Source organism: Vigna angularis, chromosome 7 (genome assembly GCF_016808095.1).
Source record: "Vigna angularis cultivar LongXiaoDou No.4 chromosome 7, ASM1680809v1, whole genome shotgun sequence".
Lineage (NCBI taxonomy): Eukaryota > Viridiplantae > Streptophyta > Magnoliopsida > Fabales > Fabaceae > Vigna > Vigna angularis.
Window position 1 is genome coordinate 11,311,784 of NC_068976.1, and position 72,089 is coordinate 11,383,872.

General features: G+C 33.5%; 5 protein-coding genes and 1 pseudogene across 7 annotated transcripts; 5 read left to right on the plus strand and 1 right to left on the minus strand.

The window, feature by feature from the left end:
- Positions 1-1,182, plus strand: part of LOC108336967 (pentatricopeptide repeat-containing protein At1g52640, mitochondrial-like) — a 3,330-nt pseudogene extending 2,148 nt beyond the window's left edge.
- A 20,104-nt stretch (positions 1,183-21,286) lies between these two features.
- LOC108338164 (pentatricopeptide repeat-containing protein At1g52640, mitochondrial) lies at positions 21,287-25,999 on the plus strand. 3 transcript variants are annotated; one of them, XM_052880042.1, is made up of 4 exons: positions 21,287-21,646; positions 23,509-23,548; positions 23,616-23,683; positions 24,137-25,999. In XM_052880042.1, the coding sequence occupies exon 4, from the start codon at positions 24,218-24,220 to the stop codon at positions 25,799-25,801; it is 1,584 nt and encodes a 527-aa protein (XP_052736002.1). In that variant the 5' UTR covers positions 21,287-21,646; positions 23,509-23,548; positions 23,616-23,683; positions 24,137-24,217; the 3' UTR covers positions 25,802-25,999. The 3 variants fall into 3 exon arrangements, with proteins under 3 accessions (XP_052736002.1, XP_052736001.1, XP_017430390.2); XM_052880041.1 differs by having other exon boundaries at positions 23,509-23,679; XM_017574901.2 differs by lacking the exon at positions 23,509-23,548.
- On the plus strand, positions 24,880-27,944 carry LOC108338165 (GABA transporter 1-like). Its single transcript, XM_017574903.2, has 7 exons — positions 24,880-25,019; positions 25,123-25,170; positions 26,251-26,458; positions 26,692-26,814; positions 26,969-27,063; positions 27,180-27,366; positions 27,485-27,944. The coding sequence occupies exons 3-7, from the start codon at positions 26,293-26,295 to the stop codon at positions 27,721-27,723; spliced, it is 810 nt and encodes a 269-aa protein (XP_017430392.1). The 5' UTR covers positions 24,880-25,019; positions 25,123-25,170; positions 26,251-26,292; the 3' UTR covers positions 27,724-27,944.
- LOC108336969 (acetyl-CoA carboxylase 1-like) lies at positions 27,723-28,603 on the plus strand. Its single transcript, XM_017573410.2, has 2 exons — positions 27,723-28,439; positions 28,547-28,603. The coding sequence occupies exons 1-2, from the start codon at positions 27,723-27,725 to the stop codon at positions 28,601-28,603; spliced, it is 774 nt and encodes a 257-aa protein (XP_017428899.2).
- Positions 28,604-30,556: 1,953 nt separating this feature from the next.
- Positions 30,557-32,853, minus strand: LOC108337830 (uncharacterized). The gene is made up of 5 exons (XM_052880983.1): positions 32,810-32,853; positions 32,401-32,546; positions 31,941-32,059; positions 31,183-31,413; positions 30,557-30,778 (listed from the first exon to the last, which is right to left on the minus strand). The coding sequence occupies exons 1-5, from the start codon at positions 32,821-32,823 to the stop codon at positions 30,584-30,586; spliced, it is 705 nt and encodes a 234-aa protein (XP_052736943.1). The 5' UTR covers positions 32,824-32,853; the 3' UTR covers positions 30,557-30,583.
- Positions 32,854-40,292: 7,439 nt separating this feature from the next.
- LOC108336971 (low affinity sulfate transporter 3-like) lies at positions 40,293-43,912 on the plus strand. Its single transcript, XM_017573411.2, is given in 11 exon segments — positions 40,293-40,575; positions 40,659-40,717; positions 40,720-40,850; positions 41,025-41,090; positions 41,176-41,406; positions 41,506-41,632; positions 41,855-42,141; positions 42,800-42,993; positions 43,081-43,157; positions 43,249-43,325; positions 43,558-43,912. Coding segments are annotated over 11 exon segments (1,566 nt in total). The 5' UTR covers positions 40,293-40,402; the 3' UTR covers positions 43,702-43,912.
- Positions 43,913-72,089: the final 28,177 nt, after the last annotated feature.

Below are 72,089 nucleotides of genomic sequence, written 5' to 3' on the forward strand. Positions count from 1 at the left end.
ACGTTTTTACATACAATTGTATTATAAAACGACTATGTAAGAATGAACTTGTGGAAGAAGCTTATCAATTGTTGGATGAAATGATTTCAAGAGGAGTTAAACCAGATATTTGAAGCTATAATGCAATACAAGCTTACCATTGTGATCATTGTGAGGTCAATAGGGCCCTGAGGTTAATGTTTAGAATGGAAAAAGATAAATGTCTTCCTGATCGCCATACATATAACATGGTCCTCAAATTGTTGATCAGGATAGGGAGGTTTGATAGGGTAGCTGAAGTTTGGGAGAACATGGTGGACAAAAAAATTTTTCCATCTGTCTCAACATATTTTGTCTTGATTCATGGTTTTTGTAAGAAGAAAGGAAAACTAGAGGAGGCATGTAAGTATTTTGAAATGATGATTGATGAAGGAATACCACCTTATGTTACTACTGTTGAGCTACTGAGGAATCGACTCTTGGGTTTAGGGCTTTTAGATCACATTGGAATACTGGTTGATAAAATGAGGCAGAGCACTTCCCATGCAATTCAAGAATTGGCAAATGTTATGATTGGTAATAGAGCAGCTCATAATACTTTGAGATGTGATGAGACAGATATAGAAAGTGACTGAGGAAGTGGCTATTTGTTTCTCATACTACTTTCTCCTTATTCTATTTTGATGAATATGTCGAGGAAACCATTTCATTGCTGCAGAGCACATAATGGAGATGTTAAATCTGTGGGCTATGGTTAACTGACGCATTTTGAGGTTCTAATTGTTACTATAATCCTTCAATGTAGCTTGTATGATGCAAGTTAATCTAAATTTTAACCCTTGGAAATTTTACATGAAACACCTTAGTTTCTGTATCATGAAGAAATGATTGCCAGCTCAGTTCATTCATTACGGCAGAGATTATGAATTTTATACCTTTTGTCATTATGGGTGTGGCTGAGATTTAGCATTATGCAACTTCTTTTCGGGCATGTGAATTTTGTAAACTTTTCATTTCTCATAATGTTATGGATGAGAAGTTGCTCCCGCATTTGGATGCTACCAAACTGGTCCTGATATTTGTATAAAATAGGCATCAAAAGAATAAGAGGAAAGTTAAAAGCGTGTGTAGCTGATCAAATGGAAGGGGAACAAACATGCATTAAGAGTTACGATACTCTACTGCATGGGATATGATTGAAGAAAATTATTACTATAACTTGGGATATACCTCCTCTTCCTCCTAAGGTTTTTTATTTCTTTCTTCTCTGCATGATTTGTTTCCCTTGCATTTTAACACGGAATTCATGAATGATCCTTACCTTCTTTGCATAAGTGGACTTGTGTGTTCGTAATTCAATGCTATGTGAATTGATTAATATGTGGACGAATGATAAAGCTTGGTGGATTTCAACGGTAAGCCTTTTTTGTTCTAAAAAATGAATTAAATTAAATTGAGGTTAGTCATATTGAAACAGGTACACTGTCTAGATTTATAAATACAATGAGGTTAGGCAATGGAAACATTTTGCTTGAGTTTTGAAATGTTAATTTGTGAGGGGTTGCAGTTGCATCTTCTTCCTACTACCCAGGAGGTTGAAAATGACGAAATATAGTGGTTCCACATCATGCTTATCTATCTGTATTTTATAGGAGATAACTTGCAATGAATCACTACTGGAGGCCTGCTGATAAAGACAGTCCCTATACTTTTGCTATTGACGAAAATTTAACTCTTATATAATGATAATTCATCATCATTTGAAGTTTATCGGGTCCAGTGTACGCCCTCCCCTGTTTACTCGCGCTTAAAATGGTTGCATTGCATATGAATATAAATGGTTGTTTCCAACAATTGAATGTGTTAGTTTGGATTAGTTTGTCTGACATGTTTGCATAGCTGCATTAGTTACATGCTTATTTTATGAATGCAATTCTTCTTAAAATTGTTATCTGTCGCAACCGGGATCGCGACGAGACGACGATCCGTGGAAAAATAAACGGTTTTGAAAAAAAAGAGATTTTGGAGTCGCCACCATAATTTATTCTGGAAAACTACGGAAAAACCATAAATGATAAAGCATGGTCTGCGAAAATGAGATTCTTGGTTCGGGAGTCGGTTACGTGTAGGGAAGGTATTAGCACCCTACAACGCCTGCCCTAAAGCAGTACCTTTAATTAAATACGCGAATATGATGTGGTTTTCAAAATGTTTAATTATCCCCTAAAATAAAACTCTAAAGAAACAAAATGTACTTTTTTAGTTTTTTGGGCCCGACACGGATTGACCTTGCTCCTACGTATTCTCATTCAGAATGAGAAATCAGGGTTCCGTAGTTCTTTTTGGAAATTGTTTGAAAAGTTTGTTTAAGGAATTGTTTGAGAATTTGAGAATTTTGATTATGGATAAATTTGAATTTTTGGGAGAGTGAACCTGACAAGGACTGGCCTTGCTCCTACGTATCTCCACTTTTGATGGAGAATCAAGGATCACGTAGTTCTGGCTAGCAAGACTGTTTGTTGTTTGAAAATATGATGTTTTTGGTTTTTGAAGATTTTATATTTTTTGGTATTTTTATAAAACAAGCATAAAAGGTTTTTAGCACAAGGACGATGCGTGCGATCACACATGTGCCTAAACATATTTTTTTGTAATTTTATTTAAGAAAGAGGAAAGGTTTTTAGCACAAGGACGATGCGTGCGATCACACATGTGCCTAAACCTTTAAAACATATTTTTTTGTAATTTTTTAATTTAACTTTTAATTTTGTATTTTTCTTTTTGTCTTTTATTTTATTTTTATTTCTTTTTATTTTTTTATGAACAAATCTGACAAAACATAAGATACAATATACGAGAGTTATCATACATAGCCACTGAAAATAAAACAATCCAGAAAAAAGTATTAAAGAGCATAAAAAAAACAACCAATAAGCATAAAAGTGTAGAGATAAAAAATCAGAGGTGTGGAAAGAATTGAAGCTCTTTGGTTTGGGCTTAAAACCTCTCTTTTTTATCTTTGTACCTGTCAGGGGTGTTATGATGAAATTTGGAGGTGCATCCCGAGATGTGTTAGGTCCAATTCCTTTTTTCTTTCTTGTGTTTTTTTATTTAATTGTTTGCACAGTGGGCTTAAGCCCCAAATGGAAAGGGGGTGTGAATATGAGTTGCGCCAAGGAGGCATCCCACGCTAGGCCCAAAGCCTCTTTTCGTTTCCACATCAGAAACCACTAGGGTCTCCTTCCCATCCAGCAATAGAGGAAACTTGGGGCCCCTTCTTCATCATCTGCGGCAGCCATCTGCCCCCCCGACGAGACCATCCCGCCGCACATCCCCGTAGCTGACCGAGAAAGTCGCCGGCGACGTCACTTATGGTGGAAGCACCGCCGGACACCGTAGAGTCTCCTTTTCTCTCGCGCTCGTTCTCCTTTGAAAATGGTAACCCAGGGAGGGGTTGGCCCTGCACACGCGTCGCCACCTCCTCCGCGCAGTCCGCCGCGAGTTGCCTCCACCGTCGGAATCGAGCCCTGGCTTCTCCCCTTCGCTCTCGTGTCTCTGTGCCACGCCGACGCTGCTTCTCGGTAGGGCCAACCTCCGCAAACCGCGAACGAAGGTCGCGCCAGTGATGCCGCTCTCTGCCGGGGTCGTCCCCGGTCTTGGCGTCAAGTCTCCTTTCTCGCTGTTTTCCTCTTCTCCCTCTGATCCAATGAAGGATGAATCGATGATGAGTAAGGAATGAACGTTCTGAGAATGAAAAGGTATCAATTTTGTCTGTGGACGGTGATGAAACCTAGGGGTGGAGGAGAATGAATGATGATTGATGTTGGATGTTGGTCGTGGTATCAGGTGTTGGTAATGAATGAAGTATGTGGTTGCTATGGAGGTTCGAAGAGGAGGATGAGGATGGTAGAACTGGTGTTTGGTTGTGCTGTGTTCATTATTAAGATGGCTGTGGCACTGGGTGAATATGGATGAAGATGATGACTGGGTGAGGATAGGTGGTGGCCGTGAGGTGTTGGTAGTGGCCGAGTATAAGGTGCTGCAAGTGTATTCTAGATGATGGTGATCATGTTGGCTGTGTGAATGATGATGAACTTCCAGTAGCCGTGGGTGTATTTAGGTTGTTGGGAATGGATGAAGATTGAAAGATTAGGTGATGAAGAATGGCAGTTTGAGGTTAGGCTATGGTCAGGATAAAGATGATGGATGTTGTTGGAGGTGAGGAATTGGGAGTGAAAGGGAAGTGTAGTTGGTATGGTTACGGGTGAGGGGCTGTTGGAGATGAAGGCTCCTCCAGAGTTTGGAGTTCGGCCACGGTATCCTCATCTCAGGTGTCTTCCCCCCCTTTTGATGGAGGCTAGTGCACTCCTTAAATTGGCAGAAGACTCAAAATTGTCGGCAAGCCTCATTGGATGAAACTGTCGGTAGCTTTGATTGGAGGATGAGGAGTGTCGGTAGCTGTGATTGGAGGGCTGCAGAAATTATTGGGTTGGTGACAGATTCTGGGAATAATTGGTGGGGAATAATTAGAGGGTTGGTGAAGTGGGGGAAGGTAGAAGTGGACCGTTGGAAGATTGTGCGAATCATTACAGGGGCCCAGGAACGACGGGTGATCAAGACGAGCGGTAGAAAATGGGAATGATGGACGAGCGGTAGATGAGGGGAAATCATGGACGAGCGGTAGGGGGGAGTGAGAGGGACGAGCGGTAGAAGAGACGAAGTGATTAGGACGAGCGGCAGAAACGGTAGGAGTTGGACGAGCGGCATAAGACAGGAATGATTAGGACGAGCGGTAGAAGAATGGAAGGGAGGGTCAGGACGAGCGGTAGAAGACTGGAATTAGCTGGGCGAACGGTAGAAAGGGGAAGTGATGGACGAGCGGTAGGAAGGAAAATGATGGACGAGAGGTAGGGGGAATGATTAGGACGAACACCTCACCACACTCTTTGCCGAAAGCTATTTGTTTCCTGGCCGAACGCTTAAAACCGAACACTGGACGAAATTAAGCAAGAGTACGAACGCTAAAGACAACCGTCATTGAGACCGAGCGTTCAAATGAAGGACTGAGCGTTCGAGTGAAGACCGAACGCTCATTAAACAATATAAACCGAACGCTCACTAACACATTACATGACCGAACGTTGACATAAAATGACCGAACGTTGACATAAAATGACCGAACGTTCACTAACATAAAACATAATCGAACGTTCACTAACACATAACATGACCGAACGTTCACTAACACAACATGACCGAACGGTCGAGGCTGAGGGTTGCCGAACATCATTGAGATATGGAGAGATACACGCACGGTTAAGGACGAACGGTTTCTCAGTGTAGAGGACGGACGGTCCGGCAGGCTAGACGAACGTTTGCACTTGGAGTAGTCGTATGGCTCGGTTGCTAGTGGATGACCGAGCGGTTGAAGTTGAGAATTGACGAACGTCAACGAAAACGAACGGTCGAACGGTTGAGAACGAGCGGCAAAACGCAGAAACGCCTAAAGCTAAAGAAATGCCGAACGTCACGAGATATGGAGATGAGAAGAGCATGGTGGAGGACGAACGACGCACAGGAGAGGACGAACGGTCGTAAAGCTACAGCAAGAGGCCGAACGCTCTTTTTGCTCTTTTTTTTTATTTTTATTTTTATTATTATTATTTTTTATTTTTTATTTATTTTTTTTTATTTTTATTTTTGTTTGTTTTTTTTATTTTTATTTATATTTTATTCTTGATGAAAAGAAATTTATTAGTCAATCCGGACGAAATTGGGTGTTGACATTATCTTTGTTGTTTTTGTAGACAGAGTTCTTAGTAAAATTGGTGAAGGGACATAATGATTGGTTTCTAATAGTTTTAATTCAATATTCTGCATTTTCTAGATCAATTACATCAATATGTATTCTTAGAGCATTGGCCTAAGGCTGTTGTCTAAAATTATGTAGGAGCTTTTGGTCAAGAATTGGAATGTTTTTCCAATGAAAAGAAAGAAATTGTGGCAAGTAAAACAGATTGCTAATAAATTAGTAACGTGAGGCTGCATGACCGAAATCCATGTCTTGCTGAGGCTTGCCAGATATGATGTTGATGGTTCACGTTTCTGGTTGTATTTTAGTATTGGTTATATGCTAAAAGAGATTGAGGTATAAGTTGGTTTCATTTTTTACAGATGTGTACAAATACGGAGTTGGGTTTACTATTGTTAACATATTTGTATTGTAAGTATTTATTGATATTTGTATTTGGATTAAATGACAAGAATGTCTATTCAATCATTCTTAAAATGGTTGGTTAAAAATATTTCTGGATGGATTTAAATGGTTTCAATAGGTATTTGAGAAATTTGAACCAAGATTATGCGATTTTCTCCACAAAAATAGTTGTCGTTCTTTTCCTATTAACTTTGTTAACCATGATTGTAACATCCCAAAATACAGTAATTACCATAAATCAGAATTAATTACAAATAACAGTAATCTAAACAGTCTTTATATGTACTAAACTGATGTCCAAGAGCCGAACGACTTCAGTACAAAAATAATGAGCTTAAAACGTATACAGAGGGAACTAGAACGAATGATTTAAGTACAAGATTACAGTAGATAAGGACGAACAGTTTTACAAAAAGATATAACCGAACGTCCATTCCAAAAACGATCGTCGTAAACTATAAGGAAAAGACGAGCGCACTACTGCTCCGCCTTCACTTCAACTTCAACCAAGTTTTCTTCTTCAATAACGTCCTCCAGGGTAGCCTCGCCTTCTGCTCACATCCACACAGATGATCATTGCAAGACAGGACGAACGTACATATACAGTATGACAACACAAGGAAAAACGAAAGGGTAAGCTTATAATATTTAATTCATACAATTAACACATACCCTTAACATTTCAATTCACACATACAACATGTAATTTAACATAGAATAACATAGAAATATATATATATATAAGACAGACCGTCCGGACTGTATGAACCATGTAGTTACAAGCGTCCTTGCACCCGAGTGGTGTAGTAACTGATCTAATCTCACAGCTGCCACTCGAGGTTAATCCGTTCTTACGTCGCCCATGTTAACTTATGGACTAAGGACCTCCTGCCGTTCCCACACATGACTACCCTCCTCTACATGAAGATGAGCATCACGGAACATCAGGATGGACAGCGAGTCTTAACTTATCCACGGTCATACTTTACCAAATTTAATATTTAACATATCTGAGACGTTCCTCCTTGAAACGCTCGTTCAAATTCCATAATCGTATAACCATTTAATATAGTGTTCAAACATCTTAACCTTTCATATTTATAACATTTTCATTCTATGTTCCACTCTCTTAAAAAGACGAACGTTTAACTTTCTGAAGGAATAGGACGAACGTTAAAACCAGATTTAGCAGAACCCTTTAACAATCAGAAAGACTCCAAAATAATAAAACAATTTCAGAATATTTTAAGTACCAAGAGGTAAGATTGACTCAACTTGGACGAAGATACATCAAGAGGAATACTTAATTACATTGGGAACTTTTTGTTTAAAATGGGACGACTGCCAGTCAATGACCGAACGCGCCAATATACAATTACTAGCCATTTAGGACGAGCGCTATTTACGTTCGTTAAGAAATCAATTATAAGGACGAGCGTTCAATCTAAGACCGAACGCTTCATTAATGCGAACGCTAGGTAAATGACCGAGCCCCAATCATGACGAACGCTTGGTATAAGACCGAGCGCTATTTAGGACGAACGCTTCGGTATAAGACCGAACGATATTTAGGACGAACGTTCAGTATAAGACCGAACGATATTTAGGACGAACGTTCAGTATAAGACCGAACGATATTTAGGACGAACGTTCAGTATAAGACCGAACGCTACTTAATGCAATATTATTAAATTTAAGGCGTACGACAACTCTATGTGGAGCCGAACGCTCAAACATAGTAATTCAAATAAAGACGCTCGTTCTCAAACCGAACCCTTCCCAAATGAAAGAATTCAACTCTAAGTCTTTTTCAGGGAAACCGAACGGTGTAAGACCATTCGATGACGATCGTAATTTATCATAGGGAATTTATCAGATCCAGATTTTCAACTAAGTTAACTCACTATTTCTCATGTGATTCTTACTTCGTAATTTTCATATCCAGGATTAATTCTCATACTATACAGATTTCATCAAATTAATAAATTCAACCATACTATAGTCATACATCTTTCATACGAATCCGATTCAACATGCATTTCAACCAACAGAAAATATATTCATACAGCACAACAGGGTTCGTTCATGCAGATCCAGAACAGCACATATACATATATTTCATACAAACAACCCATATCATGCCTTCATGCAATCATACAAGTATAAATTAAATATATAAGCTTCCCTTACCTGGATAGCAGTGTTCGTTCTAAGAGTATCACTTGGACTTGCCCAACTTATGGTTTTCTACCCTCCACGATCTTTCTTACACTCTTCAACTAAGTCTAACCAAAGAAACGTAAACGATATCAACTTAAGCCCTTGCATGCAACTGAATCTGGGTTCGAAGGAATTCCAGAAACGAGTGTATGAGTTGGAAATCTTACCGTTAACAAAATGAAGTTCACGGCGTAAGGAACGTTCCTACGGTTCTGAATGTTAAACGGAGAAGAGATGAATGAGTAACAGTAGAGAGAAGTTTTAGGGTTTCTAGAGAGAGGTTGGAGAAGATGAAGAGTTAAGTTCAGAGGTAGAAGATGAGTGGTGCAGGTGAGAGAGAGAGTTTTCAAAAATCCAGTTTTGTTAAACCCACGTTCGTTTGAACGAACGTCTCCCAAGCCGACACCTGCACACCAAACTCTGAATTGGAAGCTTCTTCCGCGACAGGTGGCGTGTGTGCATGTGGTGCAAAGTGCGTTTTTAATGTTTTAGAGAAATGATGGGCGTGTCTTTCAATGCACAGCAGAGAGAGATTGAATCAAATTTAGAAGTGGGTTTTAATGGCTGAGAAATGATGTGGCGTGCATTAATGGTGAGGTGTCAGAATTTATTTTTGCTAATTATCAAGGGTCTCACAATGATGAATTGACAAATCAGATGATTTTAACCAATTGTATCTTCCAAGTCATTTATTGTGTCTCATATCAATAATTATGCATGCTTTATGTTTGATCAATACTGATTTAAAAATTATTCTTCCTATGTCGCCAGAATTCATTGAAGTGTCAGACTATAAGGTATCATCTTAATTATTCTCCCACTATCCTGATTCGATTTCATTTATCACTTATCAGCTAGTGAAACTAATGGTTAGCACTAGTGGAGGGTGTATGTAAGTAACTTTTGGATCACAAATTTTTACTCTAAATAAAAAAAAAATAATATGGACCTATGAACTCGTTTAGTAGATAGACAGATACTTTTCTTTAATTAACAATGTTATCAGAAAAACCGCTATGATAGCGGTATGACAGACACAGTTGTAGTTTATCTTTATAAACATGGCGGTGGCAATGTGGAGTTTTTAACATGGTGGCCGCTTTGGGTGTTACATAATAGCGTTGCATAATGGACGTGGCAAAAGGAACAGCAACAAGTGTGCAACTCTTACATCATATTTTGTTGTATTTTAATTTTGAATCTGAAATTTGTGATGTTTTAACTTGATTTTATTTTTATTTAAATTTCTTAGACATAATATTATTATTAGTTATTTATATTTATATTTTCTTTTTAAATTATTTATATCCGTATATTTTACACCTGCACAGAAGTTGATTTCTGGTGTGCTCGAGCCGGTGACGCCCGGGCACCCCAAGAAGGGGGCTAGGCGCCAGTCTTCGCGCAACTCTAGCGCCGGGCGCCCCAGGAAGGGGGCTGAGCGCGAACGGTGCTGATGTGTCAAAATGGGTTATTTAAACATGGGTCTCGCGATTTTGAGGGATTCTTCTCCTCCTACACTTCATTCTTCACCTAGAGAGATTGGGAGAGACCCTTTGAGGGTGTTTGGGGTGTTGGGAAGCTCTCCCACTCCTCCTTGGGTCTTCAAGCTTCATCAATAGTGATTTTGCCCCTTTTGGGTTGAGGAAGAAGATGGGTCACGAATTGGAGATGGAGATGCGAAGGGGAAGTGCAATTGGAGCATGGAGCAGCTGCAAAGAACCTTGGGAAAGGCTATGCACACTTCTATGGTTTCAATTTCTTCCTTATCTCTTCAATTTTTTAGAACCCTAAGTTCTCCACCATAGAGGGCTTTTCCTATTTGTTGAGATTAGTTGTAAAACATGGAATTCTTATGTATTTTGTGATGTTAATGATATATGTTGTTCTAATTCATGTTAGTATTCAATTTCTATGCTTAATGCTTGCTTTGGATTGATCACCCATGCATGAATTTTGATTCTTGATGTATTGAGAAATATGAATTGAACCTAGAACTGAAATTGAACACCTATTGGATGGAATTGAGATGTTTGTGAATGCATGAGAATGAAATGGATGAATTCTAATCTTAACAAATTGTAAATACTTTATGTTAAATTCCTTGCACACCAACTGTTTGATAAAATACCAAAAAGAATTTCTTGTGTTTTTTATACACTTTGATGTCTAATTGAGTTATAAAAGGAAGAATTGTCATGTGCTGCACAAGTCCCTTAAGAGAGAACGATATTTGTCACTTGCTACGTTGCAACCGGTGCACTTGCCGTTGGTTTTGCAGACAACACCCGCTACCCGTTTTGAAAATGAAATTACAATTTTACCCTACTAGGTGTTCTTACTTAAAGTTGGTTTCTTGATGTTCACTCTATGTTTCATATTCTTTTTGCCTCTGTCATCAAGTTCTAGGAAAAGAAATAACAAACCCTAACTTGTTTACAACTTCTTAATTTTTTATTTTAGCCAATTAATCCAAGTATCCAGTCACTAGCAAAAGGATTTGAGGTATGCTTTCTTATTACCTTTTAAGTTTATACTTTTTATGATGTGTAATTTTAAGGGATCTGTTTCCTTTTTCTTGCTTCTTTTTTATTTCTATTTATGATTGCAAGTGTAGTACTTCTTCCCCTTGCTCATTCAATTGCTTTATGTCAATGGCTTTCTTAGTTTTTAGTTTTTTTTCCTGTGTTTACGTGTCTGCTATTTTCCCCTTTGACACACACACACACACACACACACACAGACACACACACACACACTTACACACAGACACACACACACACACTTACACACACACACGCTCTTCGTGCAATACACACACACACACGCTTTTCGTGCAATCAGGTGAGGTGATTCAGCTACCAAAGGGGTTTCAGTTTCGGTGACACTGAAAGTTCTTGAGTTAGTGTCATTTATTGATGATTTTAATTGTCTTTTATTTGTTTCATGAATTAAATTATCAAGAATGAAGATATTGGAGATGAAACATAGATCTTAGAGTGTCATTTTTAGATTTTTTTTTCAAAATTACTTGTATTTGTATATGTTGTAGGTACTATTAATTTGAATTTATATTTAAACTTTTATTTAACTGTCCATTAAATTGTACTTAGACGTATGTTTTAAATTTTATATGTTTTCTTTTGCAATTTAATTTGGACTTTTTTTAAAAAATCATAAATATTAATTTTTAAAATATTTGTGGGTTGAAAACGACTATCCAACGGGTATCTGCGGGTTGAAAAAAATTCACGGATTTTTTATGCGGGTATTCGGCGGGTAACGGGTACAATTTTTATATGCGGGTCGAGTTCGGGTATTGTAACATCCCGATTATATAATAACAATTATTACATAATAAAGACGTCAACATTCCAATAAAGAGAACAGTCGGAGCATGACGTGTAATTAAATGTGAAATTACAGTCATCCAGAAATAAAAGAAACGGAAATTCAAACTTAAACAGTTTAAAGACTCGAACACTACATGTGTTCAGATGGGAAACTCCTAAGAAGACTACTCCGCCACCTTAGTATCCTCCAGTTCTTGCTCCAAAGGGATCTCCTCAACAACGTCTGCTCCCATCCAAGTGGATGATCATCGCCAGAGAAACATACCCAAACAGCACACAACACAAACAATGCAAGGGTGAGCTAACAAAAAATACAATTCATATACATCATAAATATACTCTTAATAACATACTATCATCCACACCTTGACCACATCAAACTATATACCCAAGTACGAATTATGCTTCAACCTTATGCATATACCAATATGTATCAAAATATCAAATTAGAATGCATACACCAATATGCATTACAAAATAAATCAGACTACATCCACCAATATTACAGATCAATCAAAATACATACACCAATATGTACTAGCGTCACTCCCATCACTCTTTTCAGAGCTTCCCCGGGCCGTTACACATTACCCCAATGTGTAGTGCTGCTTCCCATCACTCTATAGGGAGATTCCCCGAGCAAGTACACAAGTCACCCTCCATCACTTTGATCAAGAGCTTCCCCGGACAAGTGCAAGTATACTCCTCATCACTCGCCTAAAGAGATTCCCCGGGCCCGCAAGCACAACGCCAATTTAATTATCTCGAGCTTCACCGGACTAGTACCCCACGTCACCCTCATCACTCTTACATAAATGTAAGAGATTCCCCGGGCGGTTACACATTACCCCAATGTGTAGTGCTGCTTCCCATCACTCTATAGGGAGATTCCCCGGGCAAGTACACAATGTCACCCTCCATCACTCTGAACAAGAGCTTCCCCGGACAAGTGCAAGTATACCCCCCATCACTCACCTAAAGAGATTCCCCGGGCCCGCACGCACAACGCTTACTATCCACCACTCGTTTAATAACATCATCTGACCAAAATACCCATATACAATAATCCTTACAATACCAATCCAACCATACTATAACGCCCATATCATATCATCATCACATCACAGCATATATTACACGGAATTCCATTCAAGAGGAAATAGAACTTAAAATCCAACATATTTGTAAATTACTATTTGAACGAGCACTATTCACCCAACACCATGGAACGAACGCTACTGGACGAACGTCATTTATTAACAGGCCGAACGCTATTTCACTAATCACACCATTAGGACGAACGCTTATATTGATACCTAGGACGAACGCTAAGAAATTTAACAAAATGACCGAACGCTCTCTGCCGAACGCTAATTCCTGAATACTATAAGAACGGACGTTATCAGATCCTAGGCCGAACGCTCATAATCACAGCAACACCAAGGCCGAACGCTCACATCTCAACTATACCAATGTCGAACGCTCAAGATCACTTCCTATAAATACCGATTTAGGAACGAACGCTCATAATCAGAATCAAGCCAAGACCGAACGCTCACAATTAGAATATCTCATCCCAAAACCGAACGTTCAATACTAAAAATAAGAACGAACGTTCGAGCTCTTAAACTAAGAATGTCACCTAATACTAATACGCCCAAAAACGAACGTTCCATATCCGAACCTAGAAATACCAAATTTAGATCGAACGCTTAAATTATTAAGACATCAAAACCGAACCCTCAAGACTTAAGCCTAATTATACTAAATTCAGTCAAACACTGCAATCACCCATGCACAAATACGATTTCTAGGCGTTCACCAAAACAAGCCCAGAACGAACGCACTCTGTTTGGACGAACGCTAAGGAACGAACGCTCAGGGTCGAACACTTCTTTGGAAGAATGTTGTGGAACGAACGCTCAAGGTCGAACACTTCTTGGACGAACGCTAGGATTGATACTTAGGCCGAACGCTCATCATCGAACCCTAAGAATTTCCACCTTAAGACTGAACGCACACTCAGATTGAAGGACGAACGCTACACTTTTATGAAGGACGAACGTTTCACTCATATGGGAGGACGATTCGGGCGAACGCTCAGAATAAAAACCGAACGTTCAGAATTTAGCTTATTTTGGGCGAACGTTCAGAAAATAACCGAACGTTCATAAATTTGGACGAGCCATTTGGACGAGCGTCCAATTTGGCTCATCAAATTGGACGAACGCGCGATTCTGCAGAATTCTGCAGAATCGCAGATTTTCCAGAAACCCAGAAAACTCCTCTGTTCATCCCAAAATTCCGAGATTTACTTCAAAGACAGTAAAATTCAACAATCAAACAAACAAAATCTAGCTCCCCTTACCTCTTGAAGACTTCCTTTGCGAATCTTGAATCTTTCTCCAAAAGATTGCAGCAAAGTTCTTCACTCCTCCGGATGCAGTACCCAACACCTTTTTTGGGATCTATCTCTCCCAAGACTTGCAGCACCAAGGATTCTTTGCAACTCTGGCACTCTGAACTTCACCTCTCACACAAATTGCAGCAAGTATTTTCTCTCCCAATTAAGCACCCAGCACCCCTTTTTATCTCCTACGTCTGCAGCTTTGTTGAAGGGTGCCAATCATGAGAGAAAAAAAAAACCCCGGACGTTGCTCCCTCTTTGCTGCTGTTTTTCAACACCCATGCTCCCCATTTTTCCAAATAAAACAAAACCCCACCTCCCCCTATGGCAGCTAGTGTCCGCTTCCCCATCCCTTTAAGAAAACAAGGTCCTTACAGGTATCACACTATCCGTGCCCGACCCGACCCGTTGTCATCCCTAGTCCCAAGTTTGATTGAAAAATTTCAAGTCAGAGTTTTATTTCAATTGAGTTCCAAGATTTATTAAAACACTTCAATCAAGTTGTACTACATGGTAGCCTAACCAATGGACCTAGTAGCTAACAAATCAAAAGTCAATGGACAGCAGCAGTTGAGATAATTGAATAATAATTAATAAGCGATAACAATCATTGATGGGCAGTTAACCGAAATTAAAACAGCTATTAATGGTCGATTAATAGGACGGTTAACATGAATAATAACAATTATTAATGATCAATTAATAGGTCTGATTTAATTATCAACACGAGATTTATAAATACAGGTTTGATATCAATGTAAAACACATTTTCTTATGACCTAGCTTTTTTAAAACTCACAAGAAACATATGTGACTTGAACGTCCGCTGCAGGTCTTCTACGACTATTAAAAGTTATTTAAAAATATTTTGCATTGTCACGTGGCCAACTTTTTCTCCCTCCCTTTAATTTATCCACCATCTACACACTCATCATTCACCACACACACTCCTGCATTATTCATCCCGAACAATTACCCAAAAAATCAATTATCATCCCCTAACATCCATATCCCCTTAACACATAACAATGAAAATGGTGCTCAGCCCAATTACTCTCATCACCATGTTAATTCCAAAAGAATTCATTTTTGTAAAATAAAAAAATTCCCAAATTGATAAGGAACCCTCCAATTTCATATTCCAGAAAGTGAACACTAATAGACACCACCAACACTTCCCTCCATGGGTTTCAGAGGACAATCTAAAGTGAGTTATAGGTGTTGGCACTAAAAATGCATGTTTTTCTCTGTGTGTTTGGAGGTGGAAGAGGAATTAGATAATGGTGGTATCATAGGGTGAGAATTTGTATTATCGTAATGACAGAGAAAGCAAATCCTAGAGCAAATCCTAGAAGGCATGTTGGTATTTAGAATGTCGAAATCAGAAGATTGATATTTCCGGATTGAAAACTCTATGATTCAAAATTTTGTTAGGTTTAAAAATTACTGATGGATTATTTTTAATTATTTTAATTTTTTAATGACTATTTAGATGTTTTGGGATTTTAAGCACTTCCGGAATTTATTTTTAAAATTAAAGTTTTTATGTTATTTCATTAATTTATTCTTACATTTGTAGAGGTGATTTTTACTTGTGATCGATGATCATGTTTTTAAATAACACTAGAGGTAAGTGGTTAATATCAAGAAATGTTTGGAGAAAACTTTTAGTCTAATTTTTTCCTTTTCTATAAAGATTATGATTGGAAAAAAGATTGTTTTTTTTATTATTCAGATTTTCAATAAAACATGAACAAGTTTTTATTTTAATTATTGTTGATTTTAGATTTCATTAAGCGAAAAACTTAGATGTTACAATTTCAATTAACAATAATAATAGTTTCAGTAGTATAGTGTTATTATACGTATTAGTATTAGTATTTGTACGGAATAATAATTCGATATATGTCTACATTTCACTTTAAGATGTGTGCATATGCATTATTATCGTTAGTATTATTATTTGAATAAATTAGTATTGGTATTAGTAGAAATAGTTTTAGTTTTGGTCCTAACATTATTATTATTATTAATATAATGATTTTAACTAACATCAGTATTAGTATTAATAGTATTAGTAAATTTATTATTATTGTTGTTATCAGTATTAGTATTATTTTTAATATTAGTGGTATTATTAGTATCATTATTATTTTTAGTATTATTATTTGAATTAATATTAATATTTGCATTATTAGTATTAATCAGTATTAGTTTTGGTATTAACATTATTATTGTTATTGACATTAATTTTTATTAATAGTAGTACGTAGAATCATTATCATTATTATTCGCATTAACATTATTGTTATTAGTATTATTATTATTAGTGTTAACATTATTTGTATTAGTATTATTATTTCAATTAATAATATTATTAGTTTTAGTAATATTAGTGTTACTCTATGTTTTGGTATTCCATATGCCAATATCTTTTTATTATTTCTCTTACTTTTTAAGCTGTCTATATTTATGAGTGTGATTCTATTTAAAAATTTTAATATTAATTTTATGGTATATTTATTTTATACGAGATCATATTATACAATATACTTATATATTTTATTTTAACAATGACATATATTATTTCATTTTAATATAATATATAACTCAAAAATTCAAATATAAATTTTAATTACATAATAATATTGTTTTTCCTAGCATTTCTTTTTGTACTCCCATTTTTTCTCCCGCACGCCCATAAATTTTAAACTTCCCCTTTTATCCTGCACGTGAAAACTTCTCCCACCTCCTTTATGACCGTCATTGACTTTCCTGTGCACGTGGAAGCTTCTCCCACCCTCTCCCGCTTCCTTAACTCTTCCATGACCAGTCACCTAAGCTTTGGTCTGGAATAGAATTTCCTATCCAGAAGAGAGTGTTGCAGACCGAAATATGTTTTGGAATGTCTTGCATAGATTGACCATTATTGTTACCTCCATTATGATAACAGACAAACTAGCCTCCATTATGAGCTTTTTGATGGCACAAGCGAGTTATGGCGGCAACGATGAGCATGTCAGCGCATGAGATGACATTGGGGCACTCTAGCTTGAGGAAATTCTTAATAGTTGTAGCCAGAGAGAGGGAGGTTGATGGCATGGTTGTGCCCAGCATGGAGTAGAACGAATCGTCCATGGGCACTTGGTATCCATGTGCGTGTTGGTGACGTGTTTGGTTATGCCATTAACGTTGTAAGAAAAGGCTTCTAGATAAATCATAAGCATACAACAAAAATTAAATCCATGCAATATATTATAAACGTGAAAAAGGTGCCATACTTTATCCATTTAGTAAGTATGAAATTAGTAAAATATTAAGTGTTGCATTTTGTTTCGTGTGGCTCTATTTTCTCTTTAGCGAACTACAATCAAAGTAGATGGAAAATTTGCATTTGGATATGACACAGAAAAAATAGAGTGCACAGGCTGGTGTGCATATCACCTATAGATAGCAATAAGCGAGACGACATATTTTATTTGCTCGTAGTCAATCGGAGATGCAGATTTTCGGATTGGTGAATCCAAAATGTAATAAGAGACTCTATAAATAAAGATTTTACATCATCATGTATAATATGTATCATTTACACTGTGATAATCGTATTATTTACTTAAATGTCAAAGTGTCTTTAACAAATACTTATCCGACTTAAAAAAAAATAAGGAAAGTAAATCACAGAACTTAGATTAAAGAGAACCATAACCATTAAAGAATCTATATAGTATTCAAAACAACTTAAAATAAACGTCAATCCATACTCGTAATATATTTAAATATTTTAGTTTTCCATATAAAATCAGAAAGATTTTTTTTAGATTGGGCGTTGAAGTGAAAAGAGATGTGTGGCCTCTCTCTATGAGTTAGGGAAGAAGGAAACAATATTGGAAAAGAAAAATGAGATAATTGAGTGCTTTTCTGAAAATATTATAAAGAAGAAGAAATTGAAGATGGATATTGTATGGAAGAAATTGAAGATGGATATTGTATGGAAGAAATTGGAGGAATATCTCTGGTCTATTTGGAGCGTGGGAGGTAGTTGAAGGAGTTGAGGGAGACAGTGAAGAAGGAAACGTGAGGCTTTTAGGGTTTTTAATAAAGGATGGAAGAGGATATGACAATTTATGGGGTTCAGGAAGAAGAAAGGGGTGCAGAAAGAAATGCCCTAAAAAATGCGAAATCTAGTACTGCCCAAAAAAGACTATTGGGCTCTGGGTTATTTCATATCATTGAATTAGTCCATTAAAGAATGCTTTTCCAAATGAAGAGTTTTTTTAGTTATTAGTTTATCTATCTTCAGAAATTGTGATAAATAAAGTTAACCCACTGCAAACTTGACAATTATTTATTAACTAATTGATCATATTTCATTTTTTTCTTATCTTCCAAAAAACCATTTAAACTGATTTTACTGGAGGCAAAGGTGATTATGGGTGGGTTTGATCAAAGTGATGTGACTTAATCTACGTCAATATTATAGATATCAGATAAACTTAGGTTGAAAATGCACTGAAATAATTAAATTGAATACCACATATACAAGTTTTACATCCAACTACACATTACAAGTAAATTGAATATATGAATACTTGAATGATTCTTGGCTAATTTTGACATTATCTTTTTTCCTTATAATTTTTTTTTTTTGGATTACCCCACACACATTATTAAAATTAAGAGTTTTATATTTATACTTTTTATAATTATTAGAATATGAACTCATTATTTTAGTAATAAACTCAAATTTAATATGAATTCATTACTTTAGTAATAAACTTAAATTTTTATAATGTAATGAAAATATAATTTAATTCTGAGTTTTTTAATTTATTTTTATGGTATTAGTTTTTCTATGTTATTTGGATTAAAACATGACATATAATTGAATATGCAATTAATTTAACAATATTTATATGACGAGATCAATTTTTTGAACCACGTTTTATGTCATATTTTTATTCTTTTTATTTGATAATTTCATCATTTAATGCAGATGAAAATATTTGTTTTATTGTAATGTTCTCTTTCCACGTTTAATCAAATCCAGCAAAAGTAAACGAGATTAAGTTTGAAACTTCCAAGCTTGTCTTCTAATTATAAAAGAAATTGCTATTTTTAATTTTTAAATATTTAAACTCATCCACGTTCCCATAAATAGACTGGGTCAAGGAGATACTTAAAAAAAATACAAATAAAGTAAATTTAAATCGACCTAACCAAATGACTTTTCATTGAAATCCATAATTCTTCCAAAAACAACCTAATTTGATCATTGATCAAACTATGAGGAAATATAATCAATGTTATTTTCTTCATGGAATCCTTTGCCGAATTCTACCATTTATAGTTTTATCAAATACTGAAACACGTTGAACTATACATTAGCAATGTATATAATGTATTGAAGAAAGTGAAAGGGAGTGGGTGATAAAAGATACTGGGATATTGGAACCTATATGTTGAGTGAAAGCAATTTATTTTATTTTTTAATAATCCTTTTTTATAGTAGCATTAGTGATCCACATAATTAATTAAGGAGATTATGTCAAAAATATTGTTATTATTGCTTATTTAATATACTAAACGTTATATATATATATATATATATATATATATATATATATATATATATATTGACTTGAATATGTAGGAGGGGTGGCTGATTGATTCTAAAGTCAAAGTCAACTTAGAAAATAAATAATTAAATCTATATATGTAATCTCACCCACCCCTTGATTTCATGAAATCCAAATTCTGATCATGTTGTCAAGTAAAAGTTATCATATTTAATTTGTCTTTGGTTTCATAGAAATTAAAAATTTGTTGTTATCATATTTGGAAGTGTACTTTTTTCATAAGTGATAGAGTCTTTTTATAAATATTCTTAAATGTTAAAAAGTGAAAGAAAATTTATTTACAAAATTTTTTATGTCACTATTAAGTCAGTAAAAATTTTATATATAAAAGTATAAGTATGAGTTTCAGTGTATTTTCCTCAAAAATATATATAAATATTTATAGAATCTCGAGGTTATATTATATATATATATATATTAGAAACAGTTAATAACTACTTAAAATATTACAAAACTGCAAAAAAAAATATAATAATGGATATTTAATAGGATGTACGCTCTTATCTATTTGGCCAGTACAAAAATAAATACTAATTATCCATTCTCCGTGAATGTTCTAGAAACTATATGATTAAGGATTAAACCTGGTTAATGCACCAAAACAGATGAAAGAGGTAGTTGAAAATCTCCTCATTTTCAGCTTTCCAAATAAACTTGCATGTGATCACAACAAGAATATCACACTTTTCATTAACACTACTGTCAACCCAGCTTAGGCGTTTAGTATTCAGGATATCACATTTTAAATATTTTATTTAATAAGACAGTTTAAAATTTTTATATTTGTATAAAATAATTCAATTGAAAAATCATTTTAATATTAAATAACATTTAATAAGTCAAAATTATTAATTACTCAATGATGCCTTTCAGTTGAGGTTGATATTTTTCAACCCAAAGTTGATAAAAAAAATCAATTAATTTCAATTTATATTATTATTTTAGTATTACTTGTAATAATTTCGGTTTATGTTTGTTGGACATATTTTTCTTAAACCTTTTCATTCAGTTGAAAAGTTCTCTACGTTGGTCAAAGTATTTTTTATCGATAATTAATATTTATTAATATGTTATTTTTCTGGAAAAGTTCCAAATAAACTACTTATACTACACTACCGTATACTTTTACTATTAAATTAATATTTAGTTTAGGATAATTCTAGCCTAGTTGGCTGAAAACTTCCCATCGACAGTAAAAATAATCTTGAATAAATTTGAACAAACATTAGCACCCATAGATATTGTTGATTAGAGAAATCTCTACAACATAAACACCAATAAAAAACTCCTAAAAATACGAATAAAATATATAATCGATATGGATCAAATAAACCTTGTGATCAATAGGGTTGGGTAAAATAAACTAATCTGCACTTAACTATAGTTAATACTAAAAATTACTAATCCATTTTTACTAAAAACTTAAATATACTGTTTTATAGTTTAATTTTTAAAACTGAACTGATTACGTTTTTAGTTCAGTTAACTATAGGAAAACTGTATCCCTCTCCTTTTCAATTATTTCTGAAACGTGACCCTGTTCTGGCTGGATGCGGCGTTGCCCACCATGATCTTGTTGGCAAAGGAGATCTCCAACGAAAACTCACAGTAATCCTACGGTGACCCAATCGCTGCCCACCGTTGTAGTCGAAAGAGAGCTTCAACGAAAACCCACGGTGACTCTGCCCTAGCCCTACCGTGACGCGCGGCCGCTGCCACCGTGACTCTGTCGACAAATGAGAGTTCCAACGGTGACCCTGCTCTGACCCTTGTCGTTGTTGATGTATCGAATGTTGAGGGGCCTGTCTTGTTCACTGCCATACCGACAGTCGAGGTAAGTAGTGATTCGATTATTGTGTTCGAGCTAGTCACTCTTTGCCTCTGCTCTCCGTGTTGTCTCTACCTGTCTGTGCTGTCTCTGCCTCTATGTGCTGCCGCCTTACTCTGTATTTTCCTTAAACCATTTATGAAATTTTAATGTTGTGGGGTTTCTTCTTTTCGCCATTTTTATTGTCCCTTCTCATTCTTTGTGCTTATTTTTCTGCTTGATTGATGAATTTAAGGGGTTTATGGTGCAGTATAATGTTGGTACTTCTTACTTTATGGATTGTGTCTCTTAACCCTAAGGAAAATAGTAAGAGTTCTTTGAATTTTCAACTGGTTAGTTATGTGAGACCCTTTTAGATATTACATGTGGCTGTTTGCTACCAAATCATCTCAGTCATCACATAACGATTCCTTCATTATAATCGTGTTCCTAAGAAGTTTGGTTGAGGCAAGCAGAAGAATCCTCTCGAACCTGCAGATTGGAGTGAAAAACAGGATAGCATGCCAGCTATTATTGTTCATGATTCTAATATTTTAGCTGATGCTTCTTCTTTTAATGATGTTGTTTTTGATGATTTGATTTGAATGTTATTTTTGCTTCCAATTTTGATAATGTTGATTCTGACTTTAGGCCTGTAGTTCAATATGGTTTCAATGATGTTGTTATATTCTTTTTCTCTATATCTTTTGTTCCAACACTTGCCTTTATAGTCTTTCTTCAACTTCATGCTTTGTTCATATTTTAAACATTCTCTCTGCTCAAATAATGGTGATACTATAGAAGAACACTCCACGTAATTCCCATGTTTTTTTTTCTTCTGTTGGAACAAGCTAGATCCTATTTAAAACGCAATTGACTGAGACATACAATATGTTTGAATTTTAATATATGTTGAACCCTTTTCATCTCAACTCATAAACTTTTGACAGCATACTGATATATTCATTTTCATGTAAAAGTGATTACAGCAACGTCTAACAGTAGGGAAAACCATTTTCACATAAACAAGAAAATAGTTAGAATTTTCAATATATATATATATATAATTTTAGAATTTTGTTCTGTTTGAAAAGTTATAGACTAATTTGTTTATTTATATAGAGAGGTATATCTCTATATAAATTGAGTTTTGTTTTACTGTAGTCTCTTCTCTAGTGCTTTTATCTGAAACGTTTTGTTTTACTGTATATTGAGTTTGAAGGCAATTAAACTTTTGTGAGGACTGTTTTGGTTTTTAGATGATTGATGGCTTTTTTGGTTCACAATAATAGCTTATTTCATTCAGTTATGGAGAGAGCTTTTGAAGAATACGTGATTTTTAACCAAACATACTACAACTTGAATATCCACGTCTGTATTCACTTGTTATTCAATAACTTCGGGAAAAAAATTGAATTTTGTGCTGAGATTATTTTCTGTATTACAGTAAACTTTAGTTGTATGAAATCATTGATATTCCCAGTTTAGATTATCTTCCCACATTCTCATTATCTGGGAAGGGAGGCATATGGTACCTCATCATGTGGGTGTCTCTTTTCTCTTTCTTCAATTTTAATGTTTGACTAGTAATTTCAATTTGTAGCAGAAAACTAGCTCTGTCGTAATCCTTGATTTTGCTGGATTTTTAAATTGATTATGAGGGGTAATAAAAGTGTTTCAATATACAGGAAAAAAAATGTCTTAAAAATATGTCAGATCACGTTAAAATATGTTGTCAGCAATTTATCATATAGATATTGATCTTATTAAGCCTAGTGCTGACACTGCTATTATTGATTTCACTTCCAATGCTCTTGATTTAGTTTATGCTATTGATCATATTGATATACTTGTTGCTGTTTTTGATCCAAATGTTTTTGCTGTTTCAGATCTTGCAATTGTTCAAGTGCTGTAACAACAATTGTTCAAGTGCTGTAATTGCACTGCTGTTGTTGCTGATTTTTCAAGTGCTGATTTTGCAATTATTTAATCGCAGGATTATTATTGGATACGAGACCATAATGACTCAGATCGACTTCATCCCGGCATTTTTATATAATGCAGGTTTTTGAAACCTATTTATTTTTCATGTAGAAAATTTTGAATTTTAAAATAGCTCGGAAGTATCTGATTTAATCAAGATTTGACTTATAAAATAAGTATACTGCATGCATTTGGAATGAAAAGTAGTGCTGTGCAACAGGATTAGTTTACTGAACTGCACTCTACTATGAGTAGACTAAAAACTAGTGCAGTTCAGTTCACCCTAACTATTTTTAGTTCAGTTTAGTTTAAGAGAACTGTTTTATAGTTAACTGCAAATTTTTATAGTATAGTGCAGTATACTTTGCCCAGCCCTAGTGATCAAAATGTGTAAGAGAACATATATGACTGACAATTTGAAATTCATAGTTTTTTTGGGAGAAATTTGAAGTTTACCATTTCTTAAAAAGCTTACTTAAATTTGATATATTTCCAAGTTTTTTTTATCTAATATAAGGAATATTTATTTCACAGAAGCCCAGATTTTGAGCAATGAAAAATGTTGGAGTGAAGGTGCTTTAACGAAGTTGAATCCTTCCCGGTGCTGGAATTTATATGACATTGTCCCATATGGCTTTTCAGTCATTTTTTTCAAAGTATAAAACCTTACCCTCTTTCTTTTGCACCCTTGTCCAACACAAATCCAATTACCACATTCATTCTTTCCCAAACCCTCAAGTCTTAGGGCCATCATTACCAGACCTTGTCAATGAGATATCCCGTGTACTCAGTGACCATCGATACCCTCACCATGATTTAGAACTCTCTCTCAAGCCATTTTCTCCACAAATATCCACTAATTTGGTCGAACAGGTCTTGAAAAGGTGCAAGAATCTTGGCTTCTCAGCCCATAGATTCTTTCTTTGGGCTAAATCAATTCCAGGTTTTCAGCACAATGATGTGAGCTTCCACATTTTGGTGGAGATATTAGGAAGTTGCAAACAGTTTGCCATACTATGGGATTTTCTCATAGAAATGAGAGACTCTCGTTCATATGTAATCAACGGTGAGATTTTCTGGCTCATCTTCAAGGCATATAGCCGGGCTAATTTACCAGATGGTGCAATTCGGTCTTTCAATAGAATGGATGAGTTTGGAGTTATGCCAACTGTTCATGATTTGGATAAGTTGTTGTACTTTTTATGCAAAAGGAAGCATCTCCAGCAGGCTCAACAATTTTTTGACAAAGCTAAGAATCGTTTCTCTTTATCTGCTAAAACTTACAGCATTTTGTTAAGTGGATGGGGTGAGATTGGTGATTCAGATAAAGCCCGCGAACTGTTTGAAGCAATGCTTGAACAAGGATGTCCAGTGGATTTGCTTGCGTATAACAATTTGTTGGGCGCTCTTTGCAAAGGTGGTTGTGTGGATGAAGCTAAGAATGTTTTTCACGATATGTTGTCAAAAAGAGTTGAGCCAGATGCTTTTACTTATTCAATATTTATTCATTCGTATTGCAGTGCAAATGATGTGCAATCAGCTTTCAGGGTTCTTGATAAAATGAGAAGGTACAACCTTTTGCCTAACGTTTTTACATACAATTGTATTATAAAACGACTATGTAAGAATGAACTTGTGGAAGAAGCTTATCAATTGTTGGATGAAATGATTTCAAGAGGAGTTAAACCAGATATTTGGAGCTATAATGCAATACAAGCTTACCATTGTGATCATTGTGAGGTCAATAGGGCCCTGAGGTTAATGTTTAGAATGGAAAAAGATAAATGTCTTCCTGATCGCCATACATATAACATGGTCCTCAAATTGTTGATCAGGATAGGGAGGTTTGATAGGGTAGCTGAAGTTTGGGAGAACATGGTGGACACAAATTTTTTTCCATCTGTCTCAACATATTCTGTCTTGATTCATGGTTTTTGTAAGAAGAAAGGAAAACTAGAGGAGGCATGTAAGTATTTTGAAATGATGATTGATGAAGGAATACCACCTTATGTTACTACTGTTGAGCTACTGAGGAATCGACTCTTGGGTTTAGGGCTTTTAGATCACATTGGAATACTGGTTGATAAAATGAGGCAGAGCACTTCCCATGCAATTCAAGAATTGGCAAATGTTATGATTGGTAATAGAGCAGCTCATAATACTTTGAGATGTGATGAGACAGATATAGAAAGTGACTGAGGAAGACAAAATAGTAAAGGAGAGATGGAGGAAGTGTGATGATGGAGGGAGCAACGCCCAAGTTTGTTTGACATTCTCTTTAAAAAATGTTAGACATTCGTTTGTCTTTTGTAATGTCAAAATATCACCTCTCTTGTATAAATAATGAATGGTGGTTTGGTCTGTTGCTATGAAATAAATGATTTTGATTTTTTTTCATCTCATGACGCTTTTTAAAAGACGAAAATGCTCCTAATAGTTAATCAGTTCCCATTTCCGTGTCGGACCATGAAATCTTGCTTTTTAACTGCCACAAAGGTTGTAGTAGAATTATGTCGCTTTCTGTGTGTCCATGGTTTCGGCTACGGGCAAGGAAAAATGTCAACAAACGTAGAGAATGATAGTGTAAACTCCAACTGCAACATGAATGAGAACAGAAGGATAAAATGAATTAAAATATCTGTGTACAGAGTGGGAAAAGGCAGAAACAAAGTATTAGGAGCAGAAACAGAATGGAGTCAACGCGAGAATTGGAAACAGAGAAAAGCGATTCAGAAGAAGCAGTGAGAGGTAAAGGAACATGGAAGCAAGCAGCTTTCCATGTTGCAACCACCATTGCCACCCCTGCTGCTTTTGCCCCTTTGCCCTTTGCTATTGCTTCTCTCGGTTGGCCTCTTGGTAATTTCTTATTTATTTATTCATTCCTGAATTGTTCTTAACGGAAATTTCATAATCAGACAATTTATAATTAAATTCTACAGTAGTGGCGTTTTGTCTCCACCAGGGTGCTGATCAAATTTTATATATTTTATTCATTTCAAATGAGGTCACTTTCGTATGTTTTGTTCGACTTATGTTGGATAATTAGTTAACTGGTTTTTTTTGGTGTTTCTCTCTATGAATGGTTTCAGGTGTGAGTAGTCTGGTGAGTGCAACACTAGCCACCTGGTACTCTAGCTTTTTGATCGCTTCTCTGTGGAAATGGAACGGGGAGAAGCACTTTACCTACAGACATCTGGCACATAGTATTTTCGGTTGGTTTTACTGCAAATAGTTTCCTTTTACCACCTTATCCTTATGTTAGTCCTATAATATGTACATGTTATTTAATTTCTCTGCTTGTGGCATTAATAGCTATGATCATTGTCAAATTCAATACTCTAATTTCTTGTTTATTGATTCCTGAAGGATTGTGGGGGTACTGGTCTATTGCCATTTTTCAGCAGGTAGCTTCTCTGGGAAATAACATTGCCATTCAAATTGCAGCTGGCAGCAGCCTTAAGGTTATGCATCTACCAGAGTTTAATTAACTTCAACTCTTTTTATACAAATCTTCTTATGGACAATAAAAACCATTTGTTTCCATTTTTGGGGATGTGGATATGTTCTTTTTATACAGGCAGTTTACAAGCACTATCATGATAATGGAACATTGACCCTGCAGCATTTTATTATTTTCTTTGGAATCTTTGAACTACTTCTCTCCCAGCTCCCGGATATTCACTCACTGAGATGGGTAAATGCACTCTGTACTTTCAGCACAATAGGCTTTGCTGGTACAACCATTGGTGTTACCATTTACAATGGTAAGCTGGTGATGGATCTTTTTCTTCTTGTCTGTCAAAGCCTCAACACCTGATTGATTCCTCCTCTTTATTTCACGGACATAAACTGTTTGAATATTTGATTTCCAACATGTCTTAGGGAAGAAGATTGATAGGACTTCAGTAAGTTATAGTTTGCACGGTAGCTCTGCTTCTAAGTTCTTCAAAGCCTTCAATGCGCTTGGGACCATTGCCTTTTCCCGCTTTTCATTCTCGCAAACTGGAGAGGCTTTTCAGGAGGGCAAAGGGACCTTTTTGAAGGAATTCTTCAGGCTGGTTCAACTATTGTGGAGAACCTTAGAACATACAAGCAACCCATATTTGTGTACATCCCAATGATGGGGGAACTCCGAGGTGGTGCATGGGTGGTTGTTGACAGTCAAATCAATTCAGACCACATTGAAATGTATGCTGATCGAACAGCTAAAGGTAATGTCCTTGAGCCAGAAGGAATGATTGAGATCAAATTCAGAACAAGGGAATTGTTAGAGTGTATGGGTAGACTGGATCAACAATTGATAACTCTGAAGGAAAAACTTCAGGAAGCCAAGAGTAACAGGGACCTTGCCGCCTTTGAATCCCTACAGCCGCAGATTAAATCCCGTGAAAAACAGCTTTTGCCTGTGTATACCCAGATAGCCACAAAGTTTGCTGAACTACATGATACTTCCTTAAGAATGGCTGCCAAGGGTGTAATTAGAGAAGTTCTGGACTGGCGTAACTCCCGAGCTGTCTTCTACCAGAGACTTCACCGAAGAATTGGAGAGCAGTCACTGATCAACAGTGTGAGAGATGCTGCTGGTGACCATTTGTCACATGCATCTGCAATGAACTTGCTCAAAGAATGGTATTTGAATTCTGATATTGCCAATAGTAAAGAAGATGCGTGGTTGGATGATGAAGCCTTCTTCAAATGGAAAAACAATCCTGCAAATTACGAGAATAAACTAAAGGAACTGCGTGTGCAGAAAGTGTTGCTTCAATTGACAAACATTGGTGACTCAGCTCTAGATTTGCAAGCTCTACCTCAGGGTCTTGCAGCCCTTTTAAGCAAGGTAAAGAACTTGAACTTTCCATTTCATTAGCTATGTCGTTACTATTTGTTTTCTTAAACTGTTTAGTTTATTATTTGCTTCATTATATCTTGGAAATTTTGGTGCAGTTGGAGCCATCGGGTCGTGGGAAGTTGACTGATGAACTTCGAAAGGTTCTTGGTTAGAGGAACCTGTATGTGTCTTATAAATGTAACGGATCCTATTGATTCCCTTGGCCAAGTTGTTGTCCCCAAGGGCCAAGTTGTTGTCCCCAAGGGCCAAGTTGTGGAAAGAAGGCAGATCATATCCCTATTACTGAAGGAATCCGTTGCTTTAAAATGTAAATGACATTAGTCTTGGATTGATTATTAATTTATGCAGTTAGAGGATCAAAATCAGCATCGCCATGTTCCATCTATTTATTTGCTGGTTAATTAATTCTCTTCCTACATTTGAATAAAAATGTAATAACGTGTAACTTTTTTATTCTATGCATAACAATTTTGGGTGGTCGATATATGCTTTACATCAAGTTACAAAATACTCATCAAGCTATCAAGTTTTGTAACATCTGATTGTTCCATACAATTATGTTTGAGATGTAAAGGTTTGATTTTTACAAAGTTGAAATCAAGGTTATCAAATTCGAAAGTTTGCGTAAACTCGTGAGAGTCAAGTAAACTCGATTCGAAAACTCGACTCGTAGGAGTTTACAGATGAAAAAAATTATATAAATAAGTTTACAAAATTATATAATTTTAAATAAATAAAATCTATAGTTATATGGTTCATAAAAATAAATATTGTAAAACATAAATATTTGGATTATTGTCATTAATTTTGATGCATTTCATTAAATATATAACTTTCAAGTTCGCAGAATTGTTCTAAACTCGCGATTCTACACGATTTTACCGATTTCACAGTTGATTCTACCGAGTTTATGTAGAAAACGAGTTTACTTTCGAATTAACTCGGAAGCCATGTCTGAAAACGTAAACTCGTATATGAGTTTACGAGTTAACTCGAGAGTTTAATAACCATGATTGAAATTATGACAAAATTATTTAAGTAAAGGCTAAAACCATATATAACCCTGCGACCATTACCTCCCTCAGAATTTTGTTAATTCTAAAGCACCATCAATTCAAGTCTCTCATGATCAGTGGCCTAGTTCGTATATTCTTTCTAGCTTCAAATAACAGTCAGAGTATAAATCAATTTTTGGAGCAATTTTCTTACTAACATCAATCCCTTTAACAATTAATGTTCTTAATTTCACGTCATTGTGATTTTAGCAAAAGGGAGAAAAAAGGTTTACGAGCCCCTGCTACTTCTCATTTTCATGTTTGCAAAACGCTATAGTAGCAATTTTTTTTGCACAAAACAAATAAAAGACCTGAAAATTAAAAGTCTTACGCGAAGAACAAAAAACTTGGACATCAAATAAGACCTGGGCAAACAACAAGACCTCAAAAAGACAAGCATTTAATCGAAGAACCAAGTATTCAGTAAGCTTCACCCGCAATCGAGATTGTTAAATCTCTGGTCCTGGCTCCAAGGAATGAGGAGTTGTGTGCCCCAAGGGGAAAGGGGTTCACGCTTACCAATCTCTATTTGAGGGTGATGCATCCTTCTGAAATTTGAGCATGATACGTGCTCGGAATATGGTCAAACTCAAGCATGAAGAAACACAACAATTGAAGGAACACACCATTAATTGGAACCAATCAGGTACAGGCCAATAGTGCCTTGGTGCGTATGCATATCTTGTATATATTCTTCCCATTCTCCCATATTCTTCAGTTTTCGACATAAATGTTTCAATTTTTTTTTAAATTAACATTGAAACTAAATGATTTTTGGATACCATGAAATTAAGAACTTCGTAAATTGCGTTTGCGTATTTCCTATTTGCAGTTACAATGTTGCATCATATTTTTGGACAGTTCATTCAAAAGTTCTACAACTCAATTTAAAAATCATCCCAACCACACAAGGAGGGGCTCAAGTGATAATCAGTACGAGAAACATACAACAAAACTGATCATGGCTTGAAATCCATGGGAACTGTACTGAACCAGATTGAAGTTGGCGTCCTATACATGAGTGAGAAATGTAAAGGAAGCTAGCTAAAAATCACCACGTACGTATTGGGAGTCTTTCTATTTACCAATACAGAACTTGCCAAATATATTTGATAAAACCTCCTCCGATATATTTTCTCCACTTATTTGTCCAAGGGACAATGCAGCATCCCTCAAATCAATTGTCCAAAAATCAAGAGGCAGTTCCTCCTTTATTGATGATTGTAACCTTGCAAGTGCTTCCTTGGTCCGAACAAGTTGTTCACATTGTCTCTGCAACATCGTTATATCAGCAAACACAATCCAGATTCAAGACCTCCCCCCCAAAGAGAAGAAGCTTATTTTACTACTCTTTTTTGAGTATGTGGGTGCATGTGCAAGAATGTTGTCATGTAACAGAAGATCAACACTAGAGCCATTGCTTGGTTGGAGTGAAAATGGAATGGTAGAAAACAGAAAAGTCTTTGTTGAGTCCAGCAATATCGTTATTTACCATCAACCATTTTATTCTTAGCTAAGCATAATTTTGACCATTACTCCTTGTTCAAATTTACCAAATAAAGATACGTGGTCTCTAAGAGTCTATTCGTTCCTTCTCTTCCCATTCAAAAGGTTAAGAAAACTTTAAAGCTCCTACTAATTTGTAAGAAAGATGGAAAGCCAAAATGATAGTTTACCTGATTGACAGTCCATCTGCGACCCCCAGCAGGAATGCCTTCAAGACCCACAATCTGTAATACCGCCCTCTCTAAGTCTCGTAATCCTTGACCAGTAACAGCACATGTAAACACATGTTTGCTGAACATTTTATGACTCTGGAATCCTTTGTCCCATTCAGTCTCAGCACAAGGTTTACAATCTATCTTGTTGACCACAAGGATTACCGGGGTGGATGATCCAGTTGATCTCTGTCTTACAACAGAAAGGTTAAGTAAAGATTGCAGACTAATATGAAAATGCATCTTTTCTTTTCTCACCGCATGACAGAAAATAATAACAGGTACCAAGCTTAATACTAAAAGAAAAATGAAAGGTGTAATGCAATATTTATTATGTTTAAGAACAATATCCTGCAGAATGTAATTTTTAGAGATAACTACAGGATCTAAATGGTCTTATGTAATTGATCCCACCTAGCAGAAAAAAGTATTTTACCATTGTTGACTATAGGATACCAAAGCATTTAAGGCAGCCAGGTGTCTGTATGCCAATTTATCATGTCATATGATATTAAGAATATGTTTGTGGTAACATATATAGTTCGATGCTTCCCAGTTAGCATAGATATCTTGATACTACGTTTCTCTCAAATGTTAAATGATGCGACTATTTCTCCTTCAAATAAAATGCTTACGCTGCTATCTATATCAAAATAGTAATTAGATATAATGAATAAAACAAAGGAGAGAGGAGGAAAAAAATTATATGGTCAAACCTTGGTAGATTGAATCCTTTCGAGAAGTTTGGTGTCTTCCGATGTCCACCCTTCAACAGCACTCACTGTCATGATAATTACATCAGCACCCCTAGCAACTGCTTCAGACCGCTCTACGCCTAGTAGGAGAATAGAAATATAATTCCAGTACATCATGTGAAGTAATGATGTTAAGGTAAGTAGCATAACACTAGACGCATGCGAAAAAAGACATCTAATCCAACTATATAGCTAAGTCATCAGGTAAAGTCTATAGCCGTATTCTATCTAATTTTCACTAGATTTTATTAGTGTTTCATTTAAACTACACTTAAAGCAAGCAATAATTATTAGAAAGCTTGTATAAAATTACTTTGAGCTGACTATATTTAACTTATCCAAAAAAGAAAGAAGATGCTACAAAAACAAAGGAAAATTACAGATATCCTGAACTTAAAGGAGAAAAGAAAGAAAGCCGCACCAATCTTTTCCACAATGTCATCAGTTTCCCTGATGCCTGCTGTATCAAGAAGGGTGATAGGAATACCACTGACACTGATGCTTGCTTCAATCACATCACGAGTGGTTCCAGCAATTTCAGTAACTATTGCCCTCTCACTCTGCATGCTACAAGAAGATCATGCTCAATAAGTTAAACAATCACAATGCTTTACACACACAGACATACATACATACATACATATACATATATTTATTATGTGTGAGTTCTTCCGCTTAAAGATAAATTATGGACTTGAGACGCAGATTAAGTACAAAAATACTTCGAGAATGATTTAAGTTGGCCAACACCAAGGTTGACATCTATAGAAGGGATTCAACAATAAATATCAAATTTAAGTTTTCGAATAACCAAAATGACAATGACATACTTTGCTCCATGCATTCAGAAGGCTTGACTTGCCAACATTCGGACGGCCAACAATATCAAATCTGAACTTCTTTTATTAACAGTTTAGTTAACTACTTCAAACTATGTACTTTATTTTATTTTTGCTTGTTTAATTGTTTTGCTCTTCTTCTATTTCCAGCAACACAAACATAAGAAATAAATGCATGGGTATATATATATATATATATATATATATATATATATATATATATATATATATATATATATATATATATAAATAAATGTTCTTTTTCAAGTCTCTTAAAAAAGTTAACTATTATTGTAATAATTATTAAAATAAAATGATATTATTAAATTTATACTAAAATAATTATATATTTTAAAAAAAACTAAATTTTATTATATTGTAATTATATTTCAAAAACTGGTAATTATTTTTATAACTTAATAAAATTAACTATAATTGTAAAAATAAAAAGATAAAAGTACTTATGTAAATAATTATAAAATATAATATTATATATATATATATATGAGAATTCAGGAAAAGGTGAGAAGAGAAGAAAGATGAGAGTTTTTATATTAAACTAGATAATTGTCAAAATTAAAAATATTTCGAATAACGCAAAACAGAGATAAACAAAAATATTTTTTAGAGATTAAGTTTTTAATCTATATAAAATAATATATAAACAAATTTATATTATTAAATTAAACTATATTTAATATGATAATCAAATTTTAGACATTTTATATTTTTAAATTAATAATAAATAGTAATGATAAATAATTATAGTTATTAATTTAATTTTAATAATATGATAAAATAGTACCAATAATATTTCATTAATTTTTTTAAATTTTTTATTATAATTATTTACTAATTCTAATTATATAGATTTATAATTTAATTTTTTTAAATGCTGTGATGTTATTGAATATTAATTTATTTGTTTGTAATTATTAAAAAAAATCAAATTGAACTAATTCTTTTAACTCTATCGATAATTAGCCATTGACAGTTGTATTAGTGCAAAACTACATTTATTTATTAGAAAAAGGTGCATTGTAATTAACTGAATTATTTTGTAGTTAACTGAACTAAAAAATAGTTTAGTTCAGTTTTTTTAAACTATTTTCTAGTGCAGTTCAGTTCTTTTAAACTATTTTATAGTTAATTATAATAGATTTATAGTGCAGTACAAACAGTGCAGTTTGTCCACCCCTAATTAATAGGATTGGAGAATGATTTTGTACATTTTCTTCACAACAAGTTCTGATAAAACAATAAAAGAAGATAAACTAGGAAATTTTACTTACTTAATGTCGGTAATACTGAGAATCCTTACTATATTGATTATTATGTAGTAAAAATATAAAAATACCTTTCGTAAAAGTCTTCTTCCACAATAATAATTAAGTAAAAAGTAAAAATATAAGTAACAAAAAAAAGTAATTAATATTATTTTAAACTATTGAAATAACAGTTAAATAGAAAGAAAAATAATTTTAAAATAGAATAATTAATGAAGAAAATTTATATTATATGTTTTTATCAAGAAAAGAAAAAAAATAACAAATAAAAACTATCACAAAGTCTATACCCATACATGAAGAGGAAATTACATGTTATGCATTTAAAAAAAGAAAACTTAAGTATAGGATAAATTATAATTAAAACTAAAAAATAATACATAAAATAGAGTATTTTGTTACGTTATAGATAAATTTTGTAGAAATATACTCTGCCAATGTTAAAATTTAACTAAATTATAAAAAATATTGAAATTTATCTTAGATTCATTTAAAAAGTGACCTATCGTAGAATTATTCATACATAAATTTTAATAGTCGACTAACTCTTACCTCAAATTAGGGCCAAATATATATATATATATATATATATATATATATATATATATATTCTAAATTACTACTTTAATTAATAAAATTGTTAGTAATTCTTTTACAACAAACTTAAGAACTAAACAGAGTTTTTAAATAAAATACTTTCTAATATTGTTTTACAATGGTAATGATGAGGCTTGAATCCAGATTATTATCGTTTTTATACTAGTTAATAAAATCATTATCTTTTTAGAGGTAAGCTTTATATTATTTCATTAATGATGATAGAATATTTACAGTGTGGAATAAATTGATGAACGCGGTTTCTAATAGAAAAGATAGACTTGTATTATTTTTTGGGTAGAAGTAATAAGATTTTTTAATTGTTAGTTAATAAATATAGTTATAGTTTCCTTTTTAAAATAGATTGCTGGCTTTAGAGAAATAATTAAATATAAAAATATATACATTTATGCAACTTGGTTTGAGACGTATAATGGAAATGAAAAAAAACCAAAAATCTTTTATCCTCTCAAAAAAGTAAGAACTTTGTCATTTTACGAAGGAATCTCTGCTTTTATTTCTTTTAATTCCATTCTTGCATATCTAATGAACCTCACAAACATGATGCTATATATTTTTTTTTAAATTTTAATTATATCAAAATAATATATGGGTAATCTATTTACCGACAATATTAAATTAGCATTTTATTTGTCACAAGCATATCATATAATCGGTTTTCGTTTCGTCGTTTTAAAAACTAACTAATGTTACTTCCAAAAATTATTTTAATAACATGAATTATTACGGCTTGCATGAGACTTAATATATAATATGAATCCCTTGTTGACCCGCCACCAATAATACACACACATACATATACATATAGTAATATGACACTTTGACAATAATGATTATGTAAATCAAAGAGATATTTTTAAATATTGCATCCTTATTATTAACAAGTATAAGTTTATAAAAATTAGTTAAATTATTGTAAGGATGAGTTACAACCGACCAATTATTATATTTCCTTCCATTGAAAAATATACAAGAAATGAGATTGGATCCAAAACTCAAAGCTAGTGCAACCATAATTTATAATTAGTAATATTGTTTCCTTTCATAATCTATACTATTTATACTTCTATATATTATTATATATAAAGATATATTATTGTATATAAATAGTATTCATTTTTGGTGTTCACATTTTCTTTTTCAATTTTATCCTTTAATAACCACTTTTTTAAAATTCAAATAACTACTCATAATAATTTTTATTTTATTTTTATCCCTTATTGACTTTTTTTAATTTAACTAATTACTTATAATAAAATATACAAATTATTTTTTTATAACTATTTTAAAAAATCATTTTATAGTTTAATAAATTCTTATTAAAAGTGTTTTAACTAGTACTCATGATTTAAGTTAGAGAAAGATAATAAAATTTATTAAATTATATTTCATTATATTGTTTTTGTGACGTCCCAAAATATATATATCAAGCATATATAATAAAGACGTCATCATTTATTAATATTAATATAGGAAAGCAGTCAAGAGTAATTTAAGGATTACAATCATCCTTAGAATAGCATGGAATTGAAAACTTAGAGTATTAGGGTTTCTCCCTAGAAATTACATAGAATTTAAAGCTTTAAACGTACAAAAGTTCATCAAAGCTAACTAATAAAAGCTAGTGAATCTAAGCTGCAACATTGCCTTCCCCATCAAGTACTGGTTCCATCGTATCCTCCTTGCCATCTGCTCCCGTATAACGAATTATACGATCATCGCACATACCCAAACACAAACAAACACAAACAAGTAGGGTAAGCTAACATGCAACCAATCATTTATGAAACATGCATGCAAACCTCATATAATAATTATGTCATACATACTCATACCATCATACAACAATCACATCATACATACTCATCCATTACTTTGATACACATGGTAAAATGACATCACAAGACTTGTTACTTTATAACCCGACTCTTCCGGACTAGAATGATTACCGAGCTATGGCGGGTCTTGCACTCGTGGTGGCTTTATGAAACTTGGCACTACCGCCTTATGAAACTTGGCACTACCGCCTTATGAAACTTGGCACTACCGCCTTATGAAACTTGGGCAATACCGCCTGACCACAGTCACGAGGTTAATCCGTTATCACTCACCTTGGATCATATGAAAGCACCCAAGACTAGGACCTCCTGCTACTCCTCACCACATAGTTCAATCCTCTCTACATGAGAAGAAAGACCATTGGAGTTTCAGGATGACCCCCAAAACTGAGCTACCATGCAATCATTCTATACACCCCCAAATCACCACCATGTATCCTCTCCTTGAGGATCATGGAATTACGTTCATGAATCATACTATTACCTTGAAACTTAACCCAAGACATGAATAACCATATACCATCATATTATCACAGTGAATCTAACATATCTCATACATTCACATACTTTCCACATAAATAACATCATTATAGTTCACAATCATGTTCAGATGCATAAATTCAAATGTAATAAAATCCAATCATTTCAGAAATCATACAAACTGAATATATTCCAACAAGATATATTACACAATAATTTAACAATACATAATCTGTTCAATAGGATTTAAGTTAAAAACTTGTCGAGTAGACTTCCAGGAAAGAGAGGTGCGTCACAATGGACAACTTAAGTACCAAGTCTTTCCTTAGCCAAAGTGTTCCTCAACTAGTTTTTAACAAATTTCTTATTTACAGATTCAAAACAACAGCATACAATATTTACACCGAATTTCAACATAGATAAACATACAGTAAGCATTAACAATATTTACACAGAATTTCAAGATATGAATAGTAATAAAACAATACTAAATCATAATATAAAAGCATAGAAATACTAAATCATAATATAAAAGCATAGAAAAGTTAGCTCCCCTACCTCTATTCCAGACTTCTCTTGCTCTGAATTTATTTCTCCGAAACCCTTCAGAACCTCTACTAAAAATTTCTCCCTAACTCTTTTTTTTTTCTATTTCTCAAGCTCTCACTTGATTTCTCTTCTCTTGGTGCAGAATACCCTTCCCTCCCATGGCTATTTATAGTAAAAAAAATTTACTATTCATTAATATTTTAATATTATTTATTATTTTAATATTATTTAAAAAATAATATTTTAATCATTTACTCACCAAAATCCTAATTTCTACCTACTAATTTCTTCCATGCTAAGGAATCTTAATGCTGAAAATTTATTTTTACTATTTACTTTTTACTATTTACTATTTACTTTTTACTATTCAATTTAAAAAAATTTACTAAATAAGTTACCAAAAATTTGAACCTCTCCTTCTAAAATTACTATAATTTTATATCCAAAATTTATATTTTTCTATCCATTAAAATTATTATTACTAATAAAATACTAAAATTTACTACTATAAATATTTTCTTTTTCATGGGTCTTACAATTTTTCTATATTATGTATTGTTTTATTTGACTTAGAGGAGTTAAACTTGTAATTTCTCAATAGAGTACATTAGTGTTATTTGTATAGACATGTACTTAGAAATGATGTTTTGATTTGGTAACGAGGGATAACATTCGATAAAATATTTCTTAAAAGAATTACTAAGAATATTTATGATGCTTTTGAATTTTCTCATATTTTAAAATGAATTTTTTATTTTAGTTTTTATAGTAATAAATAACATTATTTTCAAGTACAATGTTAATAATAGATGATACATATTGTATTCGAGAGAGTCTAAATAATGTAATTACGAGATGACATTGCCTTTCTAATAACCAGAGGATGCCCAAGATATTAAATGACATATAAAAGATTAAAACATTTAAAACTCATCTAATCTAATTATTGCCTTGAGTGTAGGCCAACTCACCTAATAGTTCATGAAAATAGTATAAAAATATATTATTCATGAAGTATGTATTCATTGGAGGTGTCTTTGCAAGTACCTCCAATCTTTCTGACATAGAAGACCTCAGGTGTGTCGAAGAAAAGAAAGTAAAAACATTTTGACCTCTTGAAGAATAAACACACATTAGATTTGATAGATGAATACCTAAATAAAAATTGACACACCTCAATAAATAAGAACACATGAGAAACAAAGTCAATATTATTTTGTAAAGTAATAAATTATTATTCAAGCATTACTATTATTTTTAGGTGGCACGAAGAAAAGCAATTATATTGTTAAGCTCTTATAAAAGTTAAATGATGGATACAATTATCTAGTTTCCTAAAGTGTTGATTAAATTTAAAGACCTCAATTTAGTCAAATAATCAACTTATTGTCATATTGTAGGACGATTTTAGATAAATACAATCTAGTTAAGATTTTCTTTTCTTTCTAGATTTAAAAACGACAAATTTCTATATTAACAATTTTTTCTCACTTTCTATATAAATCTAGTCACATTCATCTTTTCCATTTACATTCATAAATATTCTCACATTTTTCTTTTTCATTCACATTCACCTCCTTTACTCACATTTATCTTCTTGGTTTACACTCATCATTTTCACCTACCCACATCTTCTTTATATACATTTTTTTCTCCATCTCATTTATCCATATGTTTTTCATCATCTTTATTCATACTTATTTCTTTTATACACATTCATTTCCTTTATCACATTAATTTCTTTCATCTATACTTATCTCCATCTATTATAACTTCTTTTCTATCTTTTTCATTTATATTATTGAACATGGAAGTATTGTGTAGTTTTTTTGAAGATGTTGTCATTAGTATTAGTCAAACTTATAGAAATTAAACTAATATTAAAAATGAATTTTGTTTAACATCTTCATATTCATAATAAAGTTAAATTAAATAAATTTTAAAATATGAACCTTTTTAATTTTGAGTGTCTCATAGATAAAATTAGACAAACATATAAAAAAATTACTTGAATGATCATCTTTGGTATCAATTCAATCAAAGTGGTCGTAAGGGACTGACTAAACGAACCAAATGTATACATCTACCACACAAGTTGTCAAACATCATTTCCAATATATATATTGTTTGAATACATTTGGTTGATAGCCACATTGCTCAAGGGCTTTATATGGTTTCATATAGACGAGGAAGTCTGATACCTCCTCCTTGGCTAAAACTTTCTTCTCTTTTTTTATAACCAATACAATTTTGGCGATGTGATACCTCCTTCTTTTTCACATCGCTTTACTAATATAAAGCTTTCTCCTTTTTTGGGAAAAAACTCATGTAATTTTTGTGGTGTTACCCATAAGTGGAAATGACCTACTATAGGAAGAAAGAGATGAACTTAAAAAGGTCATTTTAATTTAAGTTTCACGTATTTTAGTCTCAAATGATTTGAATAAATTAAACTTCTATATATCTAAACTTGAGCAAACATTGCTATTTACTTAATTTCTTTTACTTTAAACCATCAAACCATTTTTTTAGTTTAATATATATTTAAGACGTAAAATAATTTGAAATTTTAGAAATAAGAAATTGAGTTAACACTCGAAAAAACTCGAAGAATTCCATGAAACGCGATAATTGAGTGTTGAAAAACATGAAAGTTTTTTTTGGAGTTAAATTTGATGATTTGGTTTGTTATAGTATTTCGTAGAAAACAAGACTGAGTTTTGAACACGAGAAAATAGCCAGAGCTACAAGTATAAGTATGCACTCGGATTTCTTAAGACACCAGTGTTGTTCCTCCTCTTATCTATGCTGTGATGGGGAGTTCAAGAGAAATAGCCATTGGACCTGTAGCTGTAGTATCATTGCTTCTGTCCTCCCTAGTCCCCAAAGTGGTAGATCCTGCTGCTGATCCTGATGCCTACAGGAGTGTTGTCTTTACGGTGACCTTATTTGCTGGAATCTTTCAAGCTGCATTCGGTATTTTCAGGTGGTTTCCCCATCCATTTGCAGATTTCTTGTGAATGTGTAGGTTTCCTTAAAAAGTAAGCAGTTTATTCTTCAAATCTGCAGGTTGGGGTTTCTTGTGGATTTTCTTTCACATGCTGCACTTGTTGGATTCATGGCAGGCGCAGCATCGTTATTGGTCTGCAGCAGCTGAAGGGGTTGCTGGGGATTACTCACTTTACCAACAAAACTGATGTAATATCCGTGTTGGAGTCTGTATACAAGTCACTCCGCCAACAGATAACATCAACAGAAAAAGTTAGTATGAAGAACATGGTTATTAGTTTCAGTATAGGGAAATAAATCATTTCATTAATGGCTTAGAAAAAAAAGAAAGAAAAAAAACTAATGATGGGGTGATAAATTTTAAATTTTTGAATGGAACAATTTATCATGATATTTGACATTATTATTTGCTTTTTACATTGACAGTGGTACCCTCTGAATTTTGTCATCGGGTGTTCATTCCTGATATTCCTGTTAATAGCTCGATTTGTTGTAAGTAATGAAATTTCTGACATTCCTATTCCACCACTATATTTTCTCTGTTTGATTTGAGGTTCCAATGTGTATGTCATTTCAGGGCAGAAGAAACAAAAAACTTTTCTGGTTGCCAGCTATTGCTCCTCTTGTGTCCGTTTTACTATCAACTTTAATTGTTTATTTGTCAAAAGCTGATCAGAATGGGGTTAATATAGTAAGGCATGTCAAAGGAGGCTTGAATCCAAGTTCAGTTCACAAGTTACAATTTCATGGTCCAAATGTTGGACAAACAGCTAAAATTGGATTGATTTCTGCCGTTATTGCTCTCACTGTATGTTACATTATTTGCTCTTTTATCTTTTTAAAATAATTTTTCTTTTTCCCAACTCTTAAGCACAGTCTTACTGATGTATATATGCGTCAAATTCAGGAAGCAATAGCAGTTGGTAGATCTTTTGCTTCCATTAAGGGATACCATCTTGATGGCAACAAAGAAATGTTGGCAATGGGATGCATGAACATTGCGGGATCTCTCTCTTCATGCTATGTGGCAACTGGTGACACTTTGTCTTGGTTGCGATTAATTGTTTGATCGTTGCATGTTTGGATTAAAATTGGAAGAGTCTGAAAGTACTTTCACTCGGGAGACAATTTTTGTGCACTGTTCACAAAAGCCCTTTTGAAATTTTAATCCAAACACAGTCTTAATCTGAATAACTTCTATGCAGGGAAGTATATGTGCACCAAACTTATTCATATTTTGCACTAAACATTTGCAGGTTCTTTCTCAAGGACTGCAGTAAATTTCAGTGCAGGATGTCAAACATCAGTATCAAATATTGTGATGGCAGTTACTGTGTTTCTGTGTCTTGAATTGTTTACAAGGCTCCTGTACTACACTCCTATGGCCATACTTGCATCTATCATTCTCTCTGCACTTCCTGGATTAATTGACATGAATGAAGCTTGTTATATTTGGAAGGTTGACAAATTTGACTTTCTTGCTTGCATTGGTGCCTTCTTCGGAGTCTTGTTTGTATCAGTGGAAACTGGTCTTGTTGTTGCAGTAAGTAGTTGACTCATTTCAAAAATTACTGTGCATCACTATAGTTCTTTTTATTAGGAAGTTAGAAGAAAAACAAAACATCATACGAGCAGACACCAAAAAACACATCAGTTGGCAACTAGCGTAGAATAGAGTTGAATGTGTGACATGATTTCTGAATACGTGAAAGACTTGGTGTTGTCACTGCTAATTAGTGGGGTTCCATCCATCAAATAATTTGACCTAGATAGTTGTGTTGTGTTGCTCATACCTTCCTTACTTATTAGGCTTCTAGACCAGGTCCACAGATTTGGCGTTATATGCTTGGCTTGTATGATTGAATTCAGAATTCACATCATAATTTTTTATGTGACAAGTGTGATATTTAAATATACTTGTAATCCAAATCCACTACCAATTTTGAGCTGTTTAGCGTATGTCTCCTTTAATTTAGTTGAGACAAATTTAGTTCATAAACAGGAAGAAATCAATATTTCACCCAAATATTATTTATTGTCCCCTATCTACCAAGAATTATGTCTTTTCAGTAATCACTTCCTAGAACACTTGTTAGTTATGGTCATTTCATTATTCATCCATTAAATCAAATTAAAGTAAAAAGGTGAAGAGTGGGATCAATAATTGATGATGTATCTGAGTGTGAAGTTTGTTTGTGCAGGTCTCAATCTCCTTTGCAAAGATACTGATACAATCAATCAGACCAGGGATAGAAGTTTTAGGCCGAGTTCCAAGAACAGAAGCTTTCTGTGATGTTAGTCAATATCCTATGGCCACAAGCACTCCAGGCATTTTGGTGATTCGCATAAGTTCTGGTTCACTCTGCTTTGCAAATGCTAATTTTATTAGAGAAAGGCAATCACCTAATTTAAAACATTATTTGAAGAGTTTTATAAATTTAATTACCAAACTTTGAAATCAAAATTATTTAATTCTTTCCAGAATACTGAAGTGGGTAATGGAAGAAGAAAACGAACTTGCCAAGGGAAGGGTCAATGCAGTGATCTTAGACATGGGCAGTGAGTCTCAGAATTCATGATGACCATAATAATGTATTTCATGGAATTTATTATAACCTTGTGATCATCTTTTTTCAATTGTCTTTGATAGATCTCATGAATATTGATACTTCTGGGATTCTAGTACTGGAGGAACTGCATAAGAGGTTGTTTTCGCGTGGCGTACAGGTCAGTCTGTCATGAATATGCATCTTGACAGAAATTGTTATCATCATCTCATTTTTGACACATAATCAAATTTTATTAACTCTTTCATAAATTAAAAACCCGGATACGTGTCATCAGAAGATTAATCAAGATCATGAACACCTACTGATCTTAATCTTAGAGTATAAGATCTTGTAATGATTTCTCAGCTTAACTGCATAATTGAACAGTGTTTTGGTGTGTGCTTTTGCAGTTGGCCATGGTGAACCCCAGGTGGCTAGTGATTTACAAGCTCAAAGTGGCAAACTTTGTGGATAAAATTGGAAAGAAATGGGTTTTTCTTACTGTTGCTGAAGCTGTAGATGCATGTCTATCTTCAAAATTTCCTGAACCATGATTTCATTGGCCTTATCTGTAATGATAGATGTTTGACGTTGTTCGCTCCCACTGTTAGTGGAACTGTGTCCTGTACGAAAAAAAGTCATGTATGGGAGGGTATTGTTTCACAGAAGGACACCTTGCACGGACAATTTTGGTAGAAGCAATGTCAAACAATCAACTACAAATAAAATAAGCATTTGATTGCTCAAAAAAATACTAGAAAAGAAAATATGCAAAATTAAAATAAAATTTAGTGAACTTATATTTCGCAGCACCAGTCATTTTCACATTTTTGAAATAATTGAGAGAGACGTTAGGATTTTTGTTTTTGTTTTTGTTTTTTTTTTCTATATATATTTTTTTTCATCCAAAAAAATGTGATTTTTTTAGAAAATTTATTAAAGTACTATAGCGGAGAAAATTCTACTTACGAAAGATAAGAATTTTAAGTTTGTTGACTACATTAGAATTTTATCACTGAAATTTTTAAACAATGTCTCGTAAGAAATCTACCAAAAATATTTTCTTGTTTTTAATAAAATATATTAACATTGGTCTTTAAAATTTCATTCAGTAATTCAAAATGTCATCATTTTGAAATAGAAGTGATGTTTATTGATAAATAGATTGTTGAATTGATTAGAAGTAAAATTTGATTGATTCAAAGTATTGTTAATTAAGTTAATTTGAGAAATACTTTAATTTAATTTTTTGTGAAAGAATTTTAAGTCTTGAGTTTTAAGCGTAATTATGATGGATAGATCACCATGTGCTATTTCTATTTAACTTGATTCTTTTATTTGCAACTTACAATAGACACATGTATAGTAATTGAGACATTTTTTGTTTTTAGCTATTGGGTCAAAAATCTGTGATAATCTATTGACAATTCCTTTAAATCTTTTTTTCTTGTTTTAAGTACATTGCAAAACCTTAAAAAAAAGAAAAGCATGTTTTCCTCACCTTAAGAAAAAAGAAGTTAGTGGGTTGTGTTAGAAATTACTTATACTTATAGGGTAGGAGTGAGTATCTCACCATAATAATAAGTAGAAAAAGGAATAAAATGCAATGAAAGATCATGACAAAACAAAAAAGTGAAAGGAAAGAAAAAGAGAGAGAAGTAAAAAAAAAGAAGTTGATAACATTTTGGCAAGTATACCAAATCGTTCCAAGTAATACAGTGAATAGGTAAAAGTATTGTCTCCCAAGGGACTTCTGCAACACATGACAATTCTTCCTTTTATAACTTAATTAGACATCAAAGTGTACAAAAAAAACAGAAGAAACTCTTTTTTGGTATTTTTATCAAACAGTTGGTGTGCAAAGAATTATACTTAAAAGAAACTTCGTTGGAATTGGGTTTCATGAATCATATGAATATAAAACTCTGTTCAATATTTCATTACTTCATTCAAACATTTACATCAAGGCATACTAGTCCTAATCCCTTAGCAACTAGTTCAAAATTAATATATTAAAATGCTAATCCCTTAGTCAATTTAATATACAATTTACATTAAGTCCGATGTTAGGAATGATCAAGTTATTGAGTCTATCCCTAGATCCCAAATCACTTAAGTGTTTTATCTACATTCATGTTCAAAGTTACTTTCTAGTAATCAAAGACATTCAAATAACATTATATTTTCATACAATGATAATAAATTCAAGAAAGAGCATATGAACGAACAACGATATATTGAGCAGAAAAATTACATCACAATGAGTTCATTACCTCCAATCCCAACGAAAGAGAAATTTAACTACCCCTAGTCATCTAAAACGTACACATTTGAAGCAATCCCTTGCAACAATGATGTCTTGATGCCTTGAAGTAGTCTTTGGAAGTTCTTGAGATGTTTTCGTTTCTTTCTTTTGTCCGGAACTTCTATCCGAAGAGCATGTTTCTGTCGCTCTGTCACGTCTTTTAAAGCCACTTAAATTCATTAATTCGCTTAGCGCATCATGTGCGCTATGCGAATTTTCTTAACTGCTGAACTTTAACTGATGTTATTTGCTTACCGCACAGGTACTGGTGCGCTATGCGAATTTCCTTCTGGCATTGCGAATTTTGGCTTTCGCTTTGCGAAAATTGGCTGACAGATTCTAAATAATACACAATTTCCTGTACAATATTTTACATAACAATCTACTACCTATTACAACTTTTCAATGAGGAACAACATGAATAATTACAAGATTGAGCTCATTTATAAGTATAAAAATAACTCTTTTTCACACTTATCAACTTCTCCAAACTTGAATTATTTCATGCCCTCATGAAATCACATCAGAAAATGAACATCACAACAGACATTTGACATTTTGATAAAATGACTCTGCGCATCAGAATAATCACATGCATTCCAAAGATTTCAAACAAGTATGACATGGTGCATCACTCACAAAATCATCTGTGTATAGAATATGAACAACCAAATCAGCATTTATCATTACTCACACTCAAGTGTTTGTCCTCACATGACAGTAGAATTGACATAGAACTTGATCAGCCTTTGCATTTCATTTGATTCACACACTTCACACACTATTGGTTAAGTACAAAGGTCTTTTCAGGTTAAGGCTTGCCTTGGCTAGAAAAAGAATCATGGTTTTTCTTGGATTCAAAGACACCTATTAAGAAGAGAACAACTTCAATTCCCATCCAGTACTCAAATCCCAAAATATATCATTCATCACATACCATTTTCTTTCACAGCTCAACCTTTTCTTTCATTTTGAGCTTTTTTTTATTGATCTTTTCTTTCCACAAACTTGAATTCAATCTTAACCTCTTTTAAAACATAATACATGTTCTCTTCTAAGGTGTAAGGTAGGATATCATCTAATAGGCTCAAGATGGAAGGAAAAAATTTTCAAGGCTCAAAAAGGTTCACAAATGTATCACAGCGTCTAAAGGTTGGCTATCTGGCCAAGTGGCTATATAATCAATAATAAATAGGGCCTTTTTCATCCTTAACCAAAATGTGTGTGTATATATGTAGAATCAAAATCATGCAAAAACCAATTCCATATCTAGACAACTCAATATCTCTCAACCAATATATATGTTCTCAACACTCACAGATCTGGTCATATTCATACACACAGATAAAAATTTGTTAAGCACAGTCACCACAAACATACATGTCATCATCCTCAAACATACATGTCATCATCCTCAAGAATCACATAACTTAATCAGACAATGTCAAATCATTAAATCAAAACACAATTGTCTTTGTAACCACAAACATAAATCAACTATATTGAACATACATTACAGAACATTACACTTAACAACGAAACACAGAACTTACCAACACGGAAACTTCAACAAGTTCTTACAAAAACTAAAACATAAAGATAAAATTAAAAGTAACATATAGAGAAGTGAAATAGAAAAATAAAATAAAAACACAAACAAAGAAATAAGGAAAAGAAGAAACAAAATTGCAGAACGTGAGCACACCAACCAAACAACAATTCCAATATGCAAAATGATTGAAATGAATTTCCTAAATAACCTCACTCAGATCCCTCTTGTTGCAATATCACTTTGTACTCCCCTTTCAGCTGTTGAAATCCCATCCCTAGGATCTTCCAACAACTAGAAACATCTGTAGGCAAACTGCATAAAAGAAATTCAAACAAAAGAGACATACAATTGGCAAAGAATTCCACTTTCGCTGTTTTCTGAAGTTAGAACACTCAGATCCCTCTTGTTGTGCCTACCTAAGTATGACAAATCCTCACCCAATCCCTTGGTGTAAGAAGTCCATCAAACTTGCCTTAAGTTCCAAAACAGTAAATCCAAACACACAATCGCATCCCTGGTGATTTGCACATCTGGTTTGATTTAGTTAGTTTCGCTACTGAAATCTCATTCCTAAGAACTTTCAATAACAACATCAAGCTCTAAAGCGTACCCCGAGACAGGCATTAAGTTCAAACTAAATCAATGGAAAGTCTTAAAAACTAAAGTCAACTGCATACACAACAACATTAAAAAAAGAAAATTCACAACAAAGTCTAACAGAGTCATAAATGCCCAAATTGCCTTGTGTTGGAACACAAGTCCCCGGTAGCGGCGCCAAAAACTTGATAACATTTTGGCAAGTATACCAAATCGTTCCAAGTAATACAGTGAATAAGTAAAAGTATCTCGCAAGGGACTTGTGCAACACATGACAATTCTTCCTTTTATAACTTAATTAAACATCAAAGTGTACAAAAAAAACACAAGAAACTCTTTTTGGTATTTTTATCAAACAGTTGTGTGCAAGGAATTATACTTAAAAGAAACTTCGTTGGAATTGGGTTTCATGAATCATATGAATATAAAACTCTGTTCAATATTTCATGAATCACATGACGAACGGTAGTGTGGTCCTCCACACTGGAAACAAGTAACGTTCCCGTACTGCCCAGCTTGTCCAGCAGGAACTAAAGCTTGAGAACTGTTCGTGTTAGATGGCTGACTAGGACGAGCGTAAGGAGTCCTTCTCGGAACAGTACCTCCCCGGGACACTATAGGTCCCCTACTCACTTGTTGCTGTTTCGTCTGTCGTTCAGCTTCCGCCATATTCTTCTCCAAAACTTTGGCCCTCTCAACCATGGCAGGAAACGTCCGTATACAAAGACTGGAGATTAAAACCTTCAAGTCGCTCCGCAGTCCGTTCTCAAACTTCCTGCACTGCCACTCTCCACTGGTGGTCATCGTATTGAAACGAACCAAGTGTTTGAACTTGTTCGTATATTCAGAAACGGACATTCCGCCTTGGACGAGTTGCAGAAACTCAACCTCCTTGGCAAAGCGGAGCTGTCGGGGAAATATTCTTCATAAAACTTGCTTCTGAATACTTCCCAAGTGATTGGATTTTGAGCGTCCGTTAAGATTGCTCTCATGCTCGCCCACCAGTGGCTAGCCTCTCCAGTCAGTAGGTACTCTGCGAACGCCAACCTGTTCTCGTCCGGGCATCTTTTGGCGTTAAAGATTCTCTCCATGTCTCTCAGCCACTGATCTGCCTCGTCAGGGAGGCACTTCCCACTGAATTTAGCCGGATGGTGTTGGAGGAAACTCTCCAAACTCCATTCAGTTGGTTGAGCAGCGTTGGAAGAGGAAGCTCCTGACGTGCCCCTGGTAGCAGCAAGGATTTCCATCAACTGTCGCTGAGTCGTCTCAGAGTTGGCACGCGAAGCCTCCAAACTCTGCATGACATTCTGATTCTGCTGCATCAGAGTGGCATTCTACTCCATCAAGGTCGTGTTTTGTTGCTGCAGTCGGTCGATCACCGTTTCCAACAACCTAGCGTTGTTGGACGCATCCGGTTCAGTAGGTTGAGGTGGAGGAGGGAGTCTAGGTGCCATTCGTTCTCTGGACACAGAGAAAAACGAACGTTAGTTACGTGTAAAGAGTTGAGATAAAATAGCTCATTTAAACTCATATTAAGCACACAGCAAAACACAGTGCACTCATAACCTACAGCGTCCTTTAAGAGAAAAAAACTGCTCTGATACCACTAATGTAACATCCCAAAATATAGTAATTACCATAATCAGAATTAATTACATTAAGCTAATAAAACAGTGCAGTCTTGCAAAAACCGAACGAGCGTTAAAAGCCGAACGACAAAAAGATACATAAATAACGAACGCTTAAACAGACAAGAGTTCAGAGACGAACGGTCTTACAAAACTATGACCGAACGTTCAAAATAAAACTAATGAAACTAATAATATAAAGACGCGCGAGCGTTCTAAGGCTCGGCTTTAACTTCCACATCCACCAGATTTGCGTCCTCCAAATTTTCTTCTTCTAGCACTTCTTCAAGTGACGCACCTCCATCTGCTCACATCCACACGGATGATCATTGCATAGACAGGACGAACGTACATATACAAGACGACAACACAAGGAAAAACGAAAGGGTAAGCTTATATAGTTTAAGTTATACATCAACACATACAATATTTCATTTCCACATAAACACATAATTTAACATATAACATCCTATAACATTTATATATATATATATATAAGACGACCGTCCGGACTGTATGAACCGTGTAGCTACAGGCGTCCTTGCACCCGAGTGGTGTAGTAACTGGGATACACTCAACAGCTGTCACTCGAGGTTAGTCCGTTCTTACGTCGCCCATGTTAACTTATGGACTAAGGACCTCCTGCCATTCCCACACATGAACTACTCTCCTCTACATGAAGATGAGGATCACGGAATATCAAGATGGACCAAGCCAGCATTAGCAATAGCCACAGTCATACTTTACCAATTTCATATCCAACACATATGAGACATTCCACCCTGAAACGCTCGTTCAAATTCCATAATCACATAATTTCGTAATATAGTGTTCATACGTCTTAATATTTCCTAATCATAACATTTTCATTCTATGTTCCACTTTCTTAAAAAGACGAACGTTCAACTTTATGAAGGAAGAGGACGAACGTTAAAATCAGATTTATAAGGACTCAAATAACAATGAGGAAAACTCCAGAGTGATAGGACTATTTTCTTAATAATTTAGATACCAAGAGGTCAGGTTGACTCAACTCGGACGAATATACATTAAGAAGAATACTGAGCTACATTGGAAATCTTTTGTTTAAAAGGGTCGACTGCCAGTAAATGACCGAACGCGCAGATATACATTTACAATTATTTTGGACGAACGTTATTTACGTCCGTTAAGAATTTAAAGATGAGGACGAGCGTTCGATTTAAGACCGAACACTACGTTAAGACTCACGCTAGGTAGATGACCGAAAACCAATCAAGACGAACGCTTAGTTCAAGACCGAGCGCTCTTTAGGACGAACGCTTGGTTCAAGACCGAGCGCTCTTTAAGACGAACGCTCGGTACGAGACCGAGCGCTACTTAGGGCGAACGTTCGGTATAAGACCGAGCGCTATTTAGAACGAACGCTCAGTGTAAGACCGATCGTTACTTAATTCCGTACCATTTAAAGTGTACGACAACTCTATGCTGAGCCGAGCGCTCAAACATAGTAATTCGAAATAAGGACGCTCGTTCTCAAATCGAATTCTTCCCAAATGAAAGAATTCTATTCTAAGTTATTTCCAGGGAACACGAACGGTATAAGACCGTACGGTGACGAGCGTAATTTATCATAGGAGAATTATCATATCCAGATTTTTCAACTATCTTAGCTTTAACATTTTTCATATGATTCATATCTAGTAACTTCATATCCATGCTTCATTTTCATACTATACAGATCTCATCATTTTAATACATCCACCCATACCATAACCATGCATCTTTCATACGTATCCAAATCAACATACATTTCAACCAACAGAAAACATACACAACATCAGCGATCGTTCATACAACTCAAACAGCATACTTTTCATATATCCAGATCAAATCATGCAGCATACAAGTATAAATTAAACATATAAGCTTCCCTTACCCGGATCAATGAAGGAAACGTCCTAATACGAGTCTTTTGGTTCGTCCAGCTAACGGTCTCCTACCCTCAACGTCTCTTGACTCTTCTCACAACCAATCAATTTCCGTTCTTGAAACTGTTCGGTCCAATGAGTAGCTCTCGGTTTAGCGAACGTTCCTACGGTGCTGAAACGTGATCGGAGAAAAGCTTGGTGAGTTACAGTAGAGAGAAGTTGGGAGGTTTTAGAGAGAAGTTGGAGAGAAATGGAGGTTTAGGTTCAGAGGTAGAAGATAAGTGCATGCAGGTGAGAGAGAATTTCGAAAAACTAAGTTTTGTTAGTTTCCACGCCCCACGGACGAGCGTCTCCTCTGCTGACACCTGCACACCCACTTCTGAATTGGAAACTTCTCTCGTGACACGTGGTGTGCGTGCATGCAGTGTTTGGTGCGCTTTTAAAGCCCTGAGCGTGCGACGTGGTGCGTTTTCCAGTGCAGATCAGAGTGGTGTATGGGATTGGTGAGTGGGTTTTAATGACTGAGTGTGGAAGTGGAGTACATTAATGGTGATGTGACAGAAATTATTACTGCTAATTATTAGGGGTCTCACAAGTAACATCCAAACCAGCAATAATAAAAAGAGAGTTCGGCTACGTATCAATATAACCAGAAAAACACGAGTACAGTAAACCTATTGTTCATTAAATCTTTAGTTATAACTACATGTGTGGACCGTGTCTGAACTAAGCAAAATAATGATAAATACAACCATGGACCATAAAAAATCTTTTCATTTACGAAAGTAGAGCAAATAAATGACGTGTAAATGCATATCCACCAGCATAATAAAATATCAGATTTCTTGTTGGTTGTTCTACTCTGAAGGTTAAGTGTATACGCGCATCCAATAAATGGATTTTTCACCAACTTACTACACTTAGAGAAAAAACAAATATATTTTAGGTCCTACATAGTATACATTTATTACACACTATGAACTTGGTCCAATAGAAAAAAAAAATGTACTAGTTACACAAAGTTCTTATGAAACTACTATGAAATAACTTTATCGGCCATCAATCATTCTCCTCCCATATCTGCAATGCCAAAGGTGCACCAAGTCTTCAATAACAGCATTCAAGAATGCTGATGCTATTCGTGCAACTGTGTGTTTGATTTGATTTGAGGGCGTAGAACATGTATATTTGACATGTTCACTTCCATGATTAATCCTCTCTCTAAATGGATTTTCTGGTTCATGACTACATATTAATGCCATTTTTAGACAGGTATGTGATGATTATCATATTTTTCTTCTGAATATATGAAATGTTTTTCTACTGGCTATATAAGGCCATGCTGAGGAAACTCAGTTGTATAAAGGAATATCATCTGTCACTGGTTCAGCTACCAGGTAGGAACCCGTAAATACAGTCTGAGGATAGAAGATGCCAATTGGCCAATCTCATAATCCAGTGCCAAAATGGTTTGCCATAATATAATTCCTTCTTTTTGAACGAATGGAAAACCATTTTGACTAGCAGAGTAACACATAATATAGTATTGATCCCACTACTATTTATTCTCAAGTACTCAAACTTATTTCTCTCAGAGACTTTGCTATCAATTTTAGAGATACAAAACCATTTCTGGGTTCGTACTGGGAAGGTTATTAGTCCTTCACATGATATCAAAGTCTCTGGTCAAATGGTAGAAGCTCAGATTCTTCATGGTTAACATTTAGGACAAATATTGAAGGACCAATCCATTCTCCACATTTTATTAGCCCAGCCCCATCCTCAGCCCACCCACAGCCCCAGCCTTGCCACTACCACAGCCCAGCCCCAGCCAAAGCCCAGCCCCAGCCCCGGCCCCAGTCACAGCCACAGCCCCAGCCTAGCCCCAGCCACAGCCCAGCCCCAGCCCCAGCCCAGCCCCAGCCACAGCCATAGCCCCGGCCCCAGCCCAGCCCCGGCCACAGCCCAGCCCCGGCCCCAGCCACAGCCCCAGCCACAGCCCAGCCACAGCCCCAGCCACAGCCCAGCCACAGCCCAGCCACAGCCCAGCCACAGCCACAGCCCAAACCCAGCCCCGGCCCCAGCCTAGCCCCAGCCACAGCCACAGACCAGCCCCAGCAACAGCCCAGCCCTGCCCGGCCCCAGCCACAGCCCCGGCCCCGGCCCCAGCCACAGCCCCGGCCCCAGCCCAGCCCCGGCCCCAGCCACAGCCCCGGCCCCAGCCCAGCCACAGCCCAGCCCCAGCCCAGCCCCGGCCCCAGCCACAGCCCCGGCCCCAGCCCAGCCACAGCCCAGCCACAGCCACACCCCCGGCCCCAGCCTAGCCCCAGCCACAGCCACAGACCAGCCCCAGCAACAGCCCAGCCCTGCCCAGCCACAGCCACAGCCCAGCCCCGGCCCCAGCCCAGCCCCGGCCCCAGCCACAGCCCCGGCCCCAGCCACAGCCCCGGCCCCAGCCATAGCCCCGGCCACAGCCCAGCCCCGGCCCCAGCCATAGCCCCGGCCACAGCCCAGCCCCAGCCCAGCCCCAGCCCAGCCCCAGCCACAGCCCAGCCCCAGCCCCAGCCAAAACCAAGAAATAGTGGTGAAACTACTATGAAATATAAGGATCAAATTGTAAATTACTTTTAACGACTGAATATAATATCTTCAGTCTTCATACATGTTCTTGGAATTTGGGCTAAGAAACTAATCCAACCTCATAGAATCAATGTCAAAGGTAAGGGCTTTCCACGTCCTGTGAAGACTATATGACACAGTAGCTAACTCGGAAAGCACAATCAATAATTGTATGACCACCGTTTTAAATATGATAATACAACCTGATTTTATACTTGACAGAAATACTAAAAAAACAACGAAAGGAATTACAGATAAAATTGAAGTCATGTTTACGCACACAATCACCATCAATATAGAAGCAATAAGAATATAGTAAAAATGTAAAACAATGGAAGATGATGGCATAATGAATAGAAAATAATATAGCAAATTAGATAAAAAAAAAATAGCATAATGTGAACTGGGAGATCTAAGGAAGTAGAATGAACAGAACATAGGATAAAAAATAATCCTATACAATGTGAAATAATAAAGATCAAAACAAAGGTAACTTTGTTTGAATGAGGATTGAGTGTTTTCAAATCCTTAAAACTAAAATTTGTGAAACCAGAAAAGCTCCTGGTTTTACCGTAGACATTCTCCACCGCAAAGGAACTCTTGCATTTTGATACATGAAGCAAGGGTCAGGACATAGAATTTTTCTTGGAACAAACATAGCTTACAAAAAATAGAAGTGAAGTAGGACACTATAAAAATTGGAATTTATTACACAAGAGCATAGAAACAAAGGAATAGAAAAGGGAGGGAACTTAAGGAGACGAATAATGAAACAGAAAAAGGAAGATCAAGAGAGCCACATAACATGACTTGTAATATGTAAACGTGAAATGAAATACGGAAAATGATTGGGAAATCTTGTTAAGATGAACTAACAAATCCAATGCCGTTTAGATTGAGAATAATAAGTTTGTGACAGATGTAAAATCTAGTATAGATTATCTGAATATCACTTCTTTACAGCGACACTCAAGGGTGCACCGTACCAACTCCAGAACTCCTTACACTTGTTGAAAGCAATGGTTCACCAGGTGATCTTAGCATTTCTAGCATTGACAGAAATCAAAATACAAACTTCAGTGTTAAGATAAGGATAAGGAAGGCCAAGGCTTTAAATTGCAGACCCAAAGGTTTCCTTTCAGATACACAATAGATTTGGCACAAGAAATGCCTAATCAAGTTAATTATAAAATTAAAAACATATGTTATGTAATTGTCAGGCGAGTGTTGAAACAACCAATTGGTACATTACAGTTGTGCCATTTCCCACGTCAGTACATGGTTATGCATACCCAATATAAGCATTTACCCACACATCAACAATGAGTTGATACACACATGGAACACACCAAATAATTGCCTTTAAAAGCACAAAAATCATGATGCACCCTAAATGAAACTTTATTTGATCAGAATACAAGTGCTGACAAAGAAAACAAATAACAGAGAAAAATTACGAAAGAAAAAACAAGTTGCTAGTTTTCTACAAGCAAATCAAACATAATAGCCTCAAATGCAATTACAAAAAATGGAAAAATACTGTTACACTATTGGTATAGCTAACATGGAGAAAGACGTCCAGAGTTATTCATGATCTAAAAGCATCTACTAAACTCAAACAAGTTTTACCGTGTTGCTATACTATGGGTCTGTTTGGACATGTTTATTCATAAACACTTTTAGTAGAGAAAAATAAAAAGGAAAAAACAAAATGATTTTCTCTAAAATACAAGTAGTTTATGCACAAGTTAAAAATAAGAATTTAGACAAGCTACACAAAAGAACTTTCACAAATTGGGTTACGTATAACTAATTGTAACTTACAGAAAAACTCTTTTCATTTTTATTTTTCTTTCCTAAAAATGTCTAGGAAAAAGTTTGCCCAAACATACCCTATATGATAGGGAATGGTAGACTTAAAATGAACAGCATGAGAGAAAGGTGGGAGTGGAAAAAATGTGATTGTTAAATAAGAATGTGTAACCAATGAGAAAGGACGATATACATATTGATTATACACATACAGAAAAAGAAAACCAGTAAGGTTGGGATACCAATGATAGAGAAAAGGATGAGAGAAGATTAGATATGATAATTTGGACACGTACAAAAAGATCACAAGAGACACGCAAGCGAAAAGAGTAGGTTTTGGCACCACCATAGAGTGGATTGCATGAATTTTAATCCAGTTAAAAAACAAGAACAGGGAAACCAAGAAGAACTTCGGAGGAATTTGTCAACGGAGACCTCCTGATAAATATTTTCTTGAAGCTTTGGTTAATAACTGAGTTGAATGTTGTCGTGCGATATGTAGTCATCCTCATCCAGTATGATACAACTTGGTCCCAAAATGCCATCTTCAAAACTACACGAAATCATGGTTTAAATTGTGGGTTGCAATCGCAATGGGGACTGCGGTGTAAAGGTGTGTTTTGTCACCACAGCCATATTGCAACAGCAATTTACCACAATGTCAAAGACCAAGACGAAACTGCAGTTCAAAACTATGTCTGAATTTCAGGTCGGCAATATACGTTTAGAAAGAGGAAAAAAGTTGAGGAGTTTACATGACATTAAAAAAAATAAAGAAAATTCAGTTAAACATTAAGTTGGTGATACTTTATCATCTCTTTAATATATAATAAATTAAGCCATAGATTGTCTATACCAGAATAATCAATCATTTAATTTCTTCTATTTCAAGAATACACCCAAACACGCAAAGAACTCCAAGGAATCCTTTTCAGACGACACTATAAAGCAAAAATGCAGTGTTTCGCAAACATGGATCAATCATCATCATCATCACTTACATCGCGATAGACCTTGACTTGTGTATCTAATTTAAACCTCCAACTTTGCAAATCCTACAAATAGATCCAAAGAAACAAATTAAAAAAAAAAAAATCAGCAGCAGCAGCAAACCAGCAGGTAGAATAGTGAACTATAATCTTCATAGCTAACAAACAATGCACAACTAAGAAAAAAAAAACCTGTTTCAAACTCTGAAAGTTTAATAAAAAAAAAAGAAACACTTACATTTGAATAGAAATGTTTAATAAGGATATTGGAGGAAGAAGTTAGTTGTCCAACTTTCGTGTCAAGTTCTCTCTTGAAGAAGAGATATGAAATTAGAGATGATGAAGAAAATGCTTGATGATTAATAGAGAATATCTTAATGTAAGTATTGGAATTGATTCAAAGTTTTTCCTTGGCATGAATCCACAGAGCTTTGAAATCTTCTCCATCTCGCAAATAGATCTCTATTTTTGTTTTTTCGGATAAAACTATATCTTCAACGGATTTTGATATATGTTTACGTCCGTTTAAATATTACTAAAGGGTTTAAATATATTTGAAGGATAAAAGAGGAATGGAGAGGTGTTAGGACACTGTGCTGGTGAAGGGAGTAACACCCCTCCAAAATTCTCTCCAAAAAAGTCCAAGGCATTTTTCATACGAGCCTTGCTTCCTACACCTCCATTATTACTAATTTTATTTCATACTATAATACCCTCACATCACTGTAGAGGAAAAAAAGGAAAAAGAAAAAGAGAACGCTATAGAGAAAAAAGAGGAAAGAATGAGATGAAGAAAAAAATTTAGGCTTGAACAAATTTGATATGTTTTCAAAAGCTTGTTCATAAAAGTATTTCAATCTATTTTTGAAAATTATATTCCAAAAATCATGTTTTGGAAATTTCAAAATATTTGTTTAGGAAAATTTCCAAAACTAGTAATTTAGAAGTCACTTTTAAGAAGGGTAAAATATAATTTTGAAATTTGTGATGGTGAGCCAAGAAATCATGGGGTACAGGAAGAAAAAGCTATTCAGATTTCCTCAGAAGCCCAAAAAGAAGCAGCAGTGTGAGATCATTAGGAAGAGGAGGAAAAAAAGAAAAGATGTTTGACAAAGAAAGAAGACATGGTTGGTTAGATGGGACAAACATGTTCATCCATGGATCCAGATATACAAAAATCTTATGCTGGGTTTCGATTTGACGGGAAATTGTTTCAAAGAATATTTTTTTTATTGAAAATCTAAAATGTAATAGGATAAAATATGTGGTTTGGATAAAAATTATTAATAGAAATTTAAAATCAATTTATGAAAAAGTAATTTAATTAATGAAAATTAAAGAATTCTAAATTTCAATAAAATAAGAATTTAAAATTTTGTATTTTTTACACTTTTATAAATCTAACTTTCTTTTATTATATTTTCTGTTTACCTAATTTTCAATCAAACGTGTTTGTTTCGATTTGGAACTCATTGAGTAAACACTGTATTTTTTTTTGTATTAATGTTGATGAATATTTCTTTTAAATTAAATTTGAATATGGCTATTTTTCGATCATCATTACTAATATCGTGTTCTTTTTTCATATATTTTATTTTAATTTCTTAGATGATTTTAGTTAACATTTTCTTGTCAAACAATAAAAGTATTTTTCATTTAATGTTAAACAAATCTTGTGTTGACACCAATTAAAATTCTTTTTTATATGAATCAGTTATTTTTCTTATTAAGTTTATCAAAACATAAGTTCGATTTTTTTTTTCTTTTCATACAAATTTTTATCGCGGTTTATTTTCATCAACATTGATAGAATACTTTTTTTAGGTTGCCATTGATAAAAGTTATTTTTTAATTGATACTGTTGAGATTATTTATCTATAGACATTGATAATGACCATATTCTTATTGATGTTTGTTATGATTAATCAATGAAGCTTTTTTTTTCAGTCAATTAAATTTGTTAGATGAAGTTTCTTATAGTTGGCGATGATTCTTATATTTGGAGTTTTTTATATTGTATAATAACAAAAATACTGGATTAAAATTGAATAAAAAATTAATAAATTTGAAATTAACTTATTCAAACAGACATTTGAAAAAGTTAAGAATATAAATAATTGAAATTGATATTTGATTGGTGTAACATGCTACATAAATGGGAAGCTTGAAATTGAATGGTCACATGGGCACACAAAAGTGGTGAACATGAACAATCAGCCATGTGGGGGTTTAAGGAAAAATCTTGGCGCCACTTTAGACTAAAAGAAAAATATCTAAGATTTGTTGGAAACATGTTATTTGTCCTTAACATGGAAAAATGGATCTTTAACTGAATTAACTTACTTTTTCTTTAACATTCTAGGATTTACGAATTTCAACCATATATTGTGACCTATGATACATACATCATAACATCCACAATTCTCTCACCTTTTCTACCACCACCCAACCTCCATTCTCTTTTCCTATTCATAATTTCTACACCGATTTATGTGACATTATTCACAATCATGCAATAACATAACACAAAATCAGACACAAAAGGTGTAAACTTTCTGCATTCAGTGAAAAATGTGCAGGTGTAAAGGGGACCACTTATCAACTTTCAATAAGCTAAACTATCTAGACAAAATAACTTTTGAAAAATTCAAATTAAAAAATATTTAATTTGATTTCTTTTATTTTATTTTTTCATATTATAAAAGGCTTTTTTTGATAAGGAAATATGCAAATATATTTATAATTTGATTTTCGAGAAACCAAACTTTTTGATCCAGCAATTTTAAGATTTATCTGGAGAGGAAGTATTTAAATAATGGAACTGAAGCAATATACACTGAAATCTTAACTTTTGTAGAGAAGATGGCTATAACTTTTGGATCAGCTAACGTTCCAATATCTGCACCCAATATATTAAATGAGAATCTCTATTAGTGATTCTCACTCTCTCCTTAATTTTATTTAAATATTATTTTCAGAAAATTTATTTCCATGATTTTTTATGGACACTTTTATACAAAAATAAAATGAAAAAGTAAAATAAAATTCTTCTTAGATTAAATTAGGCTATATATAAATTAGTTTTCTAAAACTATTTCATATTAGTTTATTTTAAAAATACTAATAACTTTTTAACATTTACTTTTACTTTTATTTATTTTTTGTAAATATCCTTCTAAAATCTTTTTCTTTCTTTTCTTGCATGCAGACAAGTTTATTTCTTTTTCTTTAGTTTTTTTATTTATTTTGTGTATATTGTCTCATCCTAAATATGGTCTCTTTCAATATCATATTTTGTAGTAGTATTTGGTGAGACAAAGAATGGTCCTCTTCAATTAAATTTTCTTCGAAATAAGTACTATGTTGTCATGAGAATCTTTCAATTTTTTCTGTTAGCATTTTAACTCAATATTAGCTTGTTGGAAAAATTGATTTTTTCAACTAATTTGATTAAAATTTGGTTGTATTGCTGTATGTATCTAGGACTTGATAGTTTTTGAATCCTTCATAGTAATTCTGTAGACCACTAGTATACTTCGATATACTACAATAAAAAAAATATTACTTACAATAAAAATTCGGACTCATGAAATTTATAGATAATAGATCTTACCTAGGAATTACTTACGAATAAAAATTCATAAACGATATCAACGGATTTATATGTACGTAACTATTTATGAATTTATTCGTATTATTTATAAATAAATTTGTAAATAATTATCTGTAAATTTTGTAAATTACATACAGAAAAATTATTAGGTAACATTTTTGTTTTGAGTTTTATTGTTTTACCTTGACATTGATAATGACTTAGATTAAAAAGATTAGCTAAAATTGAGTTTAGATTGTATGAATAATGATAGGGTTTAAACATTTTTATATTGATTTGTGTTGATTTTACGGACAAATGTTTGATTGATAAAATATTTATGCATCTTGAAATGGAAACTTCTTTATGTTTGAGTTTGGAAATTGAATAAAAAGATAATATTATTGTTTATTGAATTGTTAAACATTTAGTGTCTCCAACAAAATTAAATGCATATTTGAGCTTTGAAGGATTATATTATGTGGAAAGGTTTACAAGCTAAGATTTTAGTTCTTGATTATTGTAGTTGAGACTTTCAAACTCGTTAGGAATACTGAAAATGCTACAATAAGCTTTTGTTGAATTTTAAAAAATGTTATGTATTCTTGGATAATTGCTTATTTTTTGGATATATTGCTTGAGTGTCGATACTTGGGCGATGCTTAAGTAAGAGCTTTAACCTTAAATGTAGAAGTACGTCAACAATAAATCTCCTCACTCAAGCTAAGATTTAGAAACATAACTGAAAAAAGAAAAATGATTATTTCCTCTCTTTAGAAGCTCTTCACTCAAAGGATGAAGTCTTAATCACTAGTAAACAAATATGGATTTTACCTTATTGATTTGACATTGGTTCCATTGCAATCGAGACATAATGTGGCATAGTAACATTTTTATAATTATTGCAAACGTATATACCTCGGTTCACAGAGAACCGAGGCCTAAAGGGTCTATGGCCTCAGTTGTTTAAAGAACTGAGGTCATAAAGGCATAAAATAACTGAAATATTTTATTTTTAATTTTTTTGAGAGGCTTTAGACAGAAGTTCTTTAAAGAACCGAGGCCATAGAGCCTTATCGTCTCGGTTAATATTATAACCAAGGTAATAACATATTTTTAGGGTTAAATTTCGCAAAAAGAGTTTCTTGCACATTTAAAACATTTGTATCTCCTATGCGTCGCTTCTCTCTCTCCATGAATTCTAGACCATCATCTTCCATTTCTTTCATTTTTTTTTTCTTTTGTTTTTCGTTGATTAAATGTTTATCTACCATTGTCTTTCATTTTTACCGATTAATTTTGTGCACAAGTGCTTTTTCGATGTTTATTTTGTTTTGTTTTAGCACAGAAGCCGCCTTCAACCTTCAAGGTTAGTTTCATTTTAAGTTTTTGATGTTTTTGTTTTGCAAAGTTTGAATAAAAACAAAAAAAAAATAGTAAAAATAGAAAAACAACGTATAGATCGGTTAACTAGAGTGAAAGTTAGAGTCTTTTTAAGTTTTGCAATGCAAATATTTTTTAAACTTTAGATTACATGTTTGTTTCTAGGTTTGTGTTCTTGTATATATGATATGGAATGTTTGTAGAAACAAGAAATTTTTAAAAAAACCATACTTTAGATAGCTATTTTGGTAAGAACCGAGGCAGAAAAGGGTCTATTGCCTTGGTTCTGGACCCCAACCGAGGTCGTAGACCCTTAAATAAATTATTTTTAAGGGTTTACGGCCTCGGTTCAAACCAGAACCGAGACAATAGACCTATTTTTTTTTCTTTATTGCTTCAGGTTTTTTGAATTGAGGCTAAAAGTCTGAAATTTTTACCTCGCTTGAATATACCTCGATTCTATAACCGCGGTCATAAATTCAAAACAACCGAGGCAATATCCCTTCGTTGTACTAGTGAATGTTTTGGGTGAATTTATGTTCTTTGTTTTCTAAATCTTTTACAACTGTATATCTTTCAAGTGACATGCTATAGTTGGAGTGAGGATGAACCCGAGAACAAGTGATGTTTCATTTTACTTTAATGGTCAAACATTATTAAAATGCTGAATAAATATAATTTTTTTTAAAGTGACACAATGTAGCTTAAGTGCGAACATTATAACAACATAACTTTTGTTATTTCTTCCAAAATTTGCTAAAATAACACTTTTGACTTATAACTCTTTTTTTCACTCAATTGTTAATGCAAGACTATGAAGGTTAGGATTAATGTCATCATGCCGAGAATCTCATGGAGAAAACTCTTAACTTCTCGAATGAACTTGTTGCAAAGGTCATATTTTATAAGTATATGACTAATGGGCTATAATCTGACTAGTATTTGCAAAGTCATATTATACAACATGGACTCAAGGATCACATTTTCAAGTTCTAATAAGGAATATTCAAGTGGTACGGATTTGAGGTGAAATTATCTTCAAGAAGGAGGGTATGATAGAAGACTATGTTCTGAACATATACAAGAAAAACTTGACAAAAAACATTTCAATTCAAAGGATTTATGAGAAGGTCAAAGATCAAAACATGTCTCCTTAAATCTTATAATTTTTCGTGAATAAAATAACTTAAAAAACATGAAGATCATGAGCATAATTGATGAATAATTTAGAAAATTAAATAAATTGTAATTTTATTTTAATTTTATAGAATATTAAATTCTTTATGTGAGCAAATTTGTGTTTACTAAGCGAGCGGGCCTTGCTAAGTGAAAGTCTGCGTCTCTAATTTTTTTTTTTGTTATTTTTATGTGTTTTGGACTTTGAGCTTTATTTTAGAGTTTCTATGTTTTCTAAACTTATGTGCCTATATATATATAAAAGTATCAAAAGATGATGTAAACACTTTTGAGTCATATTATATGCATTTGTATTCTTTGAGAGAGGATTTGGTTCTTGTATTATAACTCTCATTCTTATCAAAGATTAACATCTTTGTGGCGAATCTTCACTTGACTTATCAATATTCAAGATTGTGACATTCTCATCCTTGTCTTATTATGCATTCTTCTCTAATTTATTTTTCTTATGCCTATTGAGGATTCTAATTTAGAAAAGATCGTACTCTTTCCTAGATAAGATCATATCAGGTTCTTTAAGTGCATTATCTTCCATCTCATTAGAGGCAACCCCTTCAACTTGCCTCTCATGCTTATGTGAATCTTTTTAAGGACGTTGAAGGATTGGAAAAAGATGTTATTAAAGACATCTACTTTAGGTCATTAAGTCATCTAATGGGACAAAAGAAAGTCATCAATAAATTCTACCATTTTAACTTAAAAGTGAGGTAAATTATCATCTAAAAGAGAAGTTATATGGATGTAAAACACCCTTTTATATATGTTAACATTGCATCTTGCCATTAACGCTGAGCTAATAGGATTTCAAATGTTACATGACATGGCAATACATGTCATCATGTGGTGAACAACCTTGACCCACTTCATCTTAATCTATAAAAGTTTAAAAATTTAACATATTTTTCTTAGAAGATGAGATGAAAACATTGAGTGAAGACCAATAAAAAAATTTGTTTGTAAATTTTTCATTAATAAATCTTATCGATGAAATTTTTGTTATGTCGTTAATTACCAAAAAAAAAAATTCATCGACAAAATGCATCAATAAACACCATGACCTAATACATCTTCTTCTTCCTCCCTCATTCCTTTTCTTCCTTTATTTTTCTATTTTCATGAATGTTGTCACCAATAAAAAGAAAATCACAAGAAGTCATCGCGCGAAGGAGGAAGAAACCCCATGTAGCTTTATTCTCATCAAGGTAAGGTTGTAATGCCATGTTTTTGCAATTCTCATATCTTAGAGAGAAAGAGAGATGGAAAAAATGTGTGGTCAGCATTGGTGATGTTCCCTCTCGCATTATTGCGTTGACACTATGAGACCCTTGCAGCTATGTGAGTAGGGACTCGCCAGAGAAGCTGAAACGCAAACACCGCAAAAGGAAAAGAAAAAGATCTTGTCGGTGGTGTTGATGGCATGTCTAATCATTGACGTGGTAAGCTCAATTGACGGCGGGGCAATGATGATGAAACCCTGGGTTGAAGTGGTGGTGGGTTGTTCATGGGACAAGATGAAGAAAGTGATATATGTTGACAGTGAACGTGAGATTTGGACAAAAAATTTGTTCTTTCTTTATTGACATATTTGTGTTCGTCAATAAATCTATCGATAATGAATTCTGTAATTATTGATGAATTTACCAAACAAATTATTCTATTGGTAATATATATTTCATTTACCAACAAAAAAAATTAATCAATAAATGTGGAATTCCTTAATAAAAATAATTTTGTAAAAAAGAAGAGTAAACGTATTTCTTATCTAATATAAGAAAGAACAATGATACTTTGACAACATTTTTTGACAACATTTTAATATTATCTACGTGTCATTTTGTAATTGGTCCAAAATTATTTCACAATCAATAACAATAATCACAAACACCAACCAACATAAACCAATCATAAAATGACACATAAATAATGTTAAAATATTATCAAAGTATCATTATCTTATAAAAACGGTGTGAAATTCCTCAATAAAAATAACTTTATAACATTTTGAAGATCTAAATAAACGAAAAATAAAATAGAAAGAAGCCAAGAGAGAAGAGTCATGGAGACATAAACAAACATGTCTGTAAGATATACAATGATGAGTTTGATAACTTTTTCATGATTGGTTATTAAACTAGTATTTTCATTTCATAGATCAAGCTAAACTGGTACAACACGTATATAAAAAAACACATATTTTAACGATAAGCATGTATCCACAATCATGGTAACTTCAGTCACATCAATAAGAAGAAAACAGCATTATAACATACAAAACATGATTAAGAAAATCATCACTAGTTATTATTTAAATGGTTGATACAAAATGTAACACTCAAGTAGAAGGATCAAAATATTTTTAGTTTAAATGATAAGATTATCAAATATATATATATATATATATATAAGTAAAGATATATTTAAGCCAACAGAAAAGAAGTATACAAATAAAATTAAAATTGTGTAATACAGATAATACCTAATTTTTATTCTGATCATGTGTGGTGTTAAGTTGAGATTTTGGTATTATAGAAAAAGGAAAAAGCATGGAATATTATGATGTTATTGGAAAAGAAATTGTACGGTGGATGTAATCTAATCTAAGGTCAAGATCTGAGACTTCCCACGTCGGTACTTCATCAATCACGAGAGAGAATACATAGAATGTGACGTGCTTTTTCTAGATACACTAACCATCATTAATCAAGTGATTATTACGAGGTAAGAGATAATTTCAAATTGTAAGTATGAAAAATATAAAACCATTCTTTTATAAATTTATAGTAATTAAAAATTGTTTTTAAATTTGTAGAAATGAAAAAAGAAGAAGTATCAATATCTCTTGACTTGATTAATAAGGGTTATTTGAATTGTTAAGAGTGATTAAATGAAAAAAAAAACAATTAATATATTTATTTGTGTAGAGAGTTGGAAAATGTGATAAAAATGATACTGTAATCTGAGGGATGTGATGGGAAGTGTAAAGGTGATAATAACTTGAATATAATGGAGCTCATCCCTTATCTTCTTGTTTATATACAACTCAAATAATGATGAGTGTCTCTTTTCTTAATCCAAAAGGTGGAAAATGTATCTCGTTTGATCAAACATTGTATACTTTAGTTCAGATAGTTTTTGTTTTTTTTTTATTTAATACTTTTGACTTTGTTTTCGAAAAGGAAGTGGGGTTATTAAAATAGTTTGAAAAATCAAAAGCTAGGTTTTATCTTCACCGGTATTTCTTTATCATATTTTATTTTTGAGGTTAATATTTTTTTTTTGCGTTTTTCTTTTTTCTTTTTAATTTAGTTTGTGCATAGTTGATGATACTGTGTTCATTTTTTATTGATAGGTATTAAAAATAAATCAATTACAGGCTACAAAATTTTTTAAAAAATATTTTACCTTCTCCATAACTACAACAAAAACATAGCTCCAAACACCAAAATCAAACAGAAACATTTTAGGAACAAAAATATATTCAACTTTTATTGAAATGTGCTGGTTTTGAAATTTTTTTGGGTCTCAATTCTTTATTTATTTTTATTCCCTTTTTATTATATAATTTCACTGAATTATGTCAAGTAGACACATACTGAAAAATATGGAAGTAAATATAAAAGTATATAAGATATAAATAAATTCTTCAATTATTTTAAAAATCATTTGAAAGAATTAGATATAAATTAGTAATACGATATGTACATCAAATAATAAATTTTATTAAAATTATGATATTATATTGAGATTGTAAATTGAGTGTTGCTCAATCTTATTAAACCAAATTTAATAAATTGAGATTTATTTTTATATATTATTTAATTTTATATTTAATCTGTCTAAACTCTAATATAAGTCACACAAATTTTAAAAAAATACCAAAAACTGGAAAAAGTTATTATAAACATAAAAAAACATAATTTAGGAAAAAAAAAGTTCAAGTTTAAAACTTTTATACATGTGGTTCCTAACATTGCAACTTTTATGAGGAAAGGAAGAAGATAACATTATCAAACTAAACTAATTATAAAATTTAACAAGTTTTTTTTTCATTTTATTTTGAATAATAATATATATGAAATTGAATATTTTTTATATTAAATATTAAATATAATTATGTGACGAAAGGTGGTGAGTGAAAACCTGGGGAGGTGTCAGTCATAAATCTCCTGCATTTGGGTTTCATGCACGTGGACTGCTCTCTTACAACAATCCCCACACAACATCTCTCAGCGCGTCATTTAGATAATAAAACTTTTTTCCCACATAGCACTGTTAAGCAAAATTTTTAGCTACGTAATAATATTTACTATGATAACATAATTTATTATTTATAGACAACAATTAATATCCGATAATTGAATTTTTAATTTTAATTTTTTTTAATTTATTATCATATTATTTATATAAGAATTTTTTGTTTTTAAAATATATATTTATTTTTCATTTTTAATACTTAAATAATAATCTTCTCTATTTTTCTTAGATTTTAACCAAACTTTCAAGTGACCAAGTACTATAAGTTTTTAACAAATTAATTTCGATAATAAGACTAGACTCACCCAATAATCAAACCACCATGGACTCTTGATTATAAAATAAATTTTATTCATCAAATGATTTATTCACTTAACAAACCAAACTTTATGAGCTTTATTCATAAATTTCACCTAACGAGTAATACCGTCTAAGCTTTCTAAATTTTAAAGTATAAAATAACTCAACCATAAATTTCATCCAATGAGTAAAACAATTTAAGCTCACTAAAATTTAAAGCATGAAGAATAACGATGAAGAATAAATTTCATAAATGTGTGTGTCTACGAGGGGGAGAGAGAGAGAATGGAAGAATAACGATGAAGGGATGAAAAAGACATATCAATCTTTTGATAAAATATGTTTCAAATTACATTAGTACAAAAGAAGACATAACATCTTAAATAGGTTTTGAGAAAAGGGAAAGGGAACCCTAGAAAACTAATTGAATTAGTTAATCAAGAAACTAATCATGAATAGAAACTCTAAAATGGTTTCAATACCTTCCCCTTAAGTTCGATGGTGAATACTTAACATCCCAAACTTGAAAACATTCATCTTGAAGTTGGTGCAATGAATGGATTTTGTGAAAACATCAATGAGTTGATTATTGGAACATATCAAAAGAGAATAAATAGATTATTTTATAGTCTTTTGTGAACCACATGACAATTGATGTCAATGTGTTTTGTGCGTTCGTGGAAGGTAGGGTTGTGGGCGGTATGTCTAGCAGATTGGTTGTCATAGTAAAGAATGACAAAAAGATCAGTTTGAACGTGCGGGTCGTGAAAGAGGTAGCTAATGCTTTGGATTTCATAAGTTATAGTGGCAAGTGCCTTGTATTAAACTTCTGAAGAGCACCTGGAAATAATACTTTGTTTCTTTAATTTCCATAAAACTAACAAACTCCCTAGAAAAATACAATAGTCTATAACACTACATCTAGTTTTAGGACAAGTTTCCAAAGGGCAATATATATATATATATAAAAACAAAAGTGCAACAACCAATTTATAAATAAGGTACAATATACATAAAAAATAGAAAAACGAAACTAACCTTGAAGGTGGGTTCGCCATCGGAATAAAGCGCCGTCGCTAGTGAGGAAGAAAGAAGAACACATCGATGCTCTAAAGTTGATCTATGCACAAAATCAATCGGTCAAAACGAAAGAAAAATATACCTAAAGTATTCAATAAATGTGCATTTGTGTTAAATGAAAGAAATAATTACCTTTGGTGGTCATGAAAATGTTCACCGGAGTTGTTTACACTCGTGGAAGAAGGATTTGAGTAGAGAAAGTGAATGAAATGAGGTTCTGAGCAAAATAAATACCAATAGGACATACCCTCTAATTTGCTCAAAACTTCATTTTTTGTGTTCTTGAACACCATTAGACGTTGGACTTACCACCCACTTACGTCTAATTAGTCCAAAATGTAGTAAAAGTCTTTTTAGTTCATGTTTTTAATGACTCACATAGTAAGATATGACATTAGACAAGTGAACCATTGACGTCAAATAGTTGTATGATGTCGAACATGTAGACCATCGACGTCAAATAGTTGATTTTATTTACAAAAATGTCATCGATCATCTTTAACGTTGACTGTTTTGCGGTCTGACGTTAAACGTGTGAAGTTGAAGACAAATTTTGCACTAATGTCAAGTCTATTATTCAGAGCTTTAAGTTTAGTGTGATGAACTTGAAACTCACCACAATGTTGAGTTTGTAGAAGCTTTAAGTCTTATTCAAATTTATACTATATAATAGTTATTACCTATTGAAATTCTCTAAGTTTTTCTAGAAAAATGCCTCCATATAAGTATTGATAACACTCACGATGTGAGAATCTATTCCTTAGTATTATGACATTGATGTTTGGGTCTTGCATTGAGTAAATATTGTATGTAACATGGTTGAAGAATAGTTTTATCCAAACTTTATGATAAATGCCAAATATTTTTATTAAAAATGTATGAGGTACTTCCAAGATCAACAAAATAAGATTTTTTCTAAGAGTTAGAATTAATAACTAATAATTTATTATCGATTAAGTTAAAATCTACTTGCAGAAAATTTTCTAAAGCTCAAATCAATAAGAATTTAAAAAGAATACTTTATAATATATAAATGAATAAAGTTAAAAAGAATACTAAAATTTAATAATATATAAATGAATAAAGAGAATTAAGTGAATAGTTTATTATAAATTATAATATATTGAATATAAATTTCTTGGATCCATAAATAAAGAACATATAAAAAATTTAGCTATCTTATGTAACATCCCAAAATATAGTATAAACTATATTATAGATCTATTACAAATAATAATATAGAAGATCAATTATCCATGAGTTGTCAAAGTATTTTAACAATACAACTATCCAAAATAACTATAAAATTAAAATCTTTAAGAAAATAGATATTACACAAAACATAAGAACAAACCGATCGGTTTTACAACATCATGTATAAATCGAACGGTTTACAAAATGTAAACATTAAATCTGATGACCGATCGATCCTAACTAAACTGTAGGTTTAACGTCTTCCAAAACCTGCTCTAATGAATAATCATCACCTTTTGCTCATATTCACAGGATGATCATTGCAATAGAGAAGTCGACCGAACGGAAAACATAAGACAAGACAGGAAAAGTAGGGTAAGCTAGAGTAATTTAATTAATCCAATAAAACATATAGTTCAAACAAATACAAGAGTAAGCAAAAGCCAATCATGTCAATCATGCAACAACCAAACATACATTTCCAGCAATGACCGAACATATAATATATGCAATGACCGACCACTTTTACTCTGACTGTCCGAACTGTATGAATTGTGTAGCTACGACGTTTTTGCACCTGGTTAGTGTAGTAGTTGGGATGCCCTCAACAGCTGCAACCGGGGTTAGTCCTTTTATACCTCGCCCAAGTTACATTTGTGGACTAGGACCTCCTACCATTCTCACACATGAGTTACTTCTCTCTACGTGAGAATGAGTAATAACAAAATATCAAGATAAACGCCAGCTTAGCAATACCCACATTCATACTCTACAATCCCATAACCACTCCTAAGATATTCCTCCTTGGAATTCTCTTCTACATTACTTAAAACGCCATCATCATTATATAACATATAATTCCATTCAACAATCATATCTTTACTCATACAATCGAGAACTCTGTGAACGTTGGAGACCGAACGAAAAGATCAACATAATTCATGCACAAGACCGAACGGGAGAAACCCTCCCTACATAAGAACATGACCGAACGGTCATTTAGAGAGAAACTCAAGCAGGAATCGAACAATTGAACTTATACCGAGTACTTATTATTTAGAACGAACACTATTGGCTTAGATCGAACGCCATTGGCTTAGGCCGAACACTATTGAAATAGGCCGAACACTATTGAAATAGGCCAGACATTATTAAAATTGAATACAAGTATCAGACTGAGTACTACGAAGAGATCGAGTGCTAGTACAAGATCGAGTGCTAGTACAAGACCGAGTACTACCAACAACAAGCGCTAGTACAAAACTGAGCACTACCAATAACAAGCGCTAATACAAAACCGAGCACTACCAATAACGAGCGTTAGTACAACACCGATCGCTAACACTAACATAACTGCTAGTACAAGACTGAGCGCTAACACTAGCATAATTGCTAGTACAAGACCGATCGGTCATTAACTGAAATCCCACAGAAGCAAAACTCAATTAAGATCGAACACAATATAAACTTAGCACTACTAAGAAACAAACGCTAATACAAAACTAAGTACGGCTAGAGACCGACCACCCACCTAATATTGAACACATTTTCCCCAATTTCACCATCACCCTTCCTCACAGTTCACTCGGCCATTGAACCAAAATTCTACAGAATCCCAAACCTCATGAACATAACATATAAAAGTTCACACCAAGATCACCGAACATCAAATAATTCATTTTCACACACATGCAGAATCATCAACAACATATTCATACGTCAAAATCAAGTAATTAAATTAGCTAGTTTCCCTTACCTTTTTAACCGAACAATAACTCAACTCACAGCAGAATTCGTTTCCCCAAAACCAAAACTTTCTAGAATACCTATAACCCACTGATCACGAAGGAATAATCAATCAACAGACCAAAACATGATCAGAATTTGTGAAGATGAAACAGATGAACACATGTAACCAGAAATTTGACTTGCATGTGTCCGGAAACAGATTTCTTAGGAAGAGAATGAACTTACTGACTCCAAACTTGAATTTGATCGGTGAAGATGGAAGATTTTGCACTTTGATTACTCAACACTATCAAATTGAAAATCAGAAGAAGAAGAAAGTGATAATTTTGTAGAGAGAAGGAAGAGAGTTGTAGAGAGAAGGATGAGAAAAAGATTCAGGAATGTAGAGAGAAGAAGTGCATGCAGAAGAAAGTGACATAGAATTTTGAAAGGTTCCTTTATATACTATCGTCAAAATCGATGGACCACTCAACTACGCATGCCTATGTTCCACTTTCTAAGTTTCTAAAATTTTTACGCATACACCTGGCTGAATTTAATCGTCATGAAAGCCTTAAACAATTTTTATTGTCTAAAATTTGAAATTATGATAGACAATTTAGTTACAATAAATTATGTTATATATATATATATATATATATATATATATATAATTCAGATTTGATAAAATATTTTCTAATATCTGAAAAGATAGTACACCCAGATTATATGTTTTAACTTTTAATTATCTCCACACTTTTTGCTACAACAACTAGTATAATTTTTGGTCTAAATATATTCG

What these genes read in the sequence shown, in the direction of transcription:
- LOC108338164 (XM_052880041.1), top strand. Translation starts at nt 24,218, where the DNA reads ATGACATTGTCCCATATGGCTTTTCAGTCATTTTTTTCAAAGTATAAA.
- LOC108338165 (XM_017574903.2), top strand. Translation starts at nt 26,293, where the DNA reads ATGGAGTCAACGCGAGAATTGGAAACAGAGAAAAGCGATTCAGAAGAA. An exon ending in CAGCTGGCAGCAGCCTTAAG is followed by an intron (nt 27,064 to 27,179) that starts GTTATGCATCTA and finishes CTTTTTATACAG; the next exon opens with GCAGTTTACAAGCACTATCA. An exon ending in TGGTGTTACCATTTACAATG is followed by an intron (nt 27,367 to 27,484) that starts GTAAGCTGGTGA and finishes AACATGTCTTAG; the next exon opens with GGAAGAAGATTGATAGGACT.
- LOC108336969 (XM_017573410.2), top strand. Translation starts at nt 27,723, where the DNA reads ATGGGGGAACTCCGAGGTGGTGCATGGGTGGTTGTTGACAGTCAAATC. An exon ending in TTGCAGCCCTTTTAAGCAAG is followed by an intron (nt 28,440 to 28,546) that starts GTAAAGAACTTG and finishes ATTTTGGTGCAG; the next exon opens with TTGGAGCCATCGGGTCGTGG.
- LOC108337830 (XM_052880983.1), bottom strand. An exon ending in TGACATTGTGGAAAAGATTG is followed by an intron (nt 32,060 to 32,400) that starts GTGCGGCTTTCT and finishes TTCTCCTACTAG; the next exon opens with GCGTAGAGCGGTCTGAAGCA. An exon ending in AAAGGATTCAATCTACCAAG is followed by an intron (nt 31,414 to 31,940) that starts GTTTGACCATAT and finishes GTTGTAAGACAG; the next exon opens with AGATCAACTGGATCATCCAC.